The sequence below is a fragment of the Haliotis rufescens genome, unplaced genomic scaffold (assembly GCF_023055435.1).
Source record: "Haliotis rufescens isolate VD_foot unplaced genomic scaffold, xgHalRufe1.0.p SCAF_7, whole genome shotgun sequence".
Taxonomy (NCBI): domain Eukaryota; kingdom Metazoa; phylum Mollusca; class Gastropoda; order Lepetellida; family Haliotidae; genus Haliotis; species Haliotis rufescens.
The window spans coordinates 7725-79813 of NW_025964361.1; the positions used below are offsets into that span (position 1 = coordinate 7725).

Consider the following 72089-nt stretch of genomic DNA (forward strand, 5'->3'; position numbering starts at 1 on the left):
CACTTTGGAGCCAATGTTGAGATCGTCTTTGATCGCCCATAGCTCCACTCCCAGGGGTGAGCGGGGGTCAAGGACGGTGAAAACGTGACCTCCAGGTCAAGGTCTACCCGCATGCAAAGTTTCAATGCGCTGCGAGAATTTTGAATTTTTGGTGTCATTGGAGTGCTAGGTGATAGACTTATAGCCTTTTTACAGCATTTTTGACCAAAAAGGTCATATCATGGTAGGAGTCTCAGACTTGGCTGGTCGACTCCTTAGGTCATTTGGGGCATACTGAACTGAACATTTTTCACTTTGGAGCCAATGTTGAGATCGTCTTTGATCGCCCATAGCTCCACTCCCAGGGGTGAGCGGGGGTCAAGGACGGTGAAAACGTGACCTCCAGGTCAAGGTCTACCCGCATGCAAAGTTTCAATGCGCTGCGAGAATTTTGAATTTTTGGTGTCATTGGAGTGCTAGGTGATAGACTTATAGCCTTTTTACAGCATTTTTGACCAAAAAGGTCATATCATGGTAGGAGTCTCAGACTTGGCTGGTCGACTCCTTAGGTCATTTGGGGCATACTGAACTGAACATTTTTCACTTTGGAGCCAATGTTGAGATCGTCTTTGATCGCCCATAGCTCCACTCCCAGGGGTGAGCGGGGGTCAAGGACGGTGAAAACGTGACCTCCAGGTCAAGGTCTACCCGCATGCAAAGTTTCAATGCGCTGCGAGAATTTTGAATTTTTGGTGTCATTGGAGTGCTAGGTGATAGACTTATAGCCTTTTTACAGCATTTTTGACCAAAAAGGTCATATCATGGTAGGAGTCTCAGACTTGGCTGGTCGACTCCTTAGGTCATTTGGGGCATACTGAACTGAACATTTTTCACTTTGGAGCCAATGTTGAGATCGTCTTTGATCGCCCATAGCTCCACTCCCAGGGGTGAGCGGGGGTCAAGGACGGTGAAAACGTGACCTCCAGGTCAAGGTCTACCCGCATGCAAAGTTTCAATGCGCTGCGAGAATTTTGAATTTTTGGTGTCATTGGAGTGCTAGGTGATAGACTTATAGCCTTTTTACAGCATTTTTGACCAAAAAGGTCATATCATGGTAGGAGTCTCAGACTTGGCTGGTCGACTCCTTAGGTCATTTGGGGCATACTGAACTGAACATTTTTCACTTTGGAGCCAATGTTGAGATCGTCTTTGATCGCCCATAGCTCCACTCCCAGGGGTGAGCGGGGGTCAAGGACGGTGAAAACGTGACCTCCAGGTCAAGGTCTACCCGCATGCAAAGTTTCAATGCGCTGCGAGAATTTTGAATTTTTGGTGTCATTGGAGTGCTAGGTGATAGACTTATAGCCTTTTTACAGCATTTTTGACCAAAAAGGTCATATCATGGTAGGAGTCTCAGACTTGGCTGGTCGACTCCTTAGGTCATTTGGGGCATACTGAACTGAACATTTTTCACTTTGGAGCCAATGTTGAGATCGTCTTTGATCGCCCATAGCTCCACTCCCAGGGGTGAGCGGGGGTCAAGGACGGTGAAAACGTGACCTCCAGGTCAAGGTCTACCCGCATGCAAAGTTTCAATGCGCTGCGAGAATTTTGAATTTTTGGTGTCATTGGAGTGCTAGGTGATAGACTTATAGCCTTTTTACAGCATTTTTGACCAAAAAGGTCATATCATGGTAGGAGTCTCAGACTTGGCTGGTCGACTCCTTAGGTCATTTGGGGCATACTGAACTGAACATTTTTCACTTTGGAGCCAATGTTGAGATCGTCTTTGATCGCCCATAGCTCCACTCCCAGGGGTGAGCGGGGGTCAAGGACGGTGAAAACGTGACCTCCAGGTCAAGGTCTACCCGCATGCAAAGTTTCAATGCGCTGCGAGAATTTTGAATTTTTGGTGTCATTGGAGTGCTAGGTGATAGACTTATAGCCTTTTTACAGCATTTTTGACCAAAAAGGTCATATCATGGTAGGAGTCTCAGACTTGGCTGGTCGACTCCTTAGGTCATTTGGGGCATACTGAACTGAACATTTTTCACTTTGGAGCCAATGTTGAGATCGTCTTTGATCGCCCATAGCTCCACTCCCAGGGGTGAGCGGGGGTCAAGGACGGTGAAAACGTGACCTCCAGGTCAAGGTCTACCCGCATGCAAAGTTTCAATGCGCTGCGAGAATTTTGAATTTTTGGTGTCATTGGAGTGCTAGGTGATAGACTTATAGCCTTTTTACAGCATTTTTGACCAAAAAGGTCATATCATGGTAGGAGTCTCAGACTTGGCTGGTCGACTCCTTAGGTCATTTGGGGCATACTGAACTGAACATTTTTCACTTTGGAGCCAATGTTGAGATCGTCTTTGATCGCCCATAGCTCCACTCCCAGGGGTGAGCGGGGGTCAAGGACGGTGAAAACGTGACCTCCAGGTCAAGGTCTACCCGCATGCAAAGTTTCAATGCGCTGCGAGAATTTTGAATTTTTGGTGTCATTGGAGTGCTAGGTGATAGACTTATAGCCTTTTTACAGCATTTTTGACCAAAAAGGTCATATCATGGTAGGAGTCTCAGACTTGGCTGGTCGACTCCTTAGGTCATTTGGGGCATACTGAACTGAACATTTTTCACTTTGGAGCCAATGTTGAGATCGTCTTTGATCGCCCATAGCTCCACTCCCAGGGGTGAGCGGGGGTCAAGGACGGTGAAAACGTGACCTCCAGGTCAAGGTCTACCCGCATGCAAAGTTTCAATGCGCTGCGAGAATTTTGAATTTTTGGTGTCATTGGAGTGCTAGGTGATAGACTTATAGCCTTTTTACAGCATTTTTGACCAAAAAGGTCATATCATGGTAGGAGTCTCAGACTTGGCTGGTCGACTCCTTAGGTCATTTGGGGCATACTGAACTGAACATTTTTCACTTTGGAGCCAATGTTGAGATCGTCTTTGATCGCCCATAGCTCCACTCCCAGGGGTGAGCGGGGGTCAAGGACGGTGAAAACGTGACCTCCAGGTCAAGGTCTACCCGCATGCAAAGTTTCAATGCGCTGCGAGAATTTTGAATTTTTGGTGTCATTGGAGTGCTAGGTGATAGACTTATAGCCTTTTTACAGCATTTTTGACCAAAAAGGTCATATCATGGTAGGAGTCTCAGACTTGGCTGGTCGACTCCTTAGGTCATTTGGGGCATACTGAACTGAACATTTTTCACTTTGGAGCCAATGTTGAGATCGTCTTTGATCGCCCATAGCTCCACTCCCAGGGGTGAGCGGGGGTCAAGGACGGTGAAAACGTGACCTCCAGGTCAAGGTCTACCCGCATGCAAAGTTTCAATGCGCTGCGAGAATTTTGAATTTTTGGTGTCATTGGAGTGCTAGGTGATAGACTTATAGCCTTTTTACAGCATTTTTGACCAAAAAGGTCATATCATGGTAGGAGTCTCAGACTTGGCTGGTCGACTCCTTAGGTCATTTGGGGCATACTGAACTGAACATTTTTCACTTTGGAGCCAATGTTGAGATCGTCTTTGATCGCCCATAGCTCCACTCCCAGGGGTGAGCGGGGGTCAAGGACGGTGAAAACGTGACCTCCAGGTCAAGGTCTACCCGCATGCAAAGTTTCAATGCGCTGCGAGAATTTTGAATTTTTGGTGTCATTGGAGTGCTAGGTGATAGACTTATAGCCTTTTTACAGCATTTTTGACCAAAAAGGTCATATCATGGTAGGAGTCTCAGACTTGGCTGGTCGACTCCTTAGGTCATTTGGGGCATACTGAACTGAACATTTTTCACTTTGGAGCCAATGTTGAGATCGTCTTTGATCGCCCATAGCTCCACTCCCAGGGGTGAGCGGGGGTCAAGGACGGTGAAAACGTGACCTCCAGGTCAAGGTCTACCCGCATGCAAAGTTTCAATGCGCTGCGAGAATTTTGAATTTTTGGTGTCATTGGAGTGCTAGGTGATAGACTTATAGCCTTTTTACAGCATTTTTGACCAAAAAGGTCATATCATGGTAGGAGTCTCAGACTTGGCTGGTCGACTCCTTAGGTCATTTGGGGCATACTGAACTGAACATTTTTCACTTTGGAGCCAATGTTGAGATCGTCTTTGATCGCCCATAGCTCCACTCCCAGGGGTGAGCGGGGGTCAAGGACGGTGAAAACGTGACCTCCAGGTCAAGGTCTACCCGCATGCAAAGTTTCAATGCGCTGCGAGAATTTTGAATTTTTGGTGTCATTGGAGTGCTAGGTGATAGACTTATAGCCTTTTTACAGCATTTTTGACCAAAAAGGTCATATCATGGTAGGAGTCTCAGACTTGGCTGGTCGACTCCTTAGGTCATTTGGGGCATACTGAACTGAACATTTTTCACTTTGGAGCCAATGTTGAGATCGTCTTTGATCGCCCATAGCTCCACTCCCAGGGGTGAGCGGGGGTCAAGGACGGTGAAAACGTGACCTCCAGGTCAAGGTCTACCCGCATGCAAAGTTTCAATGCGCTGCGAGAATTTTGAATTTTTGGTGTCATTGGAGTGCTAGGTGATAGACTTATAGCCTTTTTACAGCATTTTTGACCAAAAAGGTCATATCATGGTAGGAGTCTCAGACTTGGCTGGTCGACTCCTTAGGTCATTTGGGGCATACTGAACTGAACATTTTTCACTTTGGAGCCAATGTTGAGATCGTCTTTGATCGCCCATAGCTCCACTCCCAGGGGTGAGCGGGGGTCAAGGACGGTGAAAACGTGACCTCCAGGTCAAGGTCTACCCGCATGCAAAGTTTCAATGCGCTGCGAGAATTTTGAATTTTTGGTGTCATTGGAGTGCTAGGTGATAGACTTATAGCCTTTTTACAGCATTTTTGACCAAAAAGGTCATATCATGGTAGGAGTCTCAGACTTGGCTGGTCGACTCCTTAGGTCATTTGGGGCATACTGAACTGAACATTTTTCACTTTGGAGCCAATGTTGAGATCGTCTTTGATCGCCCATAGCTCCACTCCCAGGGGTGAGCGGGGGTCAAGGACGGTGAAAACGTGACCTCCAGGTCAAGGTCTACCCGCATGCAAAGTTTCAATGCGCTGCGAGAATTTTGAATTTTTGGTGTCATTGGAGTGCTAGGTGATAGACTTATAGCCTTTTTACAGCATTTTTGACCAAAAAGGTCATATCATGGTAGGAGTCTCAGACTTGGCTGGTCGACTCCTTAGGTCATTTGGGGCATACTGAACTGAACATTTTTCACTTTGGAGCCAATGTTGAGATCGTCTTTGATCGCCCATAGCTCCACTCCCAGGGGTGAGCGGGGGTCAAGGACGGTGAAAACGTGACCTCCAGGTCAAGGTCTACCCGCATGCAAAGTTTCAATGCGCTGCGAGAATTTTGAATTTTTGGTGTCATTGGAGTGCTAGGTGATAGACTTATAGCCTTTTTACAGCATTTTTGACCAAAAAGGTCATATCATGGTAGGAGTCTCAGACTTGGCTGGTCGACTCCTTAGGTCATTTGGGGCATACTGAACTGAACATTTTTCACTTTGGAGCCAATGTTGAGATCGTCTTTGATCGCCCATAGCTCCACTCCCAGGGGTGAGCGGGGGTCAAGGACGGTGAAAACGTGACCTCCAGGTCAAGGTCTACCCGCATGCAAAGTTTCAATGCGCTGCGAGAATTTTGAATTTTTGGTGTCATTGGAGTGCTAGGTGATAGACTTATAGCCTTTTTACAGCATTTTTGACCAAAAAGGTCATATCATGGTAGGAGTCTCAGACTTGGCTGGTCGACTCCTTAGGTCATTTGGGGCATACTGAACTGAACATTTTTCACTTTGGAGCCAATGTTGAGATCGTCTTTGATCGCCCATAGCTCCACTCCCAGGGGTGAGCGGGGGTCAAGGACGGTGAAAACGTGACCTCCAGGTCAAGGTCTACCCGCATGCAAAGTTTCAATGCGCTGCGAGAATTTTGAATTTTTGGTGTCATTGGAGTGCTAGGTGATAGACTTATAGCCTTTTTACAGCATTTTTGACCAAAAAGGTCATATCATGGTAGGAGTCTCAGACTTGGCTGGTCGACTCCTTAGGTCATTTGGGGCATACTGAACTGAACATTTTTCACTTTGGAGCCAATGTTGAGATCGTCTTTGATCGCCCATAGCTCCACTCCCAGGGGTGAGCGGGGGTCAAGGACGGTGAAAACGTGACCTCCAGGTCAAGGTCTACCCGCATGCAAAGTTTCAATGCGCTGCGAGAATTTTGAATTTTTGGTGTCATTGGAGTGCTAGGTGATAGACTTATAGCCTTTTTACAGCATTTTTGACCAAAAAGGTCATATCATGGTAGGAGTCTCAGACTTGGCTGGTCGACTCCTTAGGTCATTTGGGGCATACTGAACTGAACATTTTTCACTTTGGAGCCAATGTTGAGATCGTCTTTGATCGCCCATAGCTCCACTCCCAGGGGTGAGCGGGGGTCAAGGACGGTGAAAACGTGACCTCCAGGTCAAGGTCTACCCGCATGCAAAGTTTCAATGCGCTGCGAGAATTTTGAATTTTTGGTGTCATTGGAGTGCTAGGTGATAGACTTATAGCCTTTTTACAGCATTTTTGACCAAAAAGGTCATATCATGGTAGGAGTCTCAGACTTGGCTGGTCGACTCCTTAGGTCATTTGGGGCATACTGAACTGAACATTTTTCACTTTGGAGCCAATGTTGAGATCGTCTTTGATCGCCCATAGCTCCACTCCCAGGGGTGAGCGGGGGTCAAGGACGGTGAAAACGTGACCTCCAGGTCAAGGTCTACCCGCATGCAAAGTTTCAATGCGCTGCGAGAATTTTGAATTTTTGGTGTCATTGGAGTGCTAGGTGATAGACTTATAGCCTTTTTACAGCATTTTTGACCAAAAAGGTCATATCATGGTAGGAGTCTCAGACTTGGCTGGTCGACTCCTTAGGTCATTTGGGGCATACTGAACTGAACATTTTTCACTTTGGAGCCAATGTTGAGATCGTCTTTGATCGCCCATAGCTCCACTCCCAGGGGTGAGCGGGGGTCAAGGACGGTGAAAACGTGACCTCCAGGTCAAGGTCTACCCGCATGCAAAGTTTCAATGCGCTGCGAGAATTTTGAATTTTTGGTGTCATTGGAGTGCTAGGTGATAGACTTATAGCCTTTTTACAGCATTTTTGACCAAAAAGGTCATATCATGGTAGGAGTCTCAGACTTGGCTGGTCGACTCCTTAGGTCATTTGGGGCATACTGAACTGAACATTTTTCACTTTGGAGCCAATGTTGAGATCGTCTTTGATCGCCCATAGCTCCACTCCCAGGGGTGAGCGGGGGTCAAGGACGGTGAAAACGTGACCTCCAGGTCAAGGTCTACCCGCATGCAAAGTTTCAATGCGCTGCGAGAATTTTGAATTTTTGGTGTCATTGGAGTGCTAGGTGATAGACTTATAGCCTTTTTACAGCATTTTTGACCAAAAAGGTCATATCATGGTAGGAGTCTCAGACTTGGCTGGTCGACTCCTTAGGTCATTTGGGGCATACTGAACTGAACATTTTTCACTTTGGAGCCAATGTTGAGATCGTCTTTGATCGCCCATAGCTCCACTCCCAGGGGTGAGCGGGGGTCAAGGACGGTGAAAACGTGACCTCCAGGTCAAGGTCTACCCGCATGCAAAGTTTCAATGCGCTGCGAGAATTTTGAATTTTTGGTGTCATTGGAGTGCTAGGTGATAGACTTATAGCCTTTTTACAGCATTTTTGACCAAAAAGGTCATATCATGGTAGGAGTCTCAGACTTGGCTGGTCGACTCCTTAGGTCATTTGGGGCATACTGAACTGAACATTTTTCACTTTGGAGCCAATGTTGAGATCGTCTTTGATCGCCCATAGCTCCACTCCCAGGGGTGAGCGGGGGTCAAGGACGGTGAAAACGTGACCTCCAGGTCAAGGTCTACCCGCATGCAAAGTTTCAATGCGCTGCGAGAATTTTGAATTTTTGGTGTCATTGGAGTGCTAGGTGATAGACTTATAGCCTTTTTACAGCATTTTTGACCAAAAAGGTCATATCATGGTAGGAGTCTCAGACTTGGCTGGTCGACTCCTTAGGTCATTTGGGGCATACTGAACTGAACATTTTTCACTTTGGAGCCAATGTTGAGATCGTCTTTGATCGCCCATAGCTCCACTCCCAGGGGTGAGCGGGGGTCAAGGACGGTGAAAACGTGACCTCCAGGTCAAGGTCTACCCGCATGCAAAGTTTCAATGCGCTGCGAGAATTTTGAATTTTTGGTGTCATTGGAGTGCTAGGTGATAGACTTATAGCCTTTTTACAGCATTTTTGACCAAAAAGGTCATATCATGGTAGGAGTCTCAGACTTGGCTGGTCGACTCCTTAGGTCATTTGGGGCATACTGAACTGAACATTTTTCACTTTGGAGCCAATGTTGAGATCGTCTTTGATCGCCCATAGCTCCACTCCCAGGGGTGAGCGGGGGTCAAGGACGGTGAAAACGTGACCTCCAGGTCAAGGTCTACCCGCATGCAAAGTTTCAATGCGCTGCGAGAATTTTGAATTTTTGGTGTCATTGGAGTGCTAGGTGATAGACTTATAGCCTTTTTACAGCATTTTTGACCAAAAAGGTCATATCATGGTAGGAGTCTCAGACTTGGCTGGTCGACTCCTTAGGTCATTTGGGGCATACTGAACTGAACATTTTTCACTTTGGAGCCAATGTTGAGATCGTCTTTGATCGCCCATAGCTCCACTCCCAGGGGTGAGCGGGGGTCAAGGACGGTGAAAACGTGACCTCCAGGTCAAGGTCTACCCGCATGCAAAGTTTCAATGCGCTGCGAGAATTTTGAATTTTTGGTGTCATTGGAGTGCTAGGTGATAGACTTATAGCCTTTTTACAGCATTTTTGACCAAAAAGGTCATATCATGGTAGGAGTCTCAGACTTGGCTGGTCGACTCCTTAGGTCATTTGGGGCATACTGAACTGAACATTTTTCACTTTGGAGCCAATGTTGAGATCGTCTTTGATCGCCCATAGCTCCACTCCCAGGGGTGAGCGGGGGTCAAGGACGGTGAAAACGTGACCTCCAGGTCAAGGTCTACCCGCATGCAAAGTTTCAATGCGCTGCGAGAATTTTGAATTTTTGGTGTCATTGGAGTGCTAGGTGATAGACTTATAGCCTTTTTACAGCATTTTTGACCAAAAAGGTCATATCATGGTAGGAGTCTCAGACTTGGCTGGTCGACTCCTTAGGTCATTTGGGGCATACTGAACTGAACATTTTTCACTTTGGAGCCAATGTTGAGATCGTCTTTGATCGCCCATAGCTCCACTCCCAGGGGTGAGCGGGGGTCAAGGACGGTGAAAACGTGACCTCCAGGTCAAGGTCTACCCGCATGCAAAGTTTCAATGCGCTGCGAGAATTTTGAATTTTTGGTGTCATTGGAGTGCTAGGTGATAGACTTATAGCCTTTTTACAGCATTTTTGACCAAAAAGGTCATATCATGGTAGGAGTCTCAGACTTGGCTGGTCGACTCCTTAGGTCATTTGGGGCATACTGAACTGAACATTTTTCACTTTGGAGCCAATGTTGAGATCGTCTTTGATCGCCCATAGCTCCACTCCCAGGGGTGAGCGGGGGTCAAGGACGGTGAAAACGTGACCTCCAGGTCAAGGTCTACCCGCATGCAAAGTTTCAATGCGCTGCGAGAATTTTGAATTTTTGGTGTCATTGGAGTGCTAGGTGATAGACTTATAGCCTTTTTACAGCATTTTTGACCAAAAAGGTCATATCATGGTAGGAGTCTCAGACTTGGCTGGTCGACTCCTTAGGTCATTTGGGGCATACTGAACTGAACATTTTTCACTTTGGAGCCAATGTTGAGATCGTCTTTGATCGCCCATAGCTCCACTCCCAGGGGTGAGCGGGGGTCAAGGACGGTGAAAACGTGACCTCCAGGTCAAGGTCTACCCGCATGCAAAGTTTCAATGCGTATATCTGAATACTGAACAATATTCATGAACTTTGTAAAACATATTGTACCAACTCTTCGTATACTAGAATGCGTGGGGAAAAAAACAATTCAATTGTAGTATGGGCCTGAGGCTTTACATTACTGAAATAAATGTATGTGTATGTGTTTCTGTATGTCTATGTCCGATATGCATTTACACCAATCAAACACACTTGCTATGCTGCGCCCGTGTACGAGGTATACCTTATTAGAAGAAAGACCTCATAACTTCGGCAACAGATGAACTTTGGACCTTGTGTTTCATACGTCAAATGTTCTAAACTCGAAGACAAGAAATGAAACGTTTGCTTTCTTTATGGATTTTTTCACACCTTGCTGTTTAGTTCGTCCTCGCCCTTATGTCTTACCACCGTCTCACACAAACAATGTATTTCACTTTATGGCCCTCAGTATACACCTTGAAACATTTATTGGAACAAACAAAAAGTCAAGAGAATGTTGGTGATGGTCCCCAGAAAAGAGAAAATAGTGCAAACTTTCGCACAGCACCGCGTTGCGACTAGACACAGTTTGGACAAAGAACGGCCGCGGGATAATTCCACAGAACGTTCCGTACACTACTGACAATGCAAACATGGGGAACGATCGTTTGCATTTTTTTGGAACTAGTTTTTATCAACGACGGCCCACTAATATGCCACGTCAGGGAGAATTCATTTCACAAAATTTCACAAAAAGCTTTACTACTAGCTTGCGTGCTATTTACATTGGTCTGCGTCCTTAGCTTTTGTTCCTAACATATTTATTTGTCTCTTCGGAGACCATCTTAACGCTGCCAACGTCCTCTTGCGTTCATTTCCTTCCAGTCAGAATTGTACGACTTCCTTGCAGCCATTGCAGCCATGGCTCCCTCGCGCCAGTCACCTAAAGTCGCCGATTGCATATTATACAAGAGAGGAATATGACTAGTCCTTTTCACATTGTGTAGGTAAGTTATATTAAGGTTGTATTGAGCAGAACGTGCAAAGGTAAATTGTCTTTGCAGCAACAGAAAATCGAAAAAAAGCTCTGTCCACGAGAGAGCTTCAGTTTCTGTTCACTCTTTCTGCCACGCCAAATTAAACAACAGGGTTGTCGGCATCTTAATTGTGGGTAAATGTATGTTTTGGACAGGTGGGATTTTTGAATAAATGCATACAAAATATGATTTGAATCTTTCATGTTTTGTTTTATCATGTTTATTGAACTGAGTAGCATCATACACTCAGCTGGGATGCTGACAGATTTGCACATTGATGCTCACTGTAACCATTATGGCACAGCTAGTAAGACAAGCATGTTGGACAATCTGAGGATAGAACTAGTGGGTTTGCAGTGTAGAGCAATGACCAATAGGTATATCCAGCAGTATAGGTCAGCACTGTGTACTGGGTAAAGTGACACACAGTGAGCCAGCTCACACATCCCGACCACCGGGCTAGAGTTGACTGACTACATGGGTATGGACCTGACATACAGCAATCACCCTAAGATGATTGGATAGTCACAGAGAATGAGACAAGCCTTTCTGGGTACCTTTTTATTTGTTTTTTTTATTAAAACCTGCACCTGTGGAGGAATACAATAAACTGGTGCTGTATTTGGTATATGATTTCATGCGCACTCTTTGTTTTGTCCAACAGTTTATGTCACTGAAAAGGTATTGAGTTGAACTTGAATCTGATGTGGTTGTCTTCCTCATGAAAATAGTAGTAGTCAGCCTCAGTGTCTCCTGGTAGCCTCAGGGTTAAAGTGTCCACTTGTCATGCCAGGTACAGGTTCAACTGAGTATAATGTGTGAAGCCCATTTCTGGTTTCCTCCACCATGATATTAATGTAGTATTGTCTAAAGTCACATTAAACCACTGACTGACTGACTGACTGACTGACTGACTGACTGTAATTGTGGCTAAGGACATTGTTGGTGTATCTGGCACCTTCAGTAGGGTGAGCATACAGTTATACTTACACAAATACCTCATTAATTTCACCTTGTCAAGCAAACTTAGAATACATCTTTCTTGTAAAACTCAGGTCAGGGGGTTTAGAGTTAATCAGATTACCATGTACGAGACAATGGTCACCACTCACAGGTCCAAGAACACCTGAAGAGTAAAATACTAATAAATGTTCAGGGGTGCTGAGTAATCCTTGTGGGTTCAATAATAATTTGATGAAGACCAAAAGTTGCCTGCAAATATTCTAATGGTTTAAAGATACTAAGGTAATCAGTCTGTATTAATATTACCTGCTAGCATTGAATCAATACCATTAACATATCAATCAAGCCCCAGCATTGACTACTTTAAGTATGTTACAACATCCCTATCACAGATCAACAGGTGTTTCTTCTTACAAGTGATTTTCATCCAAAATGTCTTGAGTCCTATTAATAAGTTATCAATGCATTTAGTAAATAAGTTGTCATTAATATAGATGGCAACATCCGCGACCCTTGTAGATATATCTGGAGTAAATGCACTGCGGAAACCTGGTAGTAATTTCTTCATTTAAAATATGAGAGTGCAGCCATGTTTTTGTAATATATATTATATTATATTACATTATATCATTAAATTTGATGTTAATAATATGAATCTTGTAATTGGGACTTCCTATACTAGTCAGCTGTATCCCCTCTTGCTGAAAGTACAGATGAACTAGATAATATAATATAGATGTAGTCTGTGTTTAAATCTCTTTGTACAAAGAACCTTACAATTAAATGCCCTGATTCTATGTTGATACTGTACAATACCTACTCCTATCAAACACTTTCATAGGATCAATTTGGATAGAAACTCAGAGTCTGCAAAGTAAAGTGTCAAGATAGTTGTTTTAATATAAGAATTATGGATCATTTATCATATCTGTATCAGAACGCATGAGCTGGTGGCATGTGGTCCTGTGCACAGTGCACAGGTCACAAATCATGTCAAGTTAAGCAACACTGGTCGTGGGGAGTAGTTGGATCGACTTTGTTCAGCAGCTTGGCTGCTGAGATTTTCTTGGACTTTGGTACTGCCTCACTCTGAAGCACATTTAACGTTTGTGGTGTCCCCTTGGGCAAGTGACTGTTTGAAATGTGACTCTGTTCACCCAGCAGTGAATGGGTACCCAGTAGGATGAGATGTCAATGTGACGGTTAACCTGCAAGTGCCTCAAAGCAGTTTGGGTTGTATACTCCCTAGGGAGCTGAGTATGTTTGTTAAGTGCACACTGATCCATTGAACGGGTAATAAGTGTGCTTTTAGCAACCACAGAGTGGATGGAAAACAGCGCCTAACAAATGCACTTGTGTTGTATGAAATGTGAATGCAGTATAGATTTTCAAATGTGAAAAAAAATTAATGCAAAACAGGCATAATAAATATAGTAAAATGAAAGATTTTCACATCATCTGTATATAATCTGCATGTTAACATCTCACACTAGACATGTCAGCACAATAGAGGTCACCCATAAGGCATTTGTCCAGTAACCATGACAAAATAGAGTTCAGAATAAATAATCATAATAACTAAAGATATGCACTGAAAGTCAAGTCACAGTTTAGATGATTGATTGATGGCAGTAAAGCCGCTCTAGAGATCAGAATTATGTTGACAAATAGAGTGAGGCACCTAATCACAAGCTCACAAACTCAGCGATCTAACCCACTCAGCCACCGAGGCTTAGAAAGTGTTATCCCAAATATAACATTTTTAACATTATGAATATCATTGTATGTTCACGTTTCAAATTGTTATGGTTCTTAGTATTAAGCTATCATTACAAGTTAAAAATGTAGATATATATTATATAAAACATGTCTCACTGTATTGTCACTTTAACACCTATCTTTAAAGTCACATGTCAATAGAGTTATTTGGTAGTCCAGCAGCACTAAGGAATTCAAGGGAAGTCTTAATCCTTCTATGAATTTGTCCGCAACCTCTGGTCCTTCTCAGTGTAAGTCCTCTTAAGGGATTGGGACGGGCACCATGAACCATCTGGGCTAACTTTGTACCGACCCACTGGGGTACACTTGCCCAGGCAGCCACCCTGTGCCATTACACGCATCCGCGTTCGCTGTTGTTTATTCCAACTTTTGGTTGAACCGGGCCTTCCGGTTTTTCTGTCGATGTCATGGTTGCAGAATAAACTGCATTGAGTTGACTCTGCGGTGTTGACTAATCCTTGGCACTGTGCATATTTCCAGTGTACACAAGTCAGTCGCTGGTTGTTGAGTCTGTATCTGAAGCCATGGAGGAGGACTTGCCTACCGCCTTTCTGCCACGTGAAGTATTCAACTTTCTTTGGATTTGTCATAGTTTAAAGATTCCATGATAGGCATTTTATAACTATACATTTCCTTCTCCATTTTGAGTAAAGAAAACCAAATTCTTATTTCTCATGAATTATCTCAAACTTGACTCTAAATTGCCATCAAAATACTGATATATCAAACAGATTCCAAAGAGGTGCCCTTTGCTATTTTACAGATTTGGGACATTTTTCATTTTCTTGTTTCCATGGAAACAATTTGGAGTTAGTGTCAAAAGGTGGGGGTAGGTGTCGTTTCCAGAACACAACTTGAAAACTGGGAAAGACTTTTCATGTAAACCTGGTACATGTATTAATCAAGGGCTGAAGTGGTGCTTTTTGCTATTTTTGAATTTAAAAAGAACAAGTTCCTGTTTCCAAGGCAACAAGATTGACTGATTGTTGATAGTGGTGTATGTGTTTGTTCTAACCATATATCTAATACTAAAAGGTATTGGAGGTTTGGTGAAAAGGGATTTTCTCCAGTTGGAGTTATATGTTTTAATAAGTGATTGAAAATCTAATTTTTAATGCTTCGGCCTTAGAGAGGTGGAAAAGTTTAATTTGGGGGATGGATTTATCATTGCTTATCCATTTTCTGTCGAATCTCTTAATACTACTATTTTCATTGCGATGAATTTTTCTATGCATACATCTCTCAACATTTTATGAAAAAAGGAAAGCATAATGGAGTTTTCTTAGTGCTTGACTGGTGAATGTATTTTTTTGCAAGAAGAATTATGAGGTTGAATAGGTAGTTGTTTTTGTTTTAGCAAAATAACTTATCCAGAATGCTAATATGAATATCATAAGCAAGTTTCGAGTTAAAGTACATTTCAATTTCTAACCAAAATTCCTTTACAAAAACACATTCTACATACACATGGTATTAACTTCATTTTCCATAATTCCTTTTTGGTATATACAGCTCTATTTTTAAATCTGTACTGGAAATCTATTAGTTTAACATCATTGGTACACAATCTACAATTAGAGAAAGCGTTATTCAATAAAATGCTTTGATTAAGTTAATTTTCCCATTTATCACACATCAGAGGAAAGTTAGTTTATAGCTATGAGTTTATCATAAAATATTCTCGAGCCCTTTGTTCTTATCAACAAGTCTCTCAAAAAAACTTTAATGTATAAGTTAGCTGTGATAGAAGATCTGCCATTTATTGCTTTTTTCCATGATTTAGGGATATTTAGCATTACTCTGTTGTAGTCAAGTATAGTACCTTTAATTTGAAATTGGTTTTGTAATTCTTCAAATATTCAAAATCTGTTGTTGCTATATAAAACTTTTAAACTATGAATACCCTTATTAAACCAAAGTTTTAGAATGAAATTATTTTTATATTGGTGATTGAACCATTATGGTTCTGATAAAATTTTGTCAATACTTTGTTTGTCAACTTTGTTTTCTGTAGTAATTACCCCAAATACTCAATATGTCCCCCCAAAAGGGAATTTTCAAAGTAATACACTTATCAATATTTGCTCCCAATAGGAATGTCTGTTTTGATTGGAAGTTCTTTAATGTTGACGAAGTCAGTTTTTGTAAACTTGTCCTTAAAAATGATAATTTCAATGAATCAATAGATTGGCTGGTATCTATCATTCTCAGACCACCTTCTTCATATTTCCTTATCGAGGCACATCTTTTTATTTTGTCTGGTTTTTTTATTCCAAATGAATGTATAAAATAGTTTATTAAATTTTCCAATAAATTTATCAGGTGGGTTTGGAAGTGCTGAAAATATATGAACTAATGTTGAACAAGACAGAGTCTTAAAAACTGTGATTTTACCTGTTAATGTTAGATGTCTTTTTTTCCAGCTTCCCAGTAATCTATTAATATGTTCCAGTCTTTTTCTTGTATTTATTACCCATGGATCAAGTAATGTGGGATTAAATATTATTCCCAAGACTTCCAAGTTTCCCTCATGCCAGTCTAATATCATGTCTTCATGTCTTCTAGTATGTGATGTTGCTTCCTGCCATTGAACCTATCCATGTAGCTTTAGTTTTGTCAATATTTACCTTAAGACTGGATATTCTATAAAATTTATTCAAAGTATCAATTGCAGCTCTCCAGATCCATCTAAACATAACTGTGTATCATCTGCATATTGACCTAATTTATACTCCATACCATTTATTGTTATTCCTTTTATGCCGGCATCCTCTTTGGTTCAGAAAAGGGTGGAGAGATGTCAATTTTGTATTACACAAGATGATGCATTCTTAGTTAAGATATTAATCCATTTAATTATGTTTGGTCCAAAACCAAATTTTTTCATAACCATTTTTTCATAATTATAAGAAAGTTGGTTTTGTTCAGGGTTTTCGCTTGGTGTAGTGCTGCTGATATGGCCAGAAATTCTGCTGTATTTGAATTTTTGTGATGATAATTAGTGGTTATTGTGGGGTTGGTCTACATGGATACCTATGCTGGTGTTGTTTGTGTCTTGTGATGCATCGGTGTATGTGTGGTACGTGACGGCCAGTTTGTGTCTTGTGATGCATCGGTGTATGTGTGGTACGTGACGGCCAGTTTGTGTCTTGTGATGCATCGGTGTATGTGTGGTACGTGATGGCCAGTTTGTGTCTTGTGATTCATCGGTGTATGTGTGGTACGTGATGGCCAGTTTGTGTCTTGTGATGCATCGGTGTATGTGTGGTATGTGATGGCCAGTTTGTGTCTTGTGATGCATCGGTGTATGTGTGGTATGTGATGGCCAGTTTGTGTCTTGTGATGCATCGATGTATGTGTGGGTATGTGATGGCCAGTTTGTGTCTTGTGATGCATTGGTGTATGTGTGGTACGTGATGGCCAGTTTGTGTCTTGTGATGCATCGGTGTATGTGTGGTATGTGATGGCCAGTTTGTGTCTTGTGATGCATTGGTGTATGTGTGGTACATGATGGCCAGTTTGTGTCTTGTGATTCATCGGTGTATGTGTGGTATGTGATGGCCAGTTTGTGTCTTGGGATGCATCGATGTAATTGTGGTATGTGATGGCCAGTTTGTGTCTTGTGATGCATTGGTGTATGTGTGGTACGTGATGGCCAGTTTGTGTCTTGTGATGCATCGGTGTATGTATGTGTGGGTATGTGATGGCCAGTTTGTGTTGGTGTGGTTGAGATGGGACGGTAGGAGTCAGGCTTGTTTGGGGTTTTTCCTCATTTGAGGACTGGTACTATATCAGAATGTTTCCATTGTAGGGGTATAGTGCCTGTTGTCTATATTTAGTTTTTGTATTCTAATTGGGATTTTGTTGATGATTATGTAACTGATATTATCTTGTCCTGTGGCTAAGGCTGTGTTTTGGTGTTGGCTGAGCAGCTTGTTTTAAAAAAGTTGGCAGCGATTGCAATAGTTTTGGCCTTATTTGTGGTGAGATTCTTAATGTTGGGGTAAATAGATTTTAGGGAATTAGCTTTTATTGCTTTAAATTTGTTCCACAATAGCCCAGTGTTTTGTTTGCTAATGTTTAAGTTTTTACTGAAAGTATGCCAATGTATTCTCTTTGTGCTGCCATGATTATTTGTTTAGTTTTTTTTTCTTAGATTTATAACTACAGGTAGTTTAGAACGGTCTCTCTTAAAATGATTGGGAGCCTTTTTTCTTTGTTTTCTAGCCTTGATTATTTTGTTGCTCCACCACGGGACTGGGTTGTGTAAGAAGTTATTTATTTAGGTGGGTATACTTTTGTGTTAAAAGTGTCTGTGTTGGTGTTTTGTATTTGTGATCATGTGATGTGTCAGATTGATGGCAGAGTTTGATGAACAGTGGCCAGTTTATTTCTTTTAAATTGAAATTTGTTTGCTGGGTGTTTCCTCAAGTTTGATCGTTAGTTAAAAGGGATTTGTTTATTATATTAAGTATGATTTTGAGGACCAGTGATCACTGCCATTATAAACTTCCCAGCTTGTTTTTGTAACAGATTTGCTGTCAAAGAGATAGTTATGAATGACATGGTGTTGGGTCTAACTTTGAGATAATTTTAGTTTAGTGATATGACTTTAGTTTATTTTTCAACTGTGGGTGGCAGTTAGGAAACTGGCATAAGATTTGTTATCCCCCGCCGCGCGAAAGCGCGAAGCGGGGGATATAGTATTCACGACCGTCCGTACGTCCGTCCGTACGTCCGTCTGTCCGTCCGTCCGTCCGTACGTCCGTCCGTACGTCCCACCTGTTTGTTGCCGCGATATCTCAAGAACTAAACACTGGATTGTCTTCATATTTGGAACTATGGTGTATATACAGACTCCGCAGACACCAGTCGGTTTTGGTGACCTTGATCCCATTTTCAAGGTCACAGCAGACAAATCTGCTTTTAGAGTTGGAAAACGGTGTTGCCGCGATATCTCAAGAACTAAACACTGGATTGTCTTCATATTTGGAACTATGGTGTATATACAGACTCCGCAGACACCAGTCGGTTTTGGTGACCTTGATCCCATTTTCAAGGTCACAGCAGACAAATCTGCTTTTAGAGTTGGAAAACGGTGTTGCCGCGATATCTCAAGAACTAAACACTGGATTGTCTTCATATTTGGAACTATGGTGTATATACAGACACCGCAGACACCAGTCGGTTTTGGTGACCTTGACCCCATTTTCAAGGTCACAGCAGGCAAATCTGCTTTTGGAGTTGGAAAACGGTGTTGCCGCGATATCTCAAGAACTAAACACTGGATTGTCTTCATATTTGGAACTATAGTGTATATACAGACTCCGCAGACACCAGTCGGTTTTGGTGACCTTGATCCCATTTTCAAGGTCACAGCAGGCAAATCTGCTTTTAGAGTTAGAAAACGGTGTTGCCGCGATATCTCAAGAACTAAACCTCTCGATTGTCTTCATATTTGGAACTATGGTGTATATACAGACACCGCAGACACCAGTCGGTTTTGGTGACCTTGACCCCATTTTCAAGGTCACAGCAGGCAAATCTGCTTTTGGAGTTAGAAAACGGTGTTGCCGCGATATCTCAAGAACTAATCGCTGGATTGTCTTCATATTTGGAACTATAGTGTATATACAGACACCGCATACACCTGTCAGATTTGGTGACCTTGACCCCATTTTCAAGGTCACAGCAGGCAAATCTGTTTTTGGAGTTGGAAAACGGTGTTGCCACAATATCTCAAGAACTAATCGCTGGATTGTCTTCATATTTGGTACTATGGTGTATATGGCGGGGGATATTTCGTCACTCTGTGACAAATACTTGTTGTAGTTTGAATTTGTGAGCAAGGCTATTGTATTTTTTACAATATAATAAGAAGGGCAGCTGCTATGAACTTTATAAGTTTGTTATGTTGTTATATTTTTGTTGAGTTATGGTTGCTGAAGGTGCTGTTTTTAAGTTTTGATTTTTTTTGCTTTTCTGTTTTTTTGCTGAGTAATGTGGGTGGTGGTGTGGTTGTATGGGTGTTTGAGTGGTTGGGCGTGCTGACGGGATTTGGGGTTTCTGATGGTTGATGGTTGTATGGGTGTTTGAGTGGATGAGCGTGCTGATGGGATTGGGGGTTGTGATGGTGGATGGTTGTATTGGTGTTTGAGTGGTTGGGCGTGCTGACGGGATTGGGGGTTGTGATGGTGGATGGTTGTATGGGTGTTTGAGTGGTTGGGCGTGCTGACGGGATTGGGGGTTGTGATGGTGGATGGTTGTATGGGTGTTTGAGTGGTTGGGCGTGCTGACGGGATTGGGGGTTGTGATGGTGGATGGATGGTTGGGTGGTAGTGGTATGGGGAGGGTGGATTTAAATTGTGGTTTGGGCCTGGGTATTGACTGTAGTAGGGGCCGGGGTTGGGAGTTGGTGTGGTTTAAGGGGTAGGGTAGGATAGGATAGGATGTGTATGTGTATTAGGTTTGGTTGGGGGTGGGGGGTAGGGGGTGGGGGATGTGTCTACTATGGTTTCTGTGTGTTTGGAGGTGGGTTGTGAAGTTGCGAGTATCTGTTTTGGTTTAGGTTTTGTCTTTGAGGTTGTGGTTTCTGGTTGTTTGGGGGAGTGGGGGGAGGGGTTGGAAGGAACTAACTGTAGAGTCTAGGGTTTGGTCTGACAGTCGTAGGAATTCCTCGTCTATTGGTAATGTGGTGTTGTATGATTGCTGGTACATGTGACTGTTTTATGTTTTTATCAAGTTTAAAAATATCTTGTTTGATCGGACAGGTGTTTTGGTTTGCTGTATGTCCTTCGGCGTTACACTTCCAACAGAAAGGAGCCCACGTGCACTCCTGAATTAGATGGTTTTCAGAGTCACATTTTCGACATAGTGGGTCATTTTTGCATGTAGTAGAGTGCATCAAAAGAGTGGCACTGGTCACATTGGATTGGTTTTTTTTCTGATGGGGTGGACTTTATCATTTAGTGCGCAGAAGGTTATGTGAGTGGGGAGTGATGTGGCTTTGAATGTTACGAAAATTGTTTGGGTGGATGTTCTGCCTGTGATGGGTTGTTTCCTCTTTACTGTTATGTATTCTGGTATTTTTGGTTGTGTTGGGTATTGGTTTGCTAATTGTATCTATTCTTCCATGTCTTGTGTCCAGGTAAATGACTCTTTGTATTTGTGTTTGCCTTCTAGGGGCTGCCAGTGTATGTTTAAACCATCAATGATGGGGGCTCTTAGTGCGTTATGGAGTGCTGATTGGTTTGGGTGATTTGAAGCCTAGGCCGCAAAAGTTAACATATTAAATTTTATATTCTAAATTTGGGGGTGCTTTTTTGGTGCATACTTTTTTTGCTGTTTTATGCAGTTCCGTAGGTGATATATATATGATCTCATGTTATTTCTGTTTGTTTTAGGTTGTGTGAGTTGGGCGGATTTGTCGGTGGTGGTTATATATTACTGTTTTCTAAATGTAGTGTATATATAAAATTAACAATCTCTCGTTTACTCATTTTGCCTTAGTTTTTAATTGTCTAATTTAGTAATTACCATAACACTAATTTATGCGTTTATTTCACTCAACTTGAGGGCATATTTGAAGCAGATGATGTAAATAAGACAGGGATTTTTCGAGGAGTAGTCAAAATGTAGTGAAAAAGATATCAGTATTTTGTAGAGCTGAGTATCGCCTGGTATCTTGCAATATGAATTGCGTCATGGTATGGACTGACGATACCGGTACTACTGGTAAGAAAGGATGAAGTCAATGAAATACAGCTTTAAAACCTCTTTCTCCGGACATTTATTCATAGTTATCTGAAAAACTTTGACATAGAAAACCACAACATCAAAACAGTTCTAAATAAAGGATGGTTATTAAAGGTGACAGTTAGTTGGCCCGTCCTCGTGTTCTGCGATGGGTTGCGATGTTCTGCTTTTACCATTACAGGAGGTAACTCTATCAGTTCCTGTACTATTTATAGAGTATTGCGATCTCACAAACTGACAATTCAAGTATCGTGTGTACCTAACTATCGATGATATGGTAGGTACCAGTGAATCATTAACACCCTAGTATTTTCTTCATATGTTGATGAAGTCATGTTTTGGTGAGGTGAGGTGAGATGGGGTTTACCGTCGCGTCCAAGTTTATTGCACTTACATAATGGTGTGTGTGTGTGTGGGGGTGTGGGTGTGGGTGGGTGTGAGTGAGTGTGGGTGTGAGTGAGTGGGTGGGTGTGTGTGTGTGTGTGTGTGGGTGGTTTGGTGGGTGGGTGTGAGTGTGTGTGGGGGTGTGGGTGGGGGTGGGTGGGTGTGAGTGAGTGTGGGTGTGAGTGAGTGGGTGGGTGTGTGTGTGTGTGTGTGGGGGTGGGTGGGTGGGTGTGAGTGTGTGTGTGGGTGTGGGTGGGTGGGTGGGTGTGAGTGTGGGTGTGTGTGTGTGTGTGGGTGGGTGTGGGTGTGAGTGTGTGAATGTGGGTGTGAGTGGGAGTGGGTGTGTGTGTGTGTGAGTGTGAGTGTGTGAATGTGGGTGTGTGGGTGGGTGGGTGTGTGTGGGTACATGCTTGTAGTAGTCTGGACTGATGCCGATTTACAGTGCCGAGATATCATGGGGCAGTTTAACATGAATACCCCACTCAGAAACAGTATGCTGACTCCGAGTCAACCAGTCCTTAGTATGTATGCCAGACAAGGCAACAACAACAACCATGGTATGACACGGCTGGGGATCCAGGCTTCTGCTCTCCAGGCAGATGCTATACCACTAGGCCACTGAGGTGGTCGAAGTCATGTTTGGTGTTCATGGTTGTTGGACATACTTTTGTGAACATTCCATGGACTTCTATCCAGTAAAAAAACAAATGGCAATCTGCTTTAGAATTGGGAATAAACTGTTCATCAACATGTCCATTTGCCGTAGTGGAATACTGCTTCTTGTCTGTAATTCTTGTATTCTAAAGCCCAAATCATGCTGATTGAATAATGTTTTTTGTGCACTCACTCATTGATTTGTATTTTAGAAGTTTTCACTCTGTACAGTGTCTGTAAATATAGTTCACTGATTTGTTGTCTTATTCGAGAGATGTTCAGCAATTAGTTGTTTCAAATGTGATATGCCCCCCTAAACCTCTATTGTCTAACCAACATCATGCTTGGGGGAATTTGTATGTATAACAGTAGGTTCTGGACAAGTAGGAATGCCCCTATTTTGATGTAAACAAATTTTTATTTCAACTGAAAACTGGGATCGTTAAACAAGACAACGCTTATTTTAATCCCTCTCTTTACATAGAAATCAGGTAAAAAAAGATGGTCAAGGTGTCCACATAATATTTACACAACAAAATACCTTGGTGGTCAGTAAGCCTGTGAAGATCCAGGATAGAATAGGTCTTCACCAACCCATGCTTGCCATAAGAGGTGGCTATTCTTGTCATAAGAGGCGACTAACGGGATCTGGTGGTCAGACTCGCTGACTTCGTGGATGCATGTCATCGAATCTCAATTGTGTGGATCAATGCTCATGATATCAATCACTTGATTGTCTGGTCCAGACTCGATTATTTACTGACCGCCGTCTTATAGCCGGAATATTGCTGAGTGCGGCATTAAACAACAAACAAACAGTTAGCTAGCATGATCAGCAGTGTTTGGTTTGGATAGTCAGAATGATGGGATTGTACGTAATATTAAGCACTACATAATGTCCATCTCCACGAGGCAAGTGAGTTAACTGACTATAAAAGTCCAGTTTCCACCCTTGCCGAACTAGGCTGGTATTATAGAACTAGGCTGGTATTGGTATTATGGAGTTAGATTTTGGCTGTACTAACGAGTCTATGCATAGTCCAATCAAAATCGCGCACCGAAATCGAAATCCGGTTCGTAGAGTGTCATGCAGATTTCGGTCGACTGCAGGATTTTGCAAAGCATGTGCACCGCTAACTCGTTGTCAACAGATATTTTCTAAATCTTTTCATGTTTTTAATCAAGGTGCTCACGTGATTTGATGCACTTCGCGATGTAAGACTCGTTCTATCACAATATAGATCTTGATTATCGATCAGATCATCTTGACTGGGCGCCACCGTTTTGTTTGAAACAAATGCAAGTGATACGAGAGGTTGAATCTGATTGGTCAATAGGAGAGGCATAGAAAGGACATAACTCGTAATAGCCACTGGTGGCGCTACGATCGAGCCAAGGAATTCCAGCCTAGTTCGGCAAGGGTGGAAACTGGACTTTCAAAGTCAGTTAACTCTCTTGCCTCGGGAAGATGCATAATGTCCACAAGGTACGCATATTTGTATTACTTAAGTTTCAATCTACTAGAATTTGCGATGAAAATATTTGACAGATTTGCTTCAGATGATAGGCCTTCACATCCGTAAAGTACTGTATTAATATCATATCATGTATGTAATGTAATAAATTGCTTCTAATTTGATCAGAATTGTAACAAAAAAGAAGTAGTGTAGCAGGTCTTCATAGTAGTGACTTAAGGAAAAAACGGGACTGTCAGTTATGAATCTATCAATTGATGTCCGTTTAGGTCACTGGATCTGAGTGAGGCGGCAGGCGATATTTTGACAGAAACTAGTTAAAAAATTTGTATCATAAAAAAATGTTTGTTATTGTAAGTGCATAATAATACATTTCGAGAATTTGAGTATGAGCCAGTAGATTTAATTTCTTCGTAAAGATTATATGTAAAAGAGTTTTAGTACACAATTATTGTACCTCCAGTCTTTGGCTCGTAAGCTTATAATCACCGGCAATTTCCGGAAGAAATCGTAAATGTCATTTTTTTCCTATTTTAAATAAAGCCTTTCTCTGCAATTTATAAGAATGGCAGAACTAATTAATTTCCATATTCAGTTTATTAATTAGTAGTATTTTCTCTTTCTATATCTCGTAACGAAAATGTTCCACATTTTCCCATGGTGCATTTTTTGTTATCATCTCATCTCGCGCCAAGCTCATGCTGGGTTATAGCGAAAACGGCACCTCAGCAAAACGTCACCGGGTGAAAACGGCACCGATTGGCGAAAACGGCACCTCGACTCGAGCGAAAACGGCACCTTATTATTTTTTTTTACCTTTGTCAATAAATGATATTAAACTTACATTGTAACTTGCAAGCGCCAATAATTGTGAGATGTTAAAACAAGTTTACATTAGATATTAGCCTCTACTCCAACTATAATCCAACTTAGCTTATACGCAACTCAACTTATTGTGAAAACATAACATGCTTTGAAGAAAAATAATAGAAATTAAACTCACATCGTCTCTTACAAACACAAATAATTGTGAAATAAAACAAATAAGAAATTAGCCCCCTACTCCAATTTACTCACCGACTCCGATTGGGAGGCGTAGTTAACTTATTGTGAAAACACTATACGCTTTGAAGTTTTAAGTACCAATACTCAATTTAAGCTGAAACTGTATTTAAGAGGCCAAACATGATGCTGTCAGATCACAATTATTCACAATGGCCTTTCGATGTGTTGCATGCGAGAAGACTGTCAGAAGAAATCAACATGCCGTATCATGTGATAACTGTGACCAGTGGACCCATCGAGTATGTGGAACAGGACTTTCTGTGGCTCGTTACAGAGAAATTTGCCGGAATGAAGAAGACTTCCCTTTCCGCTGTGTAAAATGTCCCGTCATTGAAGAGGTGGTCGGCAACTTTGATATCAGTTTCCAGTCAGAAGATGCTGATGAAATGAGAGTCCCCAACCTATCTGAAATCCACATTACGGCTTCAGATTTGCTCTTAGAAGACGAAGACGACCGTAACAAGTAACTATTTCATTTCAAAGTATTTGCCACACAAAAATGAAATAATGATAATAATAATAATAATAATAATAATAATAATGATAATACCAATAATTCATATATAGTGATATATTATTATATTTTTTTATTATTTTTTTATTATTATTTTTTAGTTCAATAAGAGATGTCACCATGCTGGAGCCCCCTTCTGCCGACATACCAGAGAACACCGCCACTGCCACCCCCCCCAGCCAGGACAGTTGACAACAATTCAAGTCCGAGTTGAGGTATTGATACTGTTGTTATAACTGATTGATGTAATTGTTCTCGGTAATTTACAATAAGCTCTCAATTATAGTTTATTGTTACAGTAAAGTAATTGAACGTATTATGTTTTAGGTAAAGGAACAAGCTGTGGAAAACCTATACAAATCAGGCGCAAGAATAGTTGAAGATGCCCAACAGAGACTAGCTGACCCTGATCAGGCTGGCGGTCGCCAAAACCACTCGACACTGATTCGCATGGCGAACCGAACCAGGGAACTGTTGCGCCCCAAAGAACCGAGGACACTGGACTTCGAGGTACTACTTATAATAAATTGAACTAAACAATGCTATTATTCAAATTCATAGAATAACCGAAATGTTGTAACATAACGAATATTGTATTTTAACACATTTATATTTTTTCAGATTGCCGAGGACTTCTTACCCGAAGGCTTCGTCCGTGGCGACATAATTCACAAGGATGAGAGGCATATCATGCTTGCTACTGACCGGCAATTACAGCACCTAAGTAGGAGTGGTCAATGGTTTATGGACGGAACGTTTAAGATTGTCAAACGTCCGTTCCATCAACTGCTGACCATTCATGCTTTTGTGTGTGCCGGCAGTAACTTCAAGTTGATGCCTCTTGTGTTTGTAATTATGTCAAGGCGTCGAACATCGGACTACGTCAAAGTCTTGAAGAAGCTTTTAGATCTACTCCCCAACGATCCTCAAGTCAAGACGATAATACTGGACTTTGAACAGGCTGCGTGGAAAGCTATTAGCAAGACCCTACCAGAAGCCTGCATCCGTGGATGCCTGTTCCACCTGACTCAGGCAGTCTGGCGGAAATGTCAAGAAATTGGATTGCAGGTATAATATATATTTAATGTATTGTAAAAAAAAGAAGAACTGTAATAGAAATAGATAGTAACATATATCTAATCTAATATATCTTATTTATCTCATATGTCTTACATAATTTTTTCACTTGTTTCTAGGTAGCCTACATGGAGGATGATGCCATCCACAAGTTTGTCCGAAAAATCATGGCACTCCCCTTTCTACCGGCCGCTGACATCACGAGGATGTTTTTGAAGATAACCGAGCGTGTCCCGGCCACTGGCAAACTGCGTGACCTCATCAACTATTTTCAAGCCCAGTGGATTGCTCATCCCACCTTCTCTCCCCGATCCTGGTCTGTGTTCAATGTAGCTGTCAGGACAAACAACTTTGTGGAAGGTAATAAAAAATAATACAAATAGTTCAAATACAAATGCAAACAATAAAAATAAAGTATATTAAACGATAAAAATGTTTTTATTATACATTAAAATTTCTTTCTCTCATGTTTTAGGTTGGCACAGACGCATCAACAACAAGGTGGGTGAGCAGTCCCTGGGGATCTACAGGTTGATCCCAGAGCTGTTCCGAGAGGCCAGTCTGTTGCCTTTACAGTCGCGACTGATTCAGGAGGGACGACTCAGGGCGTATGTTCGGAAATCTTCAACATCTCGTCAAGAGGAGATCTTCGACGTATGGCGGAGATACAAGGATGGGGATCTCTCCCTGAGACAAGTACTTTCACAATGTTCTGTTGTGCATGGACCGATTTTGTGAAGAGGATGATGATGATGATGATGAAGATAGACATGTATATATGAACATATTTACTGAGAAGAGGAAATACAATGTAAATCACCAATGAAATACTATATTAACTTATATCTCTGAAAAGAGGAAATGTTAATACATCACTAATAAAATCCCATGTAAATAAACACTATATATTACTACAAAAATCGTTGTTATCGTTATTAAAAATAGAGGTGCCGTTTTCGCCCGACTCATAGTAGCCGTTTTCGCCAAATGCGGTGCCGTTTTCGCCAGAGAAATCGGTGACGTTTTGCTGAGGTGCCGTTTTAGCCTGCACCCCTCATGCTGATGTAGTGTCTTTTCCCAGCAAGCCATTTTCAACATTTATACTTCATTTCCCAGAAAATAACGAGTAAGTACGCTCCCCATGCTGGCATCCTATTACTGTGATGTTTGTGATTTGTTTGCATAGACAACATAGTTGTATTTTGCTGTAGTTTTATTTTGTGAACCGCAATGCGCCGTGAGACTGCTATCCTCGCGCATCCCGTGCCATGTGACTATTCTGTTTGGTGCATATGTTAGCAGAATTGAGTGTTGTCATCCGAATGTATTTGCGTTTTCATATAGTATTTTAGTTACTGTGTAAAACACAGTACGTAAAATGATTTTAAATGACCATTACCAGTCGCTTAGCATAGGTGTTTCATGAAAAACACGAGTTTATCAGTTAGCTCCCTTTGCCCTTTGTTTACAATTGTTTCACTAGTAATCGCCCTCGTGCACTTTCAGTTGTTAATGTCATCGTCTCATCTAAATTTATATACTTACAAATTGTTTAAAGACTTTATTCCTATTTATCATTAAAGTAATCATAACGTTTTAGCTTTTGTAGTAAACTGTAATCCGATAGCACTTACCACGTTGGCGATGTAAACACAGGAGTTACTTCCCTTAGCTTCAGGAATTGTCAACTGTGTCTCGTGTCGTTTTGGATGATGATGTCGAGGTGTTGCGAAAGTAGGTGAATTAGTTTTCCTTTTTGTATTTTAACCTAGTCCGTGAACCTAAATGTTTTACTTCGTAGACTGATAATAATATCACAATCTAGACTGTGTGGTGTTGCATTACTGATTATTGTTGGAGACAAAACCATAACAGTAGTTTTGTTTTCCTGCATAGGAGTCACCATGGAGATGTGTTGCTCCATCTGAAGTGTCTCAGCTGTTTGTAGACTCCTTGGGGGTGAGTGCTGATCAGCAGCTACATTAACAATATTTCAACTTTTAATTACCAATCTAGTCACTGTCCATTTTTTATTATCAGTATTAAGTCGTATTCAACTATATCATTCTATTTCATCAACCTGTTATTTCATATAACATTCCTTAGTTGTCACCATGTTGGTATGAACTATTCAGTGTAGGATATGTTGGTTTATCATGTAATTGAAATGAATTTTCATCCTGGTGAATGTAACATCCTGACGGGAGAAATATCTACGTCTGAATAATATTGTATGAAGTTTGTTATGAATTGAAAAGCTTTTTCACCATAATAACTTATGTACACTGTTACCATATGGCCATGTTTATAAGAAATGTTATGTGTATTTGTTTTAGGTTACGCCATGGGTGGCTACGATTCTAGCTACTACGGCGAATAAACGAGTTTGAAGAGAGATATTTTGCTTGGTCCTCTTTAACCCCCCACATATACTCTTATTTTGTAGAGTTAGGTGTAAAGGATTTTGTATAATGTTGAATCTTTCATCTAAAAGTTTGTAATCACTACGAGTGTTAGCTTGGTCTGGGATACGGTTGCAGAGATAAGCTGGTGCTGAGTTATTTACCATTTTGTAGAATAAAGATAATGATTGATTTTTGGGTCTTAGTGACAATGCTTTCACATTTGTTTCTGTATACAATTTTTGTGCTTATGCCCTTTGTTGCACAACATGCAGTGTTCCCGCTTGATTTTGAAACTGCCAGTCCTGGTGGACTGTCAACACCACAAATTACAATTCCTCCCTAATTTTTGTTAGTCCCAACTTTCAATAAATTAAAAATGTACAAAATTTACCTGGTTTTAATTCCCTCAACATGTTCAATGCAATGATGTCATCTCTATAGTAACATACTTAGATCTACAAGTCATTCATACAAAGTTCAGTCACACTTTTCTCTCTCTTTTTTGAATATTTCGAGACAAAGTCGCTACACATATTTAACCTCGAAGCAAGGCAAAATGTTATTTCCTTCCACTAAAAGTTGACAAGGGGAAACCCTGATGGTAACAGACAAGCTGACTTTGTTCGGAAAAATTTAAATATTGCTTATGTTTTGTTCAACAACAAAGATTTTTATAAGGTACTAACTATATTTGCCGCTCAACAGGGACTGGCAGTCACATGAATTACCGGTCCAAGCCTAATTTGACCTGTAAAAAACTGGTAATTACCGGTAAATGGGAACACTGATATGGTTCTTAGAGCATCCAGATTTAATCTTTCCAGTGTCAGTTTGTGATTTTGTAGTACAATTATTCCCAATTTAACTACAAATAATCAATTTTTTTGTTTTTTATTGCTTATGAAATGAAGTACCTGTTACATAAAATGGGCTTCCGCCCAGGGCAGCAGAAAGACATGACATGTAGCACAACTTATCAGCACATCTTAGATTTCAATGGAAAATAACATACTTCTTACTCACACATTCACTTTAGTAATACAATCATACTGCATATATTAAGTATGCATTAACTATTAAATCTTGTATATCATATTGCATTGCAGGAAAGTACATGGTCTCAAATATTACATTCTTAAGTATAAAACTGACATTAAAATGAAAGCTGCTACTGGTTTTTGAAAAGTTTAACAAGTGGGTAATTGTTTCCTTTTCATTGTGACAGAAGGAGCACTCATCATTTTAATTAAGTACACACAGAAAAGAATTAGTAGTGAGAATTCTGTGGGTAAGTTTGTATTGAAATCAACACTGTTTTACATCCTGTTTTGTACTAAATATTTTATTACAGATATTGTTCCAATTTCAGTTTTCAAATTGTAACTCCCACTTTTCCTGCCCTTTAGTGTTTACTTCTGTAGCAAGGGGGCTCAGGTAGGGTGAATATTTTTTCATATGTAAAATCTCTTAAAGCCACATGAATAAGGAAACTTGTGTCCCCAGGTGCACCTATTTCAATCTACACATCCTTATATCTGTAACATTTTTTGAGAGAAAGTAATGTGTTTTGGAAAAGTTGGTCATTTATAGTGTTTCATGAAAAAATCAAGCCAGAATCTTTCAGTAGTTTTTTAACTGAAGCAGTTTTTCATAACCCTTATATTAAATGTAGCGCCAAGAAACACAGTGTGAATCTCTCACCGTCAGTTTATTCATGTTTTCTAATTCTCATCGTTGCAGAGTTACCGTTAGCATTATCAAATACCTACGTTGATGAGGAGGAGGTTCAGAAAACTACAAAAAGAAACAAAACACTTGCTCAGTTTTCAACACAAACCTGAACCATTCAAAGTATACAAATATTCAAATTCAAAGTTGCATCATAATAATTACTTAAATGAAATGTTTCTGCTTAGATCATTTGTACATAAAGACAATGTAAAGATGAGAGAACAAAACTCACATCTGTTAACACAGGGTAACAACACGTACCATTGTTTAACATCGTTTGGTATGCTGCGGACGGGGATTGAACCCCGGACCTTCCGCTCACTGGGTGAACGCTAGACCATGGGTGAACGCTAGACCATGGAGTCGGTCACTTAACCAAGGACACTTGTGGACTTTAAAATATTTTAAAATATCATAAATAACTGATACTTTTAATAATGTGAAACGTTAGACTGCTCGTACATTAAAACTATTTGTTTCTGGAAATATTGGATAAGGGTATCCTCAAATTATAAACTTGGTCAAGGCAGATAAGAAGTTTCTATCATATAAGGAATGTAATGAAATTTATGATATCTGTTCATCCTATTTAGAATTTTAACTATTTGTGGTTCCAAGTCATGAATGCATATTTATTGTTCATTTGTTTCTATAGATTTATATAATTTTCACTACTATTTTGCCTTATTTGCTCAATGGAATCTGTTTCAGGGAATATTCAAGACTGGCTATTCTCTGGCATTGACATTTTATATTAACTGTTGGTCATGAAGCAGTAGGATCACCAGTGCAGTTTCTGATTTGCATGTACAATGTATCCTGTGTTCAACAAAGTGTTCAATTCCATTCAGGATGGACAATAAAACACTTCAAAAGTACAGAAGATGGGGCTGTGAGTGGCAGTGGTGAGTGTTGTCTAGGACGGGCTATCAGAGGAGTTATGGGGGTGTCAAATATGGCCAGGTTAATGTTAAATTAACCGCAAATGGCAAATGGAGAGCTGTTCATGTTCACGAGATAGTCTACATGATAGCTACCAGCCAATTCAGTTCAGGTGCAATGTACCTGTGGAAACACCTGTGGGGTGGGGGGCACCTGTTACTGGAGACCCACCCCATGAAGCTCACCCCATGAAGGTCCTGCATGGACAGTGGTGGGGTGCCAAGATGCTTGGTGACCCTCAGACTGTGACAAGGCTTGTTTTTATTTGATGGCTAACAGATGTCTGACTAACTGAGAAGTGGGAATACAAACAAGATTATGATATTTGTCATGACATCATTTGGGTGAGTTGGTGAAGTAGACAGAAAATGATGATAATTTGACTTAGGCTGCAGGATGTGTCTATGTTTGCAGGTCATGTAAACATGCATTTAACTTTTGTCAGGAAGTTTCTTCTTTTTATCTGGTGTTATCAGTGACCAAAGATTATATACATTATTCATGACAAAAGCAAAGACCGGTAAATGACGATACAAGTGTACTTATATTATGTTTTCGGTTTGTGGCTTCTGACTTTGGCCTGGAGATGTTTAATTGTGTTACTATGGTTACATGAAGTGGGAGATCTGTAAACCAACAAACTAAAGTGTTGCCAAATCTTCATGTAAGTGTGTTACCTTCGTTATGTTACAGTTTTTTATGATTTCACCCACATTAGTGTAGAACCAATAAAGTGTGTCTCAAACATGAATGGCAGTTATGTTCATGTCTAGCCTCTTTTGATCACCAGTATGATCAGGGAGAGGTTTTGTAGTTTGTAACTCTCTGAACCCAAACATGACTTGAATAGTGCAGATGATGGGAGAACGGCCTTCCCTCCCCGGACCAGGCCCAGCTCCTATTAAGTAAAGCTTTAGCAGTTGCTACATTTTACAAGCCAAACATGGTGATCCAGTAATGGACATCACATAATTGATAAAACTTAAGACCTCCATGGAACCATTGTCAGGAGCTGGACCTAGTCCAGGGCGGGGTGAGGCCGTACCGCCATCGTCTATACTACTGGTTGTATAACGCTGGGAGACTGCATGAGTGAGTGAGTAATAGAATGTTGTTACAAAAGGAGAGAGTGAGTGAATATTGTTTTCCAACCCTGTTAGTGATATTCCAGCAATATCAGGGAGTGGACACAAACAAGCGGGTGACGAGCGACTGCTTCAACCACTAGGTTACCCTACCACCCATTAAAAGAAAGAAAGATAGGCAAGACATGGTCTGAGATGTGTGTCAGTATCGCATATGGACATGAGATGTGTGTCAGTGTTGTATATAGACATTAGACATACGTGTGTCAGTATATTTCATAGTATGCCACACACTACCATAGGCACCATTCACCATTGTTACAGCTGTTATTGTGTTGTAGGAGGAGTGAGTGAGTTGGGTTTAACGCCGCTTTTAACAGTATTCCAGTTATATCACGGCGTGTCAGCTTAATGTGGGAGGAAAGCCCGAAGTGATGCAGGTCTCAGACGTTTACCACTTCAGTGAAACCCACGAGCACGGGTATGGTGCTGACAAACCTAGAAACATAATCGGGGCGAACCGGGATTCGAACCCACAATCATAGGTTTCTGGCGTGCCCAAGGGACGCAACTCTGCACAGCGAGTCGCGGCGCCTTAGACGACTGGGCCACCCGTGCCCCCTGTTGTAGGGGGAGTATTTGCAGCAACAGACATATGAGGATAATGTTACTGTAAACAGTATGAGGTTTATTCCTCCTATAATGGGTACGGTCCATTGATTTGCTGACAAGTACTCAGCATTTCTCTAAGGGACTGAAAATAAATTAAATATTCACAATAATTGATGACAGCATTGTAGCAGGACTGCCCACAGACCACAGACACTACGGTGTTTCATCAATGGCCAATATTTATTTGCAGAAATTCGAATGTGATTTTAAAGAAAAACCACCCTGAAACAATCAGGTATACAATATAGCACATATAAAACAATACACATATCATAAACACAGATATATGTACATACAATTCATATGCATACTAGTATGATGAGATACAGTACAGGGTATTGTTGTAAATGTACTGGGTAGAATATATTTATGTAAATGTTAATTAGAAACGTATTCTGTCTTGATATATGATCAAATACATACACTAGATAATGACATGTAAACGACAACATGTAAACAACAAGTAAACCTACCAGGTGTGTGGGCCTGGGTTGATATCACACCTGGGGACGATGCCCCGCTAAGTTTCTGCACAGTAGTGCAAAACTCGTCTGCAGAGGAAATAATAATATATACAGTACATGCAGACGTGCCAATAAGAACAAATACTTTCTATCATATATACATGTAGCTGAACATGAAAGAAATATTATAAAATGCCTCATGCATTCATTTATGTTTACCTTCATTCATTCATTTATGCTTACTTTCATTCATTCATATATGCTTACTTTCATTCATTCATTTATGCTTACTTTCATTCATTCATATATTCATACCATGCATGCTTGCTTAGCCTTACCTCTTTTATCACAAGTAACCTCTATCATTTCTAAAACTACTAATCTTACTTTTTAGTTTAAAGCTTATATATGTTTTAATGAATGTAGAATACTTATTTGGTTGAGTAAACTCAATGAAATTACGAATCTACATTCCGTCGTGTCTAAACACACATATGCTCCAAATACAAACAATATCTACAATATTGCAAATACAATTCAATGAATAAAATCCTCAATTCAATAATACAATACTAACCTTGGAATTTGATCTAAGGTTCCCCAATAACGATCCTTGTGAAAAAAAACCGTGAATATATATATATATATCTTTATCCATGGAGAGGTATATGTGGAGTGACCACAGTCCTTAGGTGTCCAGCACACAGCATGGCTGAGTACCCAAGCTGGCCATATAGACAAAAGGCTTGAGTAGGGAGAGGGCTGGGGCTATTGTGTTAGTTCACAGGGTGTGACATTCACAAACAAACCATGCAGTAAGCATGCTTAGTAAGAGTGCTGTGACTGATGGTTTAGTGTTAACAGTAGGCTGAGCAATAAGATAGAATGACTACAACTGCATTTAATTATGTACATGAATTATACTTAAAAGGTAAAATACAAGAAATGGTCACTGCCACAGCATCAGCAGCATTTTCCATAGCCTCAGCTGTGGGTGTAAGAAAGGGTATCAGTGAGTGAGTGAGTTGGGTTTAACCCCTCTTTGAACAGAATTCCAGTTATATCACCCTTGTGTCAGATTAATGTGGGAGGAGACCCAGAAGTGATGCAAGTACCCAGACAAATAGTAGCATTATCCGCATACTTTGACAGGTAACGATTGATGAAACCATATATGCAGCCCTGTGAGTGTACCACGAGGCTACAGAGGTGTTGATAAGCCTCACTGGTTTTTAGAATGTCCTTTTCAAGATCCGTACGCCAGCAACAGATATTTTACGCGCGTTTCCTAAGGTTCATGGAAAGTATGTTCGAAACATAAAAATGTTGATAAATGTTGTTTTAAGTTTCTTTTTTTCGGTTTATAAGCATGGAAAAACACTTCGCCCCCTTGGTTTTTCCCTCTCCCCAGGGCATGCTCTGTCTACCAAAACCTCGTGAGCGTGTTTTCTCCAATACTTATTAACTCCACATGGTTGAACATGATATTTATTGTCAAACTTGGAAATCGGAACTTAAGCACTCTAGGATTTTAATGGTAGATGTTTTTTGTTTTTTTATCAAGTTGTGAGAGAGATGCCGCTTTGTTGATGTGACGCAGTTGTTAATATAGACTGTCAACAGGATGGAAAGGCTATTTTAGATCATTATTGAGTCCCCATGTGGATTTTTGACAAACTAATAGCCAATAAGTAGTCTACTAGTAACCATTGTATATCTATACTCACTAGTGTTTCACAAAATATAAATGCTTTGTGAATTAAGCAAACCATGCTCTCTCAATTATAGGCTCGCGTTAAAATATGATAAAAAAGTAACCATGATATACTGAGAATGAACATGTAAAAACATATGTCTTGGTGAAATGTGTTTATATTACTAGCCTAATAAAAAAATGTAATAAATAAATTACCAATATTTCTTACAAATACAACGTAGCATAAACGGTCTCAAAATGCAGGGAATAGGGTTTAAGAGCATCTTATTTGTGCAATTGCAAAATTGGTATTGCTTACACTTAAAATAAAGCTAGTTGCGCCCCTAGAGGCTCGTGTCCTAATTCTACTCTGATTCCCCGATGTCCTCCATAGCGCACACACTATCACAGCCCTTCTCGTGCAGCCGAGATGTCCCTCACTCAACACCAGCACTGGCTCCGGTCCTAGTTCTACTCTGATTCCACGATGTCCTCCATAGCGCACACACACTATCACAGCCCTTCTCGTGCATCCGAGATGTCCCTCACTCAACACCAGCACTGGCTCCGGTCCTAGTTCTACTCTGATTCCACGATGTCCTCCATAGCGCACACACTATCACAGCCCTTCTCGTGCAGCCGAGATGACCCTGACTCAACACCAGCACTGGCTCCGGTCCTAGTTCTACTCTGATTCCCCGATGTCCTCCATAGCGCACACACTATCACAGCCCTTCTCGTGCAGCCGAGATGTCCCTGACTCAACACCAGCAATGGCTCCGGTCATGCTCCGTGATCGTAACCAAGCAGAGTATTCTTGACACATGAATATATGTTGCGTACATAGTTAACCAGGTTGGAACAGTCTCAACATTTTATACTGAATCTACAGATAATGTCTAACGTACGATGTTACGATACAGCCACTTGACATATGATGAAAACACGCACAAAACAGCGGGTATTAGAGTAGACCAAAAGGCTTATTGTAGCGTTGTCTTTGAAACCAAAGCGTTTGAGTGTCTCCTTAACTGAACGAGAAGTAACCACGGCTGTTGTTCATTGATGTACGAGGAGAAATGGCACATTTACCGTTATATGATAACGTATTCAGTTCGTTTGAGTCATGAAACTTCAGGAAATTAATTAATACAGTTTTTAACTATTTGTTTAACCCATGAAGACCTGGGTTTGGAAAAGGTCTTTAGCAACTAATAATTGCCGTGAAAGGCAACTGTGCTTGTAAGAGGCGACTAACGGACTGGGTGGTCAGGCCCGGTGACATGGTTGATGCATGTCATCGTATCCCATTTGCGTAGATCAATGCTCATGATGCCAGTCACTGGACTGTCTGGTCCAGACTCGATTATTTACAGACCACTGCATTTTGCACATGCAGAACAGTTATATAACAATACATAGCAATCATCTGGCTTTACCAATATGTAACCGTCCTTGTGTTGGCCGATAATGGAGTAGGTGATCTACTGGCCAAATAAGTCACAAACAGCTGTCGGGGGTGAGGCTGATGACGTTTATTTTATAATCAGTACGAATGTACGTACTTAATTTCAGTCTGAAACAATAAAAGTACAACATAAGCAAATATAACATAGAAATAAATATATACAATCCGTTATAGTTACTCTTTAAATTTCTAAAATATATATATATATCACTTCCATTAAAATGAATAACATTTACTTTACATTACACAATACATCAGACGTATCCGTACAATACATCAATACACAGATACAAAATATATTAATATGATATAGAGTGATAACGAACATTACATACCAGATAGGTGATACCTGAACTGGTAATACCGTGACAATGATCAAACGGTGAACGTTGCCACTGAGAAATCTGCATAATAAAGAAATACAAATGCAGAATACTATATACAAGTGATATCCTATGGTAAAATAGTGTATAAAAATATATAGTACAGCAGCCACTCATTTCAGACATACAGTTCTCATACATTTGCACTTACCAACATAAATCAAGCATACAGACATACATTTACTTTCCATTACTGTCCAGAGGGGTTTATATTACTTAGTTTATATATATATATATATATATATATATATATATATATATATATATATATATATATATATATATTTAGGTTTTGTGTTTAATACTGTTTTATACAGATAATTACTCACTGAACTGTAAGTTCATCAAGCACTATAAATATATACAAGATGCATTATGTTTCTAATAAATCAAATTAAGAATGCATTCTACAATATATATTATTTCTAATGACAATAATTAGAAAACAATCATATATACAACATCATAAAATAAATAACCAACTAACCTTAAATATGAATAAATCCTTCTACAAATCCAAATCCTCACATAGAAATGAAAGCAGCAATAAATCTCGCAGAGTCTTTCCTTGAGGTGACAAATAGCAACTGATTTTCTAAAAATTCAAATACAAACATTGTTGTAGCTAAGGCCAGCTTGGCCTATCAACAAGACAATAGACTGGGCCGGGGCGTGCTGGGGCAAAGAGGGCTGTAAGTCAAAAGCATGCAGTGTGACAATTAGTGGAAGTTAGACTGAGAGTAAGCTTACTTAATGTTACAGAGCTATGGAATGAATGTTTAAGGTATAAAATACTAAAGAATAAAACATAACTAATATTATAACTAATAATATCTTCTTATGATATAAATATCGTAATAAACTAATCAGTTAAAATGGTAACAAGGACATATAACCTTACTACTAACTAATAAATCTTAATTAAAAGTATGTACATAATTGAGCCTGCCACAAATATACAAAAAAACATAATTGTGTAAACATCACGTTCAGAATATTGTTTAGGCTTTTGATATCTCATGATATCAAAGCGTATACAAGCTTGTATTGCTGGAGTGTTTTGGTAGCGAATGTACATACAACTCCAGTAAGAATGGATACAACAATCCCGCCGCTCTGGCTGCCCTGGCTGGCGTACGTCTCAACGGGGATACACATACACTGGGGTCGGAAAAGGCAATGATTCGATATATTGTAATTTATTTTTTTCGTAAACTTTATTTTACGCTACTTCAAGGTAAGAATTAGATCGTACACGCCATGTTATTTAAACATGGCGGTATTTACTATCATACTTATCCGTGAAGATTCGGGTTAAAACAGGTCTTCACCAACCAATGCTTGTCGTAAGAGGCGACTAACGGGATTACGTACACGGGATTGCGTCGTCAGGCTCGCTGACTTGGTTTATGCATGTAATCGTATCTAAATTGTTTAGATCGTTGCTCATATTGACAATAAGTGGATTGTTTGGTCCAGACTCGATTTTTGCACAGACCGCCGCCATACAGCTAGAATATTGCTGAGTGCGGCGTTTAATTACCCCCCCCCCCAAAAAAAAAAAAACACAAAAAAAACAAAAAAAAACACAACAAACAAACAAAAAACAAAAACAAATCAAAACAAAACAGAAAAAAACAAAGAAAAAAACAACAAAAATACAAAAGTATACAACAAATACTACCACACATGGCGTCATTTGTTCTCACCAGACATGAACAAACGTATGTTGTGCCCAAAACTACAATGGTCTTAAGTCTACAATATTCATGAGTGGGCGTGGCTTGTGTATGCACGTGACACTATCTTCCTCAAAGCTGTTAATGTCTAACGAACGCATCGCTGTCTCGGCTGTCATTGCGCGATACGATGTTTCCCTCACAATCTCTACATCAGGTATATAACATGTAGTTTATGTGTCTTTGAATATTGTGCTGGACTATATTTGCGAGCCTCGACTTCGGACAGATCGAAAGTTCCGAGAATTACAGAGTCAAACCAACTCGCCTCACTCCGAAACATTCGGTTGTGCACATTAGCCCTGATCGAAACATTGACATGTCTTTGCTATTACTTGCAGATCCAACACATTAAAAACCTCTTGTCATCATGCTCCATACTTATGCAATATACCTTTCTCTACTTGTTATATTCAAGAGCAAAGCAATCTCTGCGTGTGGCAAAAGTTGGTCAACTACAAGATGCAACTATATATTTTTTATTTCCGAAACCCTGAAAAGATTCCAGGGAGTAGATTCACATGGTGTCCCAGAAAAAGAGTTATCATGCTTGTGATATAAATATATAAAATAAAATCCAAATGGTGCCTAGAACAATGTTTATTAATCAGGCCCATGACTCAGGCAATTAGGACTTGCCAAATCATTCTAGACTTGAGTTGGCTCCCTTTCTCCATTTATTCTAATGTGTCTCTGAGACAGAGGTTCAGGAATGTGCAATCTTCTTTCTGGATAAAAATAACCATATGAACAGATTCTGAACAGAAAATGAAGTAAAAAGTATGAAATTCGATTCCATGTATTAAAGTGACACAACTTTAATCTCCAAACAAAAAATATATGATATGATGCCCTATTTGTATAAAATCTGTTTGGAATTTATTTTTCAAATTCAATATACATCTATGAATAACCATTTGGCAAATAATAAAATTAGATAAAATACATGATCAGTGATGATATTTTCCATTATTCCAGATAATAATAGATGAGCATCTAATTGGATCTAATTAGATATGAGCACATGCAGTTTAATGTTACTCAAGATGGAAGATCTGTTGAAAAGTATGAACAACATGAAATTAAAAAAACCCAGGTAAAATAGACATAACCGCATTGATCATGATCTGACAGTTTCATCAGAAATAAAAACAGATTTGTTGGTATTAATCATTGCAGAAGTCTTTACTGGAACTTTCTAAGTCTCAAGTAACTTGAAATGCTTTGACATAAGTTTAGTCCCAGTCAAGACTTCTATTTTTGTAAAGGTGCAATTTTTTCATCTAAATTGTTATTATGACATTCACTCTCTCTCCCATTTCAGAGAAAAAAATTGTGGCTTCCTTGGTGTATCAACGGAAACCCTTAAACCTGCTGAAAGTCTTAAGTCTACAATGATGGGATGGCCCCTCCCTGGACCCCCCAGGCAGTCATGGGCTGTTGCATAGGCTCCTCCTGATCCCTTTGACCATGCAAAACCCCATCTTGGCTGAAAAATTTCATTCACTCTCTCTCCCATTTCAGAAAAAATGGGTGGCTTCCTCGGCGCGTCAAGGCGACAGTCAGTGTACACCTCAGAGGTTCTTCCAGCTTGCCAGGTGAGCTTCAAACAGCCCAAGGCACCCTAGGAAACTGGTCAAAAATCAAATCCACCTTCTTTTTCTCTCTGTCCTTTTTTAAAGAGCTTGTGTAGACTTAAGACTTTCAGCAGGTTTAAGGGCAGCTATAGGAGCCCTTAAACCTGCTGAAAGTCTTAAGTCTACAATGATGGGGTGGCCCTTCCCTGGACCCCCCAGGCAGTCATGGGCTGTTGCATAGGCCCCTCCTGATCCCTTTGACCATGCAAAACCCCATCTAGACTGAAAAATTTCATTCACTCTCTCTCCCATTTTAGAAAAAATGGGCGGCTTCCTCGACGCGTCAAGACAACAGCCAGTGTACACCTCAGAGGTTCTTCCAGCTTGCCAGGTGAGCTTCAAACAGCCCAAGGCACCCTAGGAAACTGGTCAAAAATCAAATCCACCTTCTTTTTCTCTCTGTCTTTTTTTAAAGAGCTTGTGTAGACTTAAGACTTTCAGCAGGTTTAAGGGCAGCTATAGGAGCCCTTAAACCTGCTGAAAGTCTTAAGTCTACAATGATGGGGTGGCCCCTCCCTGGACCCCCCAGGCAGTCATGGGCTGTTGCAAAGGCCCCTCCTGATCCCTTTGACCATGCAAAACCCCATCTAGACTGAAAAATTTCATTCACTCTCTCTCCCATTTCAGAAAAAAAATTTAATTGAATAATTACCCCAGACACAATAAATGCCAAATGGGAACCTTTGTCAGGTAATCTAAGTAGTGCTACCACTAATTGTACCTGTAATAAATTCATTAACTGAGCATCAAGTGAATGACGACAAATACACAAGTGTAGGGTTATACGAGAAAACGTGGATGACAACAAGGGAGTAGTAATCGTATTATCGACGCAAGCCGAAATCCGAAAATGCTTTCACTGCATGAATACTTTTTTTAGTATTAAACTATAACCATCTGGGGTATTTCCAAATGACGACATCCGATGAGCTCCGCCGTTCTTTTTGTCTGTTTGTTTAGGCTGAAGAAATTAATTAACATGCGCCCTTTGTCAAAATCTTTATAGATCACAGTTAACCAATCAGTGTTTATGCAAAAATACGTAAAACAAATATTGCCTCCAGGCCTCCAAGTTTATTTAACTGTCCTTGCAGACGGTAGCCCAGTCTCTGGTCACGCTCAGTTGCGTTGCTTATCATCCGCGTACTCACGGGGAAAAAAACAATAACAAAGGCAACAACCAGTCCGGGGAATTGCGTTAGATCAGTGCCCCTTTAAGGGGCTCTTTACTTTTTATTGTTGTATCCAGCAAGTGATATCATTTGATTGATAACGGTGTTAGAACCTACACTGAAACGTCGCTCTTAATTGTAATAAAGAAGTTGTTCATCCAAAAATTCTTAACCTTGCTCACTATACAGTTTATATATTTTATGCATGTCATTATGTCATAAGAGTCAGTATTACACTAACAGTCAATATGTAGTCACACATAGTTATATAATAATGGATAGCAGGGGTAAAGTAAACAACTGCATCATTTCTAGTTTGATATAACTTATCTTGGTACATCAAGATTGTATTAAGTTTACTGAACAGAGTGTTTTCTATTTATCAATGAACAGTTTTTAAAAACAAATATTCATAAGACTGAAAATGCAATCTGTATATATTGGGGACATAATAAATGCACATAAAGTGTGTGTGTGTGTGTGGGGGGGGGGGGGGGGGTGAGGGTCTCATCTAAATATGGTGCTCTCACATGGGGGCAATGTGTTCTTTCATTCAATACACAACATGCTTTTGATCTCATTAATACAGAGAGCTGGCAGATTGTAAAAACCAATATTCATAAGACTTGTATACTTCATACTGATATTTCCACACTGAAGAGAGGTACTGCCAGAGACTATGGCAGGATGGGGACCCCAGCAACTGATAAATGGCGATCATATTACAAGTGTTCTCCCTGGGTCTGGGCAAAAAACACAAAGCACACATATTCAACAATTGTCAACAATTTAGGAAAACTAGTTTAATGTAGTATCATTTGTTTGCAGATGAGATTCCTGAATATCTGTCAGAATGTCAGATGATTTGAGGAAACAGACAGAGTCCAGTACATCCCAACCAATGGCAGGAGTAAGTACCAACACTAGGAATTCATACAATGATATGTATATGTTACTTTTTTTAACTCTATGTTTAGATCAAAGTTAATTTGATTAGGTACTTATGTTTACAAGTTCTACTTACATTAGATATCTAATGTTTTGGTCATTATTGTAAGATAGGATTTGTAGGTCCAGAATGAAATATATTCCTTTCCATTTTGTAAGGCATTGTAATGATTACTGTCAGGACATCATTTACTTCAGTTCCCACGGGTTTGTTTGTTCAATATTATTAGAACTGACATGCAATGTAACTAAAACAAGTAATGCAAAGTGCATGGTGGAACCAGGCCTTTATTTCTTAGTCTGAAGAAAAGTGATAACTTAATTGTTTCATGTAACTACTTCGTACACAGCAATATTTAAAATTCGGCAATAGCTGAACTATTGTGTCATGATGACATCTTGATATGTTTGTTAAGAATGGTATAATTAGTTTGTTCAATAATCATTAGAACAGAACAGGTACTCATACATCTCATGTTCATCTATTTTCCTGAAGTAATATTGCTTAGCCTTTGTATGATGTGGTGATAACTTCATGGTGTGACATTCTGTCCATTATACCATACTGTGAGTATGTATACCCAAATAAAGACACAAACTAAAGAGGAATCTTAGAAGATTTATCATTAGCTCACCCTGGGGTTAGGCTGTGTGTCTGCTACTGATCTATATAACACATTCTGCATGTAATTAGCTACAAACCACATGGACATTTCCCCACACAGACAGTTCCCTACATGACAATCTGTTCTTGTATATTGAGGGTCCTTCTACTTCTACAACATATGCTAAATAACTTGTTAATTTTTATGATTTTCCCATTACCATGAGCCTATGATGTGTACTTTTTATAGTGAGCATGACATTCCATTACAGTTCTGTATACCGTAATCTAGTGTTTTAAGTATGAATACTTGGCACTAAAATAGGGGCCATTTCTGCAAGTAGTAAACATTTTGAAAAGTTCTTTTCCAAGATGTGATTATGGGAAGGTTTTCTTTTCCTTCTTTACAATCATTAGGATAACCTGGTATTCTGAAAAACTGAAATAATGCATAGAATTAAGGGTTACATGTTTACATTGCCTGATTGTCTTTGGCTTTATTTACCATATAAAATACAATTTGAACACATTTCCGTGAATCTTGTGATTTGAAAGGCTGATATGGCAGTTATTATGAAAACAGTTACTCTATATGCAGTTTATTTTAAGACTAGCACCATGTTCCACATTCACAATCAATAAGAAAGAAATAGTTCTGAGTGTCTGTTTATTTGAATTTTCCTTGAATCCTAGAAATATGATTGTGGAAAATAGATTGTTAGTCATCATTCTTTTGTCAGCATCAGCAACCAAATATGAGGTGATGTAGAAGAACGTTATCACAAATTTTCAATGAACACTCGAGTACTTATTGGGAATTACAGTATGTGTTTTGAACAAATCATGTACTATTTCTCTTCTCTGGCTCAGCCTAACATGTTTCACTGCACATTGCCCAATGAGGGTGAGTTTCTGTATCTTTGATAATGTGTTTTTGTAGGATGACTAATGCACATAGTCAATAAATTTAGTAATATGAAAGAAAAGCCTGGTAAATATGATTATGGACATCATGTATGACATACAATTGAACATGATGTAATAGGTTTGCTTTTAATACATTTCAGGTAAAATGTTCAAGAAAAAGAAGTATTGGTGTGATTTCAAAGGAAAATTACGACTGCCTTAGATTAAAACTTGAAGGAGGTGACATTCCCAAGGATAGCAAGACTGTCAAGTTTTACTATGTCTGCCAAAAAATACGGAAGTTCAATTTATCTTTGACAGAAATTCACAACCCTGTCCAAGGAGAATATAGACTGGAGATTATTGATCGGGACAGGAAAATAGTGATATCAAAGTCAGAACTTGATAATGTCATCTGCAAATTTTACACTGAGTTGCGGGGTTCTGGAGCAAAGAAAATAAGAACATTGATAAACCAGTATTATGCTGGCATTTCTCAGGAAGCCATACAAGACTTTATAGACAGGCAAGATGACAGGCAACTGTTACGTCCTAAATTTGTTAATGCTGCCAAACTAAAGCCGGTGATCTCAAGAACACCAATGGGGCGACATCAGGTTGACCTTGTGGAACTAACTGGAATGCCTGCAGAAAATGATGGTGAAACATTCATTTACATCTTGTCTGTAATTGATGTTTTCACAAGAATCTTGTGGCTTCGGCCTCTTTCCAACAAAAGAGCCTGTTCAGTGGCATTGGAACTCCACAAAATCTACTTTGAGTATGGATTGGGAAATCCAAGAATCTTACAGTGCGATAAAGGCTCTGAGTTTAAAGGAGCAGTCAACCAACTCTGCATTGAAATGGGAACGAAGATTGTCCGAAGTCGGGCTCACCATCCCCAATCTCAGGGAAAGGTGGGTGACAAATTTCAATCAAAACATGCACACTATAAACGTTGAGGTAATAGATGTAGATACTTAATAGTAAGAACATTAATGTTGATGTTATTTGGAACATGTCATCTTTAGGGCAGAGCCACACTTGCATGTGTGTGACAGATGACACCGGTGGGGCAGGATACACTAACCTTCGTGAACACCTGCTACTATCACTATTTTATGTTGATTCATAACACATGCTTATGATATTGATGGAATCATTCAGTGGACCCAGCTTTTAGAAGAGGTGTCTTATGATTATGGAAACTGTTTTTGTTATATATTTCATATATTTCATATACATGGTATAACACTTGTGCACACTTTTTGTGCCTGCCTAATCTGTTTGCTATTTAGATGTTAATTTATTTCAGAGTGAACGATCACACCGGGATTGGAAAAGCCATCTGGAATTTGATCACAGCAAACATGGTGATGGAGAAAGCTTCAACTGGGTGGAAAAGTTGCCAGCATATGCTAGAATACACAATGAAAGCATTCATTCTGCACTTGGTAAAGTTTGAATATATAGCTTTAATTTAATGTGGGCATATGTCACAAAGTGTGAAGCACATAATGTAAGCATATACTTTTCAGACTGTAAGCATCGTAAATGTTGATGTGTGACATTGAATTTATTTTACTCACTGACAAACAAATAACCATTATGACACAGTTAAATGATGATGGCTCATTACAGAAGGTACAACAGTTTCATAGTTGACCAGGTATTGACCAAAATATAGTTGCATGCACCCTTCAGGCTACTGCAAATTTATAGAACTCTGGAAATATCAATATTGCCACAGTGCAGTTGTGACATTTATTGTTGAAGAAGACATGAGAAACACAGGCTTGTATTTAAACATAATTCCTATGTTAACAGGTTGTTCACCATACAAGGCCATGCTGGGCTGCCCTCCAGTACACTTCAAGAATGTGTTGAGAGCTGGGAATACAGTTGATGCATACTCTTGCTCTGAAGAAGATGAGCAGTGCGAACTATCTGCAGGGAGTGATGAGGTATGGAGGATTTATGTCATTACGCATAACAAGAGACAAACTCATCTATATACCCCGCCCATTGTCTAGTTTTAAATACAATGCTACGTGCAATCAAATGTGACATTGTAAATTATCAGTTTGTCTCACCTCCTTGTAGAAGAGGTTGAATACAAGAGCTAATATAACATCTCCATAAACTTTGTACATCTGCTTTAGTAAAACTTTAATGATAAACAAAGGTTATAATCATCTTCAAGTTTGTGTAAGCTAAGAATATTTAGATATCATGCATGGTATTATAGAGCATTGTTTTCAGGCAGGTATTGTTGCAGCCCTTTATAGGTACATGTAGTTACCAGAGTAAGGTACACGGTACAGATAAGGTACAAAAGTTGTAAGCATGCTGACACCTCAAAACCTGGTGAATTTCTAATACATCTACAATTAATGCTTTTATGGATTTTGTTGCAGTGTCTACTGGTGTGTCATTTAATTAGAATAAGAAAATAAATCATATTTTGAAGTTTTTTAAAGAAAAAAGACTCTATAATAGCCATAGACTGATATTGTACAAAGTTTCATGAAGATATTTTAAACGGTTTTCGGGTTCTGCTCTGGTAAACCCCACTGCTTCCATTCAGTTCAGAGACTAAGTCAAAATTTCAAAACTTTATACAAAATAAAAAGACAAATTTGTAGGTGCAGGGGATAATAACTGTCATCGGGTCCTGTAAACCTGTGCAATAATGACAGGAGATGTGACAAGTAGAGACATGTACATAGAACTATTTCAACTGCAAGATATTAGAAGTAATGATATGTTTAGAATATGAGGTAAAACTACATGTGAAGTGGAAGTGATATTATTTGACGTTTATGTTAGATATGTGGACATTAAAACATGGTAAATGTAATACTTTATTATTCTTTAGGATACTGGAGACGAATATGGCTTTAATGAGAGAATAGAAGCAATCACAAACCTCAGGAAAAATGTGCTGCAGGCGTCACTGACCAAATCATCAGAAATGATTCAAAAACACCACGAAAACAAGGACACATCAGTGTACAAGATAGGGGATGAAGTTCTGGTGAGGGTTCATGGAAAAGATACCAGAGTCAAACGAGGTGGGCCCAAAAAAGGGATGAAAAAATGCAAGGAAGGAACTATTGTCGAAATAGATTCCCAGAACTCCCAATTCAAGGTTGCCTATCCAAACAAGCATGTGCAGTGGGAGCAGGTGTGTGACATTACTTCTCGGACAAGAAAAGAAGAGAAGAGGAGAAGAATGAGGACATATGAAGGTACATATTTCCAGTAGTAGTTTATGAATATTATGTAATTAGCAAGTATGTTTAATAATGTATTTTAAATAAAATAGTTCTTACAGAATAGATGACATCATCTATCTTGGTGGACTGCAAAGACATGATGTTTGTAATGTATTTGCTGTTTTTATCATTTCCTCTACCCAAAGTAAGTGCAGTTGGAGATACAGAAACGAGATCAGTGTGTCCATCTGTCACATTTTGTATCAAGAGCATTCAATATTTCCTCATGGACCCTCACAATTGGTGCCTTTTCCCATGCTGGAATGTTTATAATATTTCATTTGCATTTTCATGGCAAACGGTTGGTTCAAATGAGGGTGGGGTTTGTTTCCAGAGCACAATTCATAAACCATTGCGTATTTCTTCATGAAACTTTATATACACATCAGGCAGGTTCTGTTATTCTGCTATTCAGTTTCTTTGGTAGACTTTTATATTTTGCATTTCTAAGAAAATACCAAGTTGGAAAGCTAAGCAGAACAGTTATCAAAGATGATACAACTCATGTTGCTACTGCAGGTTGAAAAAGGTCTCCAGCAATACATGCTTGAGGTGACTAATTTGACCAGGTGATCGGGTAACTTGGTTTATTCTATGACATGGTACCCAGACAGTGTGGATGTTGCTAATACTGCAGTGTTAATTAAAAGAGAAGTAACAGCATCATACTTAAAATCAGGAACATACATTAATTAATGTTTTTGCTGTTGTGGAATTATGGTTCAGAATTTTGCAAGTATTATATGGATCATAGCAAATGTAATTACATGCAATTACTAATTCACGACTTTGCAAGGCATTGAAATAATTTGGTGTAGTCATTAATTGTTATGTCATTTGTACTAAAATCTTAGGATTAATGTGGTATATGATACTTCCTGTGATATTATACATTACTTACAAGGGACATTCATTGGTTTGTCTTCTTGGAACGAAAGCTAACATTGACACAGGAGGTTAGGTGGTATACAAAACACAACTGATCAAGGGTCTGGAATCAAACTGCAGTCAATGGTTGAAGCATTTGTTGATTTTCAGTTCAGTTCAGTTCCTTAACCAGTTAAATTGGTTGCTCTGTGATATGTTGGTATGTGCAGAAGAAGGCATAAATGTGATAATTTCATATATTTTTCTAACAGATGCTCTGCCAGATGCAAGAGAAGAGGCTAGAAAGCTACTCAAAAGGGGAAAAACACAGGATGAAAAAGGTATTACAATTTGAGACACCTCATAGGAATCTTCTGGAACGGTTAGTCTCCAAAACATTCGGCATATGCATGACCACTTGCATGCATGCATGCACAATAAGAAGGGTAATCAATACTTGTACAAATTTTCCACCTTTCAGAGTACATTTACACATATTGAACACTTCAACGGAATAAATGTTTTCAAAATAAAATAAATGTAAAGCATTACTTTATCCTGAAGGTATATGCTTGCACTTGGCGATGTATGTTTGTACTTTTAAGGAAAGGGAGAACAACAGGCTCAAACCAAGAGGAGAGACAATTCAGAAACAAAAGGTAATATCTGAATACAGATGGGTACGATCAACAAGACTTATCAATCCTAGATGCATAATTATATCTGTTGGAAGGAGTACACAAATTCTCCATATAATGTTGTGTCAGTTGCTCATATGTCTTCCTGTATATCATGCACATCTGAAATGGTTCATTGTCTCAGCTGAAAAATACTACATCAGTACATGTATTGCAGAACATTACAGTTGTTTCCATAAAAAACAATATACTAAGAGATATATTACAGGTCAATTTGTGTTACTTATATAATGCGTCTATGCAGGACGCCAGAAGACGTCAACTATGAAAGAACTGGAGATGGAGGCCTCATTCTATGACCTTGACATTGTGGACAATGAAGGGGCTGGTAACTGCATGTTTATTGCATTGGCTCAACAGCTTCAAATACATGACATTGACATAATCAGCCATAAACATCTGCGAGAAAAGGTTGTGCAATATGTGCAGGTAAGTAAACAATAATGCATACTTTCAATTTTCTTAGGGTAGGAATTTGATATAGTGAATAAAATGTGAAAGCCTAATTGGGCTGAAGCCATGTCCTATTTGTTTGGAATCATGTTATTCTTAGAAATCAGTGGACCAGCTGAAAATTTGGCATGCAAGTTTGTTCAGATTATTACACCTCAATGGATTTAAAAAGTTTATATTTGTTATCATTATGAACATTGATAAGCAATAAGATTGTTTACAATAACGGCAGTACATTTGATTTGGTGAATTTCAATTTTTATCCAGTAATGAATTCCACATATCTTTTTTTGTGTTACTGAAATTTTGGCTTACAGGACGAAACCTCAAAGCTTATGAAGCAAAGGTTTGCCTGAATGGTATTAGTTTTTATTGTCTCTGAAAAGTACTCACATATTTTGGATCTTATGTTAAATATGTCAATGACAATTTGCTCTCAACCTTTCCATCAAATATATTTTCATTAATTCTTCTTACGTTATGTGAGCTAGAGAGTCATGGGGCTCTATTGGTGATGCCCTTGACATTGATTAAACTTCTTTTATTTAAAACAAGATAAACGAATGGTTGTCCCAATGAAGGAAACATCCCTGATCAGGTCAGCCTGTTTAGTAGGGTATATTACTTTCAAATGTTTTGGATATATTATGAGACACCTCTTAATATTGAGAATTTAAGTTTTTAAAAATTGCATGACAGTTGTCAGATAAGGTGTGTAAAATAAGCTGAATATTCACTTTTATCTGCCACATATGTACATGTACAGTTCTAATAGGTTTCATACTTCCGCAGCTGATTTATATTACATTATAAAATTTGTTTTACTTTTGACCTCATAAAGAGTTATCAGGACCTTAAAAGGCATTTAAAACATGTGATGGCTGAAATTTTGTACAGAAAGGCTGTATACACATTCTAAATGAGCAAGTCTAAAATTATTATGCAAAGTGGCTCTTTTAGGTTACAGTATAAACCACTGACTTTATATTCAGTTGGGCTGTATGAATAATTTCTGATACTTTATGTTTACCCCAATAAATAGGTTCAAGTAAATTTTGAAAGGCATATAGATTGGGATGAGGTGAAATGGGACTAAACTTTGCATTTAAGGTAAATGCACTTATACAGCAAGCCAGTGAAAACTGTTTTTTCATTAGCTCATCTTGAATTTTCACTTTTTCCAATTTTGGGCAAACATAAAAACACTTGACCAAATTCATGGAACCTGATGAATTGCACAATTTCAATTCATTATCTATGCATGTTGCATTTAACATAAAGATGCAAGTACCAGTACTTCCCCATGGGGGTCATGCAAAATGGTATCTTCTGACAATGTGAGGTTTGTCACTTGTAGAGATTTTGTACCATTTTAGCTTAGAACTTAGATGACTATACAACACTACATTGAGGCATGTTTTTTGTTGTTGTTTTTTTCATTTTATGTGTATTACATGTAGTATAAGAAGAAAGAAGAACAGTAACATTTCTCAGTCTCACACTAACTGAACATGTTTTAGGGCAAGCAGTGTCTGTTCAAGGACTTCGTGGATAAAAACCATTATCCAACATTCAGAGACTATATCATCAAGATGAAGATGTTGGGGGAATGGGGAGACAACATCATTCTGCAGGCAACAGCTGACCTCTATAAGGTGACCATCAGGATCATTACAACAATTGCAAATGAGCCTACATTCATTCGTCCAGCTGAATACCGAGGAGACATGCCAGTACTAAGCATAGGCCACTTGTGGGGGCTGCATTGTGTGACACTCATACCAATGTCCACAGAAGGAGGTTTGTCCTTTATTGATGGTACAGTTAAAATAATTATGGCAGGTCACCATGTCAAAGCATTCAGAACTTGTGTAAAGTTTTTGCAATATATACCTATAACATTACATATTACTCAAAACGGTTGATTCTGTCTTCACGCTAAAACAAAGCCCAATAATGCCTAGCATTGTGCAAGTGCCAGCATGTGCATGTTCTTTAAGTTAAGAACTAAATTACACTTGGATCGTCACATTGAGACCGTGGCATGTACCTATTATCAGATATAAATTTATGACATCTCTGACCACAGAGACATCAGTATATTACTATATTGGTACTGAACATTTCATATATTCACAGAATCATTGGAAATTAAGGATGGAGAGCTAATATAAGTATACTTCTGACATTAACCATTTCATACTTATCATATACAGAAAAAACATTCTTGTATTCATTCATATGCTTGTTACTTGTACAAGGATTACGCATACTGGTTCCACATCTCACATACAATCATGTTTCATTTTAAGAGAAAGAGACGGAAGCAGCTAATGACACCAAAATGGACACAGAAGATGAATCAGATTCAGATTCAAAGTATCCAATCAACACTGCTGTATGGGAACACAAGGCATGTCCAAACCCAATGCAACACCTACAACAAGACATTTCCTGATTATTGTGTCAGTTGCTTAATGATAGATCCATTAATGTTTTCAGTATGAAATATTAACCAAAGATGATTTCAGATGTACTTTTGTTTTAATATTTTTTTTCTAAAAATTATATCTGAGTAAACAGTACTCTTGTATTACCTTCATAAATGTTTTTGCCATGGTGCCTTCATATTTCACAATACATTATTTGAAAGTTTAGCTTAACAATTGTAAGAGGCACATGTCAGTTGCTGCCATTAGATACCTGATAAGAAGGTATTATTCACTCTCAGTAAGATGTTTTCTTAAACTTGTGTTAATGATGTTTCCCTTTACTAAAATTTATACAGAAAGAAAATGTAGTGGCACACATGCAGAGAATTGCTGCAAGAGATGCACCGTGAGTTTTGTTGGCAGATAACTTGGAATGACTTTCAATCCAGATATAGTAATAACTGGGTTTTTATTCCAGTTGCTTTCTCATAGTGTTTGATTTACTCCTAACCTGTGTTTGTGGGTTTTACCAAAACGAAACAAGTTAAAACAATGAATTATTGAAGTACCATTAAAACACGAAGCACTAATTGAAGTCCTGAATGAATACTGTGTTAGAACAAGTCTCTAGCAACCTATGCTTGTCACACCAGGAGACTTAATGGATACTGTGTTAGAACTAGTCCCTAGCAACCTATGCTTGTCACACCAGGAGACTTAATGGATACTGTGTTAGAACTAGTCCCTAGCAACCTATGCTTGTCACACTAGGAGACTTAATGGATACTGTGTTAGAACTAGTCCCTAGCAACCTATGCTTGTCACACCAGGAGACTTAATGGATACTGTGTTAGAACTAGTCCCTAGCAACCTATGCTTGTCACACCAGGAGACTTAATGGATACTGTGTTAGAACTAGTCGCTAGCAACCTATGCTTGTCACACTAGGAGACTTAATGGATACTGTGTTAGAACTAGTCCCTAGCAACCTATGCTTGTCACACCAGGAGACTTAATGGATACTGTGTTAGAACTAGTCGCTAGCAACCTATGCTTGTCACACCAGGAGACTTAATGGATACTGTGTTAGAACTAGTCCCTAGCAACCTATGCTTGTCACACCAGGAGACTTAATGGATACTGTGTTAGAACTAGTCCTTAGCAACCTATGCTTGTCACACTAGGAGACTTAATGGATACTGTGTTAGAACTAGTCCCTAGCAACCTATGCTTGTCACACTAGGAGACTTAATGGATGCTGTGTTAGAACTAGTCCCTAGCAACCTATGCTTGTCACACTAGGAGACTTAATGGATACTGTGTTAGAACTAGTCCCTAGCAACCTATGCTTGTCACACTAGGAGACTTAATGGATACTGTGTTAGAACTAGTCCCTAGCAACCTATGCTTGTCACACCAGGAGACTTAATGGATACTGTGTTAGAACTAGTCCCTAGCAACCTATGCTTGTCACACCAGAGACTCAATGGATCAGGTGGTAAATCTCTGTGACCCTGGATGAATTTATGACATCATACATTATGACTGTGAGAACTTTGCTCATAACACTGAACAACAAACACTCACTTTAGATATGTTTTTCAGTGAGGAACACTTTAAAGGCATGATGAGTTTGTCAGCGGCTTCCCAACACCAAACCGAAGAGTCAATTTTGCAGAGGGATATCTGTCTCAATATGTATGTACCTTCTCAAATGTGACAGTTGCCTCATATATTATTTTTAACAAACATCCTTCCAATCATTGCTCATGAAAACGTTACATGAAAATTTGTGAGCTATTTCAATGCAAGACCATGCTTTAAGGATTGTGTACATGATAACTTACAGCCCTGTCATTTGGGACTCCTTGAAGGATCTGGTGGAATAGGAGAGCTAATGTTGTCTTCGGGGATATTCTCATGTATATATATTCTGGCAGCTTATTGATTCCTACAATCGATACCACCTCAATTTCAAAGGAATATCAGTCAAGCTGTCCATTCTTTTGATATATAAAAATGGGTTCAATCTGTCATTGTATTCTGTTGAGAACAGTGCACAGATTATTGAACAAATACCCACCTGAAGGTTTTTGGTTACACCTACTGAGAAAGCATTACTACTTCCATCACCAAACGAGACTTGGTAAACTACAATAACATGAAATTTCATGTAGGTAAGAAGATACTATGACAATGCATTGAGATAACCTGTCAGATAGTTTTAAGAGTGAATAATTCATTATAGGTACTTTAGTACATTCAGGTTTGGAAACTGTGGCATAATAAGAATTGTTTTCCTATGAATAACACTGTAGACATAGAAGGAAGTAATCAACCAGTGTGAGAGCATGGAAGTCATACTGCATACTGCATTAAGTATATGTTTTGTCTGACTTCTAGGAACGTCTGTACCATTTTTATTTAGATAATTTAGTTCATGCAATTACTAGGTTAAATTGGAATTGGACCTTCTTGTTGGATCTGTTCCTGTAGTAGCCATGTGCTCAGGTCCTTGCCCATCTGTTTCTTTATGCATATGAATCAGAACTTCTGCTCGGATTGGCAAAATAAAAAACACAGGAATTTAGTCAAGAATTTTTACTTTAGATTCCTGTATATCAATGATCTGAAATTGTTCAATAATGTAAGTAGCCATTCCCTTCCACTGAACTGGAAATAAAAGAGACTAGTACATCTGTTTTATATTTTGGTCTATGCATAAGGATTCAGAGTGACAGTAAAGTATACACAAGGCTAGAACAAATAGGATGACGTCAACTTTCTAGTACTCAACTATGCTTTTATGTCTGACCATTTTCAAACAGCTACAGCCTTTTAAGGTACAACTGAGCGTGCTCTTTCTACAAAGTTTTTCAAAGAGTGCCATACAACTCTTGCTTCAAACTTGTTTGATCAAGGCTACAATATTCAAGGCCTCAGCAAGCTTTCAAAACATTTCATGGTAGACATGTGGAAGCCATTTCCAACTTTAATGCATTAATGACCAAATTGATGTCCCATGCAATTCCTTTTTTTGACTTGTACCATATGTTCCCATATTTATTTAGGTGTCACGAGTCTTGCCTTTGCATGTGTTTGTGATTGGTGTCATAAGTGGGAAATGACACCCTCACCTTTCTTTGAACACCCTGTATTGACAGTTGTTCATAAAAACATGCTTGTGATATGGTGAAACTCGTAAAAAAGACTTCCCTTTAAGCAGAAATTTCACATGATAATAGAAAGGGATTTGTTGATTTATTTTTTTTATGTTTATGAAAATGTTTTTTCCACTTTTATTCCCACACACAGTATTTTTATCTGAAAGTGCATGGTGGTAAGTCATGAGGAAATTGTGGTGCCCCTGTTGTCACAAGTACAATTTAAACACGTTCCAAATTAACTTGTGCTTTTAACTAAAACGAAATGTTATTAGTGTTGCTATATCTGCTTATATTTGCTTAACTACTTACTTCATTACATAACAAGACGTGTATTCCCTATATATTTTGCATACTTTTATTATTGTTTCAGATGCAGCAAAAAATGCTTCAGTACTTGATATCAGCTTTGACATTAACAAGACTGAAAGATACACGGTATTAAATATTAATATTTTATGACACTTTGTGAAACAGGTTGTTTCAAATAATTCCTGATAACATACATTATATTTAAGTTTTGAGGTTATACCAGAGGAATGAGACAGATACCATGATTGGCTTAATGTTACATTTATTTGCATTTACTAAAAATGTATTGTAGGATTGGCTTTCGTTTTCATTCATGGAATGTCATGTAAATTTCTGATGAAGTACTCTACACATGACCCATATTGCCATCAAATAAGCAACAATGCAGGCAGTTAACTGCCAAACACACTGACATATAGACACTTCCACTTGACATGTAATAAACCAAGTCATCGAACCTGACCATCAGATAAATTAGGTATATATGTTGGTATGGACCTATGTTCTGTCCCATGGGGTACTTACCCAACAGTTGACTATGATGAAATGTTGGATTTCTTTGTTGATACAGGAGGATATACTCGGGGAGTATGCGACTGTTCAAGTGCAAGGTTGAAAAGAAGCTGGAACTTTTAACGCAAAAGAACATGATGTAAGAATACCTTTATGTTGAAAAAACACATGATTTACGCCACCATGGTCTAGTGGATAGAGCATCCACCTGGAGAGAAGAGGGTCGTGGGTTCGACCCTCAGCCACGTCATACCAAAAGACGATAAAAGGTTGTACTTGTTTCTACCCTGTCTGGTGCTCGACAATAAGGGGCTAAAACAAGTACTAGTTGGGTCGGAGTCAGCAAACTGTATTAAAGGTTACACAATTTGCGTTAGCAATCTTTTAACGTCTTTTGGTATGAGGCAGCCGGAGATCAAACCCTAATGTTCCTGCTCTCAGGGCAGACAATCTTCCTATAGTCCATGGAGGTGATCAGCTATTTTTCTTTTACTCACCAAAAACCTTATTAAGGTATTGATAAGGAACATAAACTGTCATAATATGTTATGTTATAATGTCTTTCAACAATACACATGAGGAAGAGAATTTATTATGAGGAACACAACGTTTCAGAGTATACACTTACTCCTTCATCAGGTGAATGAATGCTATGAGGCAGAGAATATGTATGTATGTATGTATGTATGTATGTATGTATGTATGTATGTATGTATGTATGTATGTATGTATGTATGTATGTATGTATGTATGTATGTACCTGTAAGAACAACAAAAGTAAAAAGATAACAAAGGTGGTAACTTAACAAGGGAAGCCAACTGATAATTGGTGCTGATAGGTGATTACCAAAGAAAAAATGGAAGCCAACACTTAACAGTAAATTGGCACTGACAGGTAAAAGAATAGAATGTTGCTCATGGGGTACACAGTTCCAGTGACTGTCATGTTCAAATAACAAAAGTCAGTATGAGATGGTCAAATATTTTTGCCTGTCATTGTACCCAGTTAATGTCATGGACTGGTTATCTGTCATCTGAGTAAACATCTTCTCCTTCGGGGTGGTAGGGCAGCCTACTGGTTAAGCATTTACTCATCAAGCTGAAGACCCGGATTCGATTCCCCACATGGGTACAATGTGCGAAGCCCCTTTCTGATGTCTCTCTTCTCCTTAGAAACCACATAAACAATGACACTGAAACATCACATACTTGTTCCAATGATGTCACATGTGTTAACCAAATATTTCAGTAAGGCTGCAATTTCTGGATATATTCATTGCGTTTTCTTTAAATAGTTCTATGACAATGAATGAATGACAATGCTTACAACAAATCCTGTTAGATGACTGGCTTTGTTGATATTTCAAACTGTTGCGTACATGTGTTGATGTCTTTGTGAGCTACGGTGCTTTAGTCAATTGTTTTTACATAAACATATGTTTTTTCACACTTCAGAGCTGCCACAGATTACCTGATGTATGTTGGGGTAAAGGAAGCTATAATTCATATTCTGATGGATGTGCTGAATAAACCCTATGAAGAAGTCAACCATGAATGTAAATCAACAGAATTTGATGCCAGTCAAGTTCCAGGGAGGGGTGTCCACATCACTGTGGATGACGAATAATGATGGCTTGGTTCACACAGGGAGGATTAAAATGCCTCTGTTATACAGGATGACTGACTTGCTGGATGTGTTGTGATGATTGTGCTTGCACACTGATATCAACACCCACATATATTATCTTTACAAGAAAAGTAATTTGATGTACATGAACCACAGTGACATGTCATTTTGTAACATTAGTATTTCTTTGTATGACAATGTGTGAATTTATTAGGGCTGCAACGGGTAACTCGGGTACCTGGGTCGGGTGGGTACTGAGTAGGACCCGGGTACCCACAGGACTGCCTGGACCCATGGTTAGTCATGTGATATATTGTTTAATGACAAAAATTATCTCGAACTCTATGCTTACACTAAAAGTCACTCATGTTCGCATGTTCTGACTATGCACCCATTCCTTCTGACTTAGGCTCTCCTTTTGGCCACTGATAGTAAATCCCATTTCTAAGTTGAGAGCAGAATATGAATGCTATGGGTCAATATTTCTAATTTTAAGAGATTTTTTACTATATTATTACTCATGTCCCCTCGACACGAAAGCCGATAACGCCTATAAACTCGACATATAAAGGAATCTGAAGATTTTCTTTTGGCTACTGATAGTAAATAACATTTCAAACCTGTCAGCATGTTGACTATATTATCACTCATGTCCCCTCGACCAGAAATGGGTTAACGCCTATAAACTTGACATATAATGGAATCTTAAGATTTTCTTTTGGCTACTGATAGTAAAAACAATTTCTAACTCGAGAGAAGAATATGAATCCTATGGGTCAATATTTCTAATTTTAAGAGATATTTTACTATATTATTACTCATGTCCCCTCAACCAGAAATGGGATAACGCCTATAAACTCGACAAATAATGGAATCTGAAGATTTTCTTTTAGCTACTGATAGTAAATACCATTTCAAACCTGTCAGCAAAGCCTAAATGCTATAGGACAATATTTCTAATTTTAAGAGATTTTTGACTATATTATTACTCATGTCCCCTCGACCAGAAATGGGATAACGCCTATAAACTTGACATATAATGGAATCTTAAGATTTTGTTTTGACTACTGATAGTAAATCCCATTTCTAACTTGAGAGCAGAATATGAATGCTATGGGACAATATTTCTAATCTTAAGAGATTTTTGACTATATTATTACTCATGTCCCCTAGACCAGAAATGGGATAACGCCTATAAACTTGACATATAATGAAATCTTAAGATTTTGTTTTGACTACTGATAGTAAATCCCATTTCTAACTTGAGAGCAGAATATGAATGCTATGGGTCAATATTTCTAATTTTAAGAGATTTTTTACTATATTATTACTCATGTCCCCTCGACCAGAAAGCCTATAACGCCTATAAACTCGACATATAAAGGAATCTGAAGATTTTCTTTTGGCTACTGATAGTAAATAACATTTCAAACCTGTCAGCATGTTGACTATATTATCACTCATGTCCCCTCGACCAGAAATGGGTTAACGCCTATAAACTTGACATATAATGGAATCTTAAGATTTTCTTTTGGCTACTGATAGTAAAAACAATTTCTAACTCGAGAGAAGAATATGAATCCTATGGGTCAATATTTCTAATTTTAAGAGATTTTTGACTATATTATTACTCATGTCCCCTCAAACAGAAATGGGATAACGCCTATAAACTCGACAAATAATGGAATCTGAAGATTTTCTTTTAGCTACTGATAGTAAATACCATTTCAAACCTGTCAGCAAAGCCTAAATGCTATAGGACAATATTTCTAATTTTAAGAGATTTTTGACTATATTATTACTCATGTCCCCTAGACCAGAAATGGGATAACGCCTATAAACTTGACATATAATGAAATCTTAAGATTTTGTTTTGACTACTGATAGTAAATCCCATTTCTAACTTGAGAGCAGAATATGAATGCTATGGGTCAATATTTCTAATTTTAAGAGATTTTTTACTATATTATTACTCATGTCCCCTCGACCAGAAAGCCTATAACGCCTATAAACTCGACATATAAAGGAATCTGAAGATTTTCTTTTGGCTACTGATAGTAAATAACATTTCAAACCTGTCAGCATGTTGACTATATTATCACTCATGTCCCCTCGACCAGAAATGGGTTAACGGCTATAAACTTGACATATAATGGAATCTTAAGATTTTCTTTTGGCTACTGATAGTAAAAACAATTTCTAACTCGAGAGAAGAATATGAATCCTATGGGTCAATATTTCTAATTTTAAGAGATTTTTGACTATATTATTACTCATGTCCCCTCAACCAGAAATGGGATAACGCCTATAAACTCGACATATAATGGAATCTTAAGATTTTGTTTTGACTACTGATAGTAAATCCCATTTCTAACTTGAGAGCAGAATATGAATGCTATGGGTCAATATTTCTAATTTTAAGAGATTTTTGACTATATTATTACTCATGTCCCCTCAACCAGAAATGGGATTACGCCTATAAACTCGACAAATAATGGAATCTGAAGATTTTCTTTTAGCTACTGATAGTAAATAACATTTCAAACCTGTCAGCAAAGCCTAAATGCTATAGGACAATATTTCTAATTTTAAGAGATTTTTGACTATATTATTACTTATGTCCCCTCGACTAGAAATGGGATAACGCCTATAAACTTGACATATAATGGAATCTTAAGATTTTCTTTTGGCTACTGATAGTAAGTCCCATTTCTAAGTTGAGAGCAGAATATGAATGCTATGGGTCAATATTTCTAATTTTAAGAGATTTTTGACTATATTATTACTCATGTCCCCTCGACCAGAAAGCGGATAACGCCTATAAACTTGACATATAAAGGAATCTGAAGATTTTCTTTTGGCTACTGATAGTAAATACCATTTCAAACCTGTCAGCATGTTGACTATATTATCACTCATGTCCCCTCGACCAGAAATGGGATAACGCCTATAAACTTGACATATAATGGAATCTTAAGATTTTGTTTTGACTACTGAAAGTAAGTCCCATTTCTAAGTTGAGAGCAGAATATGAATGCTATGGGTCAATATTTCTAATTTTAAGAGATTTTTGACTATATTATTACTTATGTCCCCTCGACTAGAAATGGGATAACGCCTATAAACTTGACATATAATGGAATCTTAAGATTTTCTTTTGGCTACTGATAGTAAGTCCCATTTCTAAGTTGAGAGCAGAATATGAATGCTATGGGTCAATATTTCTAATTTTAAGAGATTTTTGACTATATTATTACTCATGTCCCCTCGACCAGAAAGCGGATAACGCCTATAAACTTGACATATAAAGGAATCTGAAGATTTTCTTTTGGCTACTGATAGTAAATACCATTTCAAACCTGTCAGCATGTTGACTATATTATCACTCATGTCCCCTCGACCAGAAATGGGATAACGCCTATAAACTTGACATATAATGGAATCTTAAGATTTTCTTTTGGCTACTGATAGTAAAAACAATTTCTAACTCGAGAGCAGAATATGAATCCTATGGGTCAATATTTCTAATTTTAAGAGATTTTTGACTATATTATTACTCATGTCCCCTCAACCAGAAATGGGATAACGCCTATAAACTCGACATATAATGGAATCTTAAGATTTTGTTTTGACTACTGATAGTAAATCCCATTTCTAACTTGAGAGCAGAATATGAATGCTATGCGACAATATTTCTAATTTTAAGAGATTTGTGACTATATTATTACTCATGTCCCCTCGACCAGAAATGGGATAACGCCTATAAACTTGACAAATAATGGAATCTGAAGATTTTCTTTTAGCTACTGATAGTAAATACCATTTCAAACCTGTCAGCAAAGCCTGAATGCTATGGGTCAATATTTCTAATTTTAAGAGATTTTTGACTATATTATTACTCATGTCCCCTCGACCAGAAATGGGATAACGCCTTTACACTCGACAAATAATGGAATCTTAAGATTTTGTTTTGACTACTGATAGTAAATCCAATTTGTTACTTGAGAGCAGAATATGAATGCTATGCGACAATATTTCTAATTTTAAGAGATTTTTGACTATATTATTACTCATGTCCCCTAGACCAGAAATGGGATAACGCCTATAAACTTGACATATAATGGAATCTTAAGATTTTGTTTTGACTACTGATATTAAATCCAATTTGTTACTTGAGAGCAGAATATGAATGCTATGCGACAATATTTCTAATTTTAAGAGATTTTTGACTATATTATTACTCATGTCCCCTCGACCAGAAATGGGATAACGCCTATAAACTCGACAAATAATGGAATCTGAAGATTTTCTTTTAGCTACTGATAGTAAATACCATTTCAAACCTGTCAGCAAAGCCTGAATGCTATGGGACAATATTTCTTATTTTAAGAGATTTTTGACTATATTATCACTCATGTCCCCTCGACCAGAAATGGGATATCGCCTATAAACTTGACATATAATGGAATCTTAAGATTTTGTTTTGACTACTGATAGTAAATCCAATTTGTTACTTGAGAGCAGAATATGAATGCTATGCGACAATATTTCTAATTTTAAGAGATTTTTGACTATATTATCACTCATGTCCCCTCGACCAGAAATGGGATAACGCCTATAAACTTGACATATAATGGAATCTTAAGATTTTGTTTTGACTACTGATAGTAAATACCATTTCTAACTTGAGAGCAGAATATGAATGCTATGCGACAATATTTCTAATTTTAAGAGATTTTTGACTATATTATCACTCATGTCCCCTCGACCAGAAATGGGATAACGCCTATAAACTTGACATATAATGGAATCTTTAGATTTTGTTTTGACTACTGATAGTAAATCCAATTTGTTACTTGAGAGCAGAATATGAATGCTATGCGACAATATTTCTAATTTTAAGAGATTTTTGACTATATTATTACTCATGTCCCCTCGACCAGAAATGGGATAACGCCTATAAACTTGACATATAATGGAATCTTAAGATTTTGTTTTGACTACTGATAGTAAATACCATTTCTAACTTGAGAGCAGAATATGAATGCTATGGGACAATATTTCTAATTTTAAGAGATTTTTGACTATATTATTACTCATGTCCCCTCGACCAGAAATGGGATAACGCCTTTTAACTCTACATATAATGGAATCTTCAGGGATGTGAAATCTCCGCGGAAACGCGGAAAATCGCGTTTTTTAAAACAGTAGTCCTCGGGAAAAATCATGTTCCGCGTAAAAATTTAATCATAAATTAAGAAAAAACACTCGGAAAAATATGATCGAAAACCGGACAACCGTCGCTGATTGTCCTGTTTTCGATCAGAGCTTTCACCAGCATAGGTTTTCGGACATCATACGTTTTCTATCACGAATACTTGTACTATAACGTGGGGTGTGGCGTCACACAGAAATTGTAAATACTCAGAGTCAGCTGATGGCTTGTTTTTAAGATAAAGTTGTCTTTTAGCCTGTAAGTGAATGAGATGTTTTACAGTTGTTCATGTGATTAGCGAGAAAACTATGAATGTTTCTTCAGCGTCCAAAACCCCATAACATGTGGATATATGTTTTATTAATGTCTTATGTTTGCAATGAGTTTTGTTTTTTTCATCAAAAGGTAAGTACAAGGTAAGTTTTTTTCAATATGCTTCAACATGGGGAAAGGGTCAGACATTGCACGCTTGTGACAGTTGTCCTTGTGTCTGGGGGATGGGGGTTGAAGTTGATGGCAGTATTGCTCCCAGACCTGGCGGGTAGCCAGGTGTGCGAAAGCTATGCCCAATTTTTTAAAAGTACTGATTTAACTTCGAAATTTTACTGCATCTGCCATCTTGTTTATTTGAGTTTTGCCATTGACTTATTACATTTCTTGGTGTGAATGTTGTCCAAACTGCACGAAATTGCTTAAAATGCAATCAAATGTTTAAAAAAATTCTGGGGGGGCATGCCCCCAGACCCCCCTACACTTTTCCTCTTTTTTCGGGAAAACCTGCTCACATCCCTGAATCTTAAGATTTTCTTCTAGCTACTGATAGTAAAAACAATTTCTAAGTTGAGAGCAGAATATGAATGCTATGGGTCAACATTTCTAATTTTAAGAGATTTTTGACTATACTATTACTCATGTCCCCTCGACCAGAAATGGGATAACGCCTATAAACTTGACATATAATGGAATCTTAAGATTTTGTTTTGGCTACTGATAGTAAATCCCATTTCTAACTTGTGAGCAGAATTAGTTAGTCACATGATATATTGTTTAATAACTAAATTTATCTAGAACTCTATGGTTACACTATATGTCACTAATGTTCGAATTTCTTTTCATATGGTTGAATAAAGATATATAACTTAAGTCACCTTCAGTGTATGCATGACCAGATTGTTTAATTCATGTATCTAAATACGTTTTGCATGTACTGTGGTAAAAAAAATCACAATCGGACATTTTGTATCTCTTGAGACCTTACAGGTCAGATAATAGTGGGGTGGGGCCCCGGGTAGTAAATTTGGACTCGTCCCAGCTCTAGAATTTATGTACAATTATTTGAGAGAGATGGTTTGATATTTGTGTATATTGGATGTTGCCATGTCATGACCATTGGAATAATAAAGTGATGCCACATTTCTAGTCTGTCTGAGTTCTGCTCATGACAGTAGATCATGAAGACTGCACCAACTCTATGCATGTCTGCCAAGGGAAGTGTGGGAAACTGTGGCTTTCTGCCACAACTCAGAAAGTTGTTGATGTGTAATTGTTATATATGCACAGAATGTCTGATGTGTGACATTATGCTGTACATTTTCATATTGTTATGTGTCAGTTTAATAATAATGTAATAATAATGTCTCACATTTTTACATATTTTGTTTCTTTGGACCATTTTCTGAAACGATTACTTACTGGTAAATAACATGGACACTTAATACGAACATGGAAGGTAATACAAGTGGTTGTATGAAAGTAACTATTAAACCACTACACAAAGATTAATTATTTGGGGGATTATTCTTCACAGGAGTTTTTCAAAATGTTCCTGGGGAGTTGTTTTGGTAAAATGTCCATGACACAAGACAAACACATTTGTGGTTACGCTTTGCAAGTAGGGGGTATTCATGCATTTATCAAAATTGTATATGCCTTCTTTATTATGTGTACTTGCTTTGTTTAGGCTTTGGTTAAAATTATTAAAGGTTAAGGTCCGTGTTCTGATATTTGCAAAACACATTTTAATTATTGTATGAGGCATGGTTTTCTCTGTAGACATGAAACTATATATGTACATCCTTACAAATACTGCCACATTAAATGTTAGTGCTATATATGTCAATGTTCAAGGTGACATTTGAGGTTATTGGGACACATGGTCGTATTAACTGTATTACTTGTGTAATGCAGAGACTGGGTTATATTTGGACGAAGAAATTGTGATGGTTTGGACTTGAAATACATGGTAGTTTTTTTAAGACATTTTGAGTAAATGGAAATGTTTCTGATTTTGCAAGTATTTTTAAACATTTGCTAGTTACATTGGTTTGCATTCTAGAAACATTTAATTCCCATGAAAATGACGTGTATAATGGTCTTTGACATATTTATGTAACCTCCAGGTTTATGTTCTTTTAATGTTAAGGAGCCAGTGGCTATCATTATTCATCTGGCATTTCTTGTGTGTTAGATTATTTTGCTGACTTATTTCAACAGCCATAAAAATATATTTGTGTCTACCAAATTAAGCGCTTGAATACCACATATGATTATATTTAACATAATAATCATTTAGTCTACCTTGTTGCAATATGGTTTAGAACAGGACCCCAGCAATCTATTCTTGTGATAACAGGCGACTAAATAGACCTGGTTGTTAGATTTGGTGACTTTATTGATTGTGTGTCATCGTACCCCGATGGTGTGGATCGTTGCTCATAATAGGAATGACTGATTTGTCTGGTCTGAATTTGCATACAGGTGGCTGGAAAATGTCTGAATAAAGCATTAAACAAGAGTGAAAAAAGTATCAAAAATATATGATCATGTAGTTTGCATATGTTGTTGTTAGCTAACAATTTCTTATATGTTTGTTTGTTTGTTTCTTATGTGCCTCAGATTTGTCATCAATAATATACATAGGTTGTTTTGTATTTTTGTAATAAAACAATGAACTTCATTTCTTTTGTCATGTGAAGTGAATACACCAACAACTAACCCCAGGAGGTGATGGATGTCTACAATCTGACTTCTCGGACAATGTCAACCTTGACAAATGTACCTTGAACAGCTTATCTATGTTCAGCTACATACACTTCTTTCTTGTATTAAGTTATCATTGCATGAATGTCCAATCGTATGTCACAAACTAAAAGCCAATGTGAAGCTTACACCATCTCTAATTACACAAACATTATTTAGTTCCTACATAGGAGTATCCTCTTCTTTCTTCAGATTTGAACACAGAATTTAACAGCAGACAAAATGCATGTATAATTTGATGTAAAGAGGTGGTGTTCTATTCATGGTAATACATGTGCTTCACATCCTATGTATAGATGTGAGTGTAAAACTAATAATATACACAGATGTAGGGCACAGGTCCTGCTGACTGGTATGTGACTTCACCCCACCCACATGCAAATGTGTACACTTGGTGCCCTCTACAGTGATGTGACTGGCATTATGCTTATAGCAGCATTAAAACAAACTACCTCACTGCTGCCACACTTTACTTTGTTTATGTTTTCACGGGATGTCCCAAACACTTACATATACTAATGATGTCTTATAAACCAACTGAGACATTTGTACTGTTTAATTTGCCTAACCTGTGCAATGGGTAGCCTGTTACATTTGCACAAGTCTCGAAGGCAAAACGTATTAGTTTTAAATAATAATTTCTAGATTATGTAAAGAGTAAGAACATTTTGAGGTTGGATTCATCTAGACTTGCCCACAATGAGTATAGAATTACAAGGAGCCATATACTAGTAGCCTGTATACAATACTTCTAATGCATACCAAAAATGCAAAACTAAATTCCAGTTTATTGATTAAAAAAAATTATACTTTATCTGACCCTAACATGAACACCAATATAAACACCAGTTCCAACTGGTAAGACCTGCAAACAAAACAAAAACGAATTCAATATAATTTTTATGAATATACAATACTGATATTGATCAATCACATCACTTTCTCGTCCTCTTCAAATTATCTGATGGGGAATGAAAACCACTGACATTTAACCATATTTAATGTAATGAATATGAACACTACCAGTCTGGATTAGAATTTGAATTTTGAATTTAATGTTATACTGGATATTTAGAAAGTTATCGTGTCCATATTAAGCCCATCCAAATACACCACAACTGAAAACGCTGAAGGAAACACGGAGTGCACGAGAAGTAGTTGGTATGGAACTTGATATATACGTTGCTATACGGGAGTTATGACACACTGCTAACGAGAAGGAATATTTCCTATTTTAATGCCCAATTCCCAGTGTTTATTTTCCATGAGACAATGGCAAAGTGGAAGGTGATACTGGGAATAAAATTCCTTAAAATTCCACACTTGCTTACAAAATACACGAACGTTTTACAAACATTTTGATTTATTTCCTCTTAGTTTTGCATAAAATAATGATAGTTTACAGATTGATAAAGAAGGAAAGTTTCTTCAGGTTCTGCTGTACCGCAAACAATGCAGTCTCACTGCACGCTGTGTGCTGTCACAACACGGCAGAAGTTCGATGCACTTCCGGGTTCAATTGAGAAGCAGTGCGTACGAAATAAGTGTCGTGTGCATACACAAGCCACGCCCACTCATGAATATTGTAGACTTAAGACCATTGTAGGTTTAAGGGCACAACATACGTGGACACATCTCGTACGTTTGGATGAGATCAAGCGATATCTACACTTTAGATATCGCTGCAGTGAAAATTACAACACAATGCTTTGCAGACCATTGTGACGTCACTGGTTACCATGACGTCACAATCAAATGACATCACTAATGGCTCTGCTACTGAAGCTGTTAGCAGCACTTTTTACGCTTAATCCACACTTTGGTGCCACGGGACCATATATGGTCCCTCACTTTTCACACCCTTAAAATGTCCCTTTTCAACTGTGAATTAAAATTATTACCATCATCACCCTTATCATCCCAGCTTCAACATCGTCTAACTCATATTTTATACAATGCTACGGATTGCGAAATATGGCGAGATTAGCGAAGTGGTTACCACTCTTCGCGACCTTTTTCTGACATGTTGAATTTTATGCGAATGACGGCGAATTTGTTATTATGCACCAATGCCACACACACGTAACTATTATAATATCACACAGCCAATTTGAAAAAGAAATTGATCAGACGGGTCAGACATATTTAGTATTTAGTAATCGGGATTTCTTCAAGACATACATTCAAAACCGTCATTCATTTTGTCTTTGAAACAGTCTGCGTTTGAACCAATCACGACCACTTCCGTCAATTTTGTTTTGACGTCAAATAACACTGGCAATTTCAACGGGATTTTTTGTCGGCAAATGAAAATCACGGAAAATTCTCAATGAATGCGTACTTCGACAAAAATGCCATATGTCTATCACCGTTTCTTTCCATTATGTTTACAAACAAGTGATGACTGCCGTGACGCCGAATACGCCTACCCCAGCGAAATTAATTTCTTTGTTTGTCAATTTGAATTCTATTTCGTATCAACTATCATATAACTGGAACAGTAGAAATGTAAGGGGGAAGTTGGGTGATTTTATTAAACTGGTTCAACTGTTGATTTGCGACGCAAGCTTAGTGCTTTTCTTTTTTGGTAGACAGGAACCCAGTCTCGTGTTTTTTTTGTTAGTCTGCTGTCTAGTATAAATGTCATTAAACAAATAGAATGGTTAATTTTTTTTTTGAAACCTGGTCAGTCGCAAGTCTTTTCAAAATTCACTATGATGGCATTCCCAAAGACATAATTAAACACAGATATTAACGTGAATACATTCGGGGTTAAAGGGCAAATTTGAAGATTCGTTTCATGGTGCTTCCACACTGACAGTAGCGATGTTACCGAGAGTGTCACGCGCTGGGAAGGAGCCTGATTGAAATAGTTTGAATGGGAGAGATGCATTATTGAATGAACTGTTCTTTACACAAATCTTTTAGTTATACATATATACGTTGTACTGCCTTAAATATAGCTTCATTTTCTGTAGCAACGTGATCCGCATTGCCGTATAACAGTAGGTGTACATCAACAGGTATGTTATGAACAATATTTTTTAAGGTTGTTAAGCATATTTTCACGATGATGACTAAACAATGTACATTCCATGAGATAATGATATGCATTTTCACATGTATTTGAAGATGTACAGTTCGGGTGATCTTTGATACCAATTCTATATAAATCATAATTCAATTGACTGCACATGTATCTCAGTTTTGTGTGTAAGATATTGTATTTTCTTTTTCCATATGCGAAGTACGCAGGTGACGTGTTTACAAACAGTTATTGACACACGATTAATTACCACCTAACGACGTACAACTAACACAGGATCATATGACGTGAAGCGATTACACAACATCAATAATTTCACTCGGTTAACCATTTTCTTACCTGATGGTCATGCGACGTTCCCCAAAACAACCAATGACAAAATGTCTGGAAATGTTTTTTACAAGTTATATTTTGGACATTTGTTAGCCAATGCCGAGTAAATTTTCTTAAATTTAAATTTTCAAGCTACAAAACCCCACTAAACAGTTTAATTTGTTAATATATTCAGTAATTTTACGGGAAATCGCACCTTTTCTTAATGCTTTCGAGAATTGTGTTGAGAAGTATTCTGGTTTCAGAGGTGAGCAATTGAGACAAATCAAATGGTATTTGGAATGCAGAGTTGGCGCTGTGAGAAATGTAGATAAGTAGATCATGCTTGTTTTGTGAATAAAACAAGAGAGTCTTTTCCTGCGGAATCAGACAAGGGTTTAAAGCACGCAAGACCTTTAACTAAATATCGGAATTTATGTACACCAAAATTGTGCCAAAGTGGCATGTTACGACGTAAATTGTAATAAAAAGGTAAATTGTAATACTTGCAGCAAATTGTAATAATTTTGACGTAAATTGTAATAACAACGTAAATTGTAATAAGATTTGACGTAAATTGTAATACGCAAATTGTAATAAAAATTGACGTAAATTGTAATAATCTCAACTTGCGGTAAAATGTAATAACTTTTTACGTAAATTGTAATAACCTTATAAGTTTAGTGTCAAAGGCGTTAAATGACTAGAACCTATCCTTGTCAGGGTTGGTACAGGGTTTATCGTACAATCGTCATTAAAGTATGGGTGTGGGGGAGGATTGAGGTCGTTATCGTAAATTGTTGTATAATTATATGTATATATAAACGCATTGGAATTTCATTTCTATGGTTGTCCAGAAGAGGATTAATTACAAGAATGAACTTCGTTTTCTTATTTATTTGAGAAATACTCTTTGTGTTTTGTACTTAATTGTAATATATCCTATTGACGATTTTCATCATAAATGTTCATATTTAACCTAATGGAATCATATTTCAATTGGTAAAGTAGGTAGTTATATACACAATGGAATAATTATAACGTAACAAACTTACACAAATATATTGATGTGGAAATGTGGAAAGTCTGACTTTTACAGACTGAAGCAAATTTATTTATTTTGCAACTGTATATTTGTACATATTTTATGCGGAGAGTGGTTTACTAAGTTGCAAGAACTTGTCCCCAATACAATTCTCATTTTGTTCTGTGAATAAAATATGTTTAAACTAAACTAAACTAGCAAATGGATGACATGTCATTCTGCAGTAGTCTGTGTGCAAGCTGATTTATACATGTTCATATACATAATATCAATTTATTATTATTCAAGTTTCAAATTTTTTAACGTTGCTCGGAGGATGTAAAGGAAATAATGACAATGTCCTGGGCGATGTACATGTAGGTATGTGAACCCGCAAGGACCACTTTTATCAATTAGTTTACGTGCAGCTTGTGTCATGTCTGTATTGTTAGAATGATACTCTAGCAACTGTACACATCGAAATTTATGACTGAAAGATCCATCCTCGGGTTAAAAATGATGGATTACATTAGGTACATCTATTCGACAAATAGGTTAGTTGATTTATCATCCAATAGTAGCTTAGCTAAGAGTCCATTGCAATAACATTGAGTTACGAGTTACCGGAGAGAGCTCGGTGCAACCGGACCCTGAAATTATGTCGATTTGCATTGGAGGTTTACTTAATTTGATAAGGAGCACATGACCGTTTCCTTGAAACAAACGAGACAATTCAATCGTATTTATACATTATATTTTCACGAAGAATTCAAATACAACAAATGAGTGACAGATCTCCTGTGCAATGTCAAAGAAAAAAAACCAGTCGTCAGCAAATGCAGCATAGATTTCCCATGCATGGGAAATGAGAATACTTAATACATAACATTATATACAATGTTTTTATTAATATCAAAAGAAGGGCGTGGATATAGTTTACCTACATGGCATATACTATTAGATATTGTGTATTCTCGATCTCTGTGAACTTCTCACACATAAAGAAATAATAATAAATAAATGCAAACCATGTTAACTTATGCACTATTTGTAGCAATGTATGATTAACATATGGATCATTAATATAACATAAAATATTTCCTTTCATAGGAAGAAGTATATTTAATGAAATAAATGAATAAATGTAACTGTCTGGATTCCTTTCATATGTCATGAAGAACTAACAACAACTTACTGACAACTTTTGCTGGGATAATAACTCCTTGCCCCAACAACAAAAACAGAATCCATGATGATAACGGCACGAAATCATAATTCAAAGCATACACAAATAATTTCGGGCATGTCTTGTTGAGTTTCAAAGAGCATCAGAATGTATAATAAATTTTTTGCAATCAATTATTGCTGAAATATATCTGTTTTAATAAAAATTGAAAGGATGGAAAATATATTATGAAAAGGGTTTTGTCACTAACGTAAATATTCTCTTTGACCTTATACGAGGAGTATTCTAAGATCAGTAAACTCGGCAATCGTTGGTGGATTGCGTCAAGCAACCTTGATACCAAATTTGGTACCTCACGTATAATGCGCGATACATAGTTTTCGAAACAGATATTAACATTTTTCATAAGTTATCAC

The 72089-nt window shown here is 38.2% G+C and overlaps 3 protein-coding genes and 1 long non-coding RNA gene across 11 annotated transcripts; 3 read left to right on the forward strand and 1 right to left on the reverse strand.

Moving 5' to 3' along the window:
• The first annotated feature begins 10706 nt into the window (after window positions 1-10706).
• On the forward strand, window positions 10707-32484 carry LOC124118442. 7 transcript variants are annotated; one of them, XR_007219054.1, is made up of 6 exons: window positions 24966-25527; window positions 25680-25793; window positions 25906-26088; window positions 27131-27781; window positions 28552-28614; window positions 28992-29046. XR_007219054.1 is itself a non-coding variant. In XM_046480554.2 (5 exons), the coding sequence occupies exons 1-3, from the start codon at window positions 26269-26271 to the stop codon at window positions 27391-27393; spliced, it is 882 nt and encodes a 293-aa protein (XP_046336510.2). In that variant the 5' UTR covers window positions 26127-26268; the 3' UTR covers window positions 27394-27781; window positions 28552-28614; window positions 31503-32484. The 7 variants fall into 7 exon arrangements, 2 of the variants coding, with proteins under 2 accessions (XP_046336510.2, XP_048243874.1); XM_046480554.2 differs by lacking the exons at window positions 24966-25527; window positions 25680-25793; window positions 25906-26088; window positions 28992-29046 and adding exons at window positions 26127-26646; window positions 26775-27015; window positions 31503-32484; XM_048387917.1 differs by lacking the exons at window positions 24966-25527; window positions 25680-25793; window positions 25906-26088 and adding exons at window positions 26127-26646; window positions 26775-27015.
• Window positions 32485-37166: 4682 nt separating this feature from the next.
• On the reverse strand, window positions 37167-37727 carry LOC125376266. Its single transcript, XR_007219124.1, has 2 exons — window positions 37454-37727; window positions 37167-37226 (listed from the first exon to the last, which is right to left on the reverse strand). It is a non-coding gene; the product is annotated as an uncharacterized LOC125376266 (long non-coding RNA).
• Window positions 37728-40650: 2923 nt separating this feature from the next.
• Window positions 40651-52353, forward strand: LOC124128564. Its single transcript, XM_048388254.1, has 10 exons — window positions 40651-40838; window positions 42878-42959; window positions 44669-45424; window positions 45823-45961; window positions 46335-46471; window positions 47386-47758; window positions 48925-48993; window positions 49258-49779; window positions 51324-51458; window positions 52116-52353. Exons 2-8 carry the CDS (start codon window positions 42903-42905, stop codon window positions 49320-49322), a joined length of 1596 nt encoding a protein of 531 aa, XP_048244211.1. The 5' UTR covers window positions 40651-40838; window positions 42878-42902; the 3' UTR covers window positions 49323-49779; window positions 51324-51458; window positions 52116-52353.
• A 1501-nt stretch (window positions 52354-53854) lies between these two features.
• LOC125376257 lies at window positions 53855-58363 on the forward strand. Of its 2 annotated transcripts, XM_048388305.1 has the most exons (4): window positions 53855-53933; window positions 55773-55837; window positions 56283-56363; window positions 57680-58363. In XM_048388305.1, the coding sequence occupies exons 2-4, from the start codon at window positions 55773-55775 to the stop codon at window positions 57849-57851; spliced, it is 318 nt and encodes a 105-aa protein (XP_048244262.1). In that variant the 5' UTR covers window positions 53855-53933; the 3' UTR covers window positions 57852-58363. The 2 variants fall into 2 exon arrangements, with proteins under 2 accessions (XP_048244262.1, XP_048244263.1); XM_048388306.1 differs by lacking the exon at window positions 53855-53933 and having other exon boundaries at window positions 54705-55837.
• The last annotated feature ends 13726 nt before the right edge of the window (window positions 58364-72089 follow it).

Excerpts from the sequence above, each read along its gene's own strand:
- LOC124118442 (XM_046480554.2), top strand. The coding sequence starts at position 26,269 with ATGCTTGCTACTGACCGGCAATTACAGCACCTAAGTAGGAGTGGTCAA. Across the intron at positions 26,647-26,774 it reads GTCAAGAAATTGGATTGCAG|GTAGCCTACATGGAGGATGA; the intron begins GTATAATATATA and ends ACTTGTTTCTAG. Across the intron at positions 27,016-27,130 it reads GACAAACAACTTTGTGGAAG|GTTGGCACAGACGCATCAAC; the intron begins GTAATAAAAAAT and ends CTCATGTTTTAG.
- LOC124128564 (XM_048388254.1), top strand. The coding sequence starts at position 42,903 with ATGTCAGATGATTTGAGGAAACAGACAGAGTCCAGTACATCCCAACCA. Across the intron at positions 42,960-44,668 it reads CATCCCAACCAATGGCAGGA|GTAAAATGTTCAAGAAAAAG; the intron begins GTAAGTACCAAC and ends AATACATTTCAG. Across the intron at positions 45,425-45,822 it reads ATCCCCAATCTCAGGGAAAG|AGTGAACGATCACACCGGGA; the intron begins GTGGGTGACAAA and ends AATTTATTTCAG.
- LOC125376257 (XM_048388305.1), top strand. The coding sequence starts at position 55,773 with ATGCAGCAAAAAATGCTTCAGTACTTGATATCAGCTTTGACATTAACA. Across the intron at positions 55,838-56,282 it reads ACAAGACTGAAAGATACACG|GAGGATATACTCGGGGAGTA; the intron begins GTATTAAATATT and ends TTGTTGATACAG. Across the intron at positions 56,364-57,679 it reads TTAACGCAAAAGAACATGAT|AGCTGCCACAGATTACCTGA; the intron begins GTAAGAATACCT and ends TTCACACTTCAG.